This window comes from Eublepharis macularius, chromosome 10 (genome assembly GCF_028583425.1).
Source record: "Eublepharis macularius isolate TG4126 chromosome 10, MPM_Emac_v1.0, whole genome shotgun sequence".
In the NCBI taxonomy this organism is placed as follows: domain Eukaryota; kingdom Metazoa; phylum Chordata; class Lepidosauria; order Squamata; family Eublepharidae; genus Eublepharis; species Eublepharis macularius.
The window spans coordinates 76,059,886-76,128,022 of NC_072799.1; the positions used below are offsets into that span (position 1 = coordinate 76,059,886).

A 68,137-nucleotide genomic window follows, 5' to 3' on the forward strand; every position below is an offset into this window, starting at 1 on the left:
ACCTGAGAGCGCGGGCAGGGCTGGCCGGATGTTTTATAGGGTGCATTTGTGGGTGACTGTGTGCTGGGGGAAGGGCTCGTCCACGCCGGGAGCACATGCGGATTGGTCCCCATGATAGTTCCCATCCTATGCTCCTTTGCGCCACGGGGGCAGGGCTGGGTGCTTGGAGAAGGGGCCGAGTTTTCGCTGTTCAATGAGCGCCTATGGGCTACGCCTTGTTCTTTCGTGGCGTAGCTCTTTTGCACCGCTGTGGGCGTTCCCGCTTCTGGAAGGGCTTAGGGAGCAAACTACCTCTGGCCCTGCCCTCCTCCCCACCCCCTCCTGCGCCGAGGTGGGGCTCTACGCCGCTTCTCCGCCTCCGCCTGGCTGCCTCTCGCTTGTAGTGGCACCAGCCCGCCAGCGGTGCTGCGCCTTATGTCACCACCGACGGTAGGGCATTTACGCTCACCTAGGAGCCAGTTCTGCTATTGCAAGCCTTAGGTCGGTTCCTATTCACTTTCCCTGCACCCCTTAGGATTGCACTGTGAACCTACTTCTAATGATTCAATCTTACTGAAATCAATAGCAGTGCAGTCATTATGACCGCAATACAACACAGTGTTAGATATGCTCATGCTGTAAATGGGGCAAGATTACCTACCTATCAACCCAGAAATTCAGAATCTCTGTGAATTTATATTCTCTTCGACAGCAGTCCTGTTCAGATCAAAGACTTAACAAAATCTGCACTTTTGATTCTCATAGGGGTTGTGATGTAATTTAATTTCCATTTTTTCAGAGCATTTTTATACACTTAAAATTATTATTGTGCATGCAGTTGTCAACTCTGTTCTGCTGTCTCTTCTTCAATAGTTTTCTTGCTTGCTTTGAAGTCGATGTAAACTTGCACTCCTTGTTTTAACTTAGCTCCTTCTAGTCCACAGACCTCAGGAAGATCAGTCATCTTTGCTGAACGCATCTTTGCTCAGATGCCAGCATCCAAGCTCCCTCTCCACAGCCTGTCTCCTGTACCGCAGTGATCAAGAGGTTTCCCCCCAAATAAGAACAGACAATCCATACCAGTAGACAGACTTTTACAGTGCTTACTGCTCACATCTCAACATGCCCAGCTGAGACGCCTGTAGTCCAAGATGGAACAGCCAGCAAATGAAGGAAAAGAAGGTGTCTGCCTGACATGTACAAGAATATATGTTAGACAAAGTCCATTTCTCTAGAGACAGGAATGATAACTGAGGAAGGACTGTGTAAATATAGCTGCCGTCCCTTTTAAAGTAGGAAGGCAAAACAAGATTTCTAAAAGCTAGATATGTGGCAGCTTAGGGCCTTGCAAAATGAGGGGCCTATAAATGAGATAAAAGTTAATTTTTATTTTGTACCTTCATATGCAAAAACAGAGCTTTAATTTGCTTTCTGAGAGAATAAGAAAATGTTGTTTCTATGATATTAGGCCTTTTAGGATGACATACTTTATGGCTTCTTTATGTCATAATCCAGTCCCTAAACTAGAAAGTTTCGCAACTGAAATTTTTCTCCTTTTCCCTTTGTTACATGGCCAAGGCTACAAGAAGTAACTGGAGATATTTCAGTCAGGGGCAGGGGGAGAGCTGCTGAGTATTTTTTAAATAAACTTTATTTAAAAGAGGAAAAAGAGACATTTGAAAGTGCATAAAGAATCTTGAACAGAATACAGAATAACAGATTTAAGCCACAACAAAAATATAAGCAAGATATATAACGACACAGCTAAATTTCATATTACTTCTCTCCCTCTTCTTAATTACTTATACACGGAGTTTTATACTCAACATTCTATATTCAATCATATACATCACATTTTATAGGCAACATTTTAAAGATCTTAGTTCGATAACTGATCTATATCCATGTTAACAATTCTTGATTTTTCTTAGTTTCCAGCTACATATTCAAAGAAATTTCTCCATTTTCCCTGGAATTCGTGTGTTGGTCTGTTGTGCACATAAGAAGTTAATTTAGCCATAGAGGCATATTCATACAATTTATTTGTCCATTCAATCACATCTGGACAAAATCTGTCTTCCATTTTGCTGCATATGCAGCTCTTGCTGTTACTATATACTTAAAAAGTTTATCATGTACTTTGGTAATATTACTCGGTAATACATGGCCAAGCCTAGAAGAAGAAATTGGAGATATTACAATCGGGTGCAGGGGTGCTGAGGAAATTGTTGATGGGGTATAGTAAAGTTATACAATAGGAGAAAAATTAAGTTGCTGCATTGCATAGCTTTACTGCACAACAAGATTCTTCTAGATAGAGAATATGGCATGACCTCTAACTGCTTCTTATGCTGGATTCTACAAGTCCAGTTCTAAGCAAATTTATACCCTTCTAAGCCCATTGACTTGCATGGACTTCATGCATAGGGCTGTAAATGACTTTTGGAGTCATAGTTCTGTCTTCCTAGCCTCTGTTACGCAGGACTGGGTAATGATAAGAAATAGAGTAAGGTAAGAAGGATACACAACTTTCGGGTGGGGATTTGTCTTGGTAACATTCAGATCGGTAGAGGCTAAACAGAAAAATTTGTAAAGGTAGGCAGTGCTTGTTAATCAGAGATTGGAAACAGAAATCCCTAAATAGTGCTTCCTCGGGCAAATCAGGAGCACGAACATCTTCAGATTCACCCCAAATTGCTAAAATGACTATAAAATGACTATTATAGTACCTGAGTAGGAGATAGCCAGATCTTGAGAAACAGAAATAAACCCTAGAGTGGACTCTTTAGCACCTGGGATCTTTTGCTAACTGGAAAAACTTTCTCCTAAATGAAACTTGCAAGAGTGAACATGGAAGCACATGGGTGGCCTTTCACTTTTTATCTTCGCATTGAAAATAATTCAGAGAGGGAATGAGATAGATTGGAGCACTACCATTCAGTCTATATTTATTAATAAAATGTTAATAGAATGATTCTGATGTAATAATAATAATAATAATAATAATAATAAGGACCAAAGAAGAAGGGTTAAGTCTTTTGATTCAGCAAGGGGAGGAGAGTTTTTATTTATTCTAAGGACCTGGCTCCTATGAACTGTGAACAGAAGACATTTTGCAGCCTTGCCTTTTTCAGTGATGTACTCTGACTTCCCTCCCACACACACACACCTCAAACAATTCTCAAGGTCTCAGGGACCCTCAAGCATAGTACTGAGGAGGGGGCTGCAACTCTTGAGCAAATGAATGAAGCAAGAGCAAGGCTGACCAATTTCTCTCTTCCATTCCCTCCCCCTTCCGTGCCACATTTTCTGGCTTGTATTTGTTCGTGTCATTGTGCATTTGTTTGGTGAAAACTGTCATGCTGCAATTTCTGCACATTCCTATTATATACCAGACAGAAGAGTTTAGTAAACTAACATGACAGATTATCTCTTATGCTTCACTACAGTGCAACTTTTCTCTGTACTTTTCCTGAGTTTTAAAATATAATATGAAAAAGTTTAATAAAAGATGAAGAAGGAAAGGGAAACAAACAAACTGAGATAACTCCTGGAAACACTATTTTAACCTTACTTCTATAAAAGACACCTTGAATCATAACATTTATTTTAATGCAGCTAAGCTGTCTAACGGAACAGCTGTATCATGAGAAAACGGTGGAAGATCCACTTACAAATAAGCCTGCAAACACCTCCAAAGACTGATGGCTTGAAATGCCACTTTATCTTAAAAATGAAAATATTACCGGTTACCAATATCAGGACAAATTACAGGGAATTTGAAGCTCTGCATAAAATGCTAACACCGATATAGCTAAAAAATTTAGCTAGGCTCAGCCTAGCTGGGAGGCAGGTGGACTTCTTTGTGAGAGAAGGGAAGTGATAGGGTGTAGTGCTGTTTTGAACAATGTGGGGTTCACATTGAACAACTGGGCAGGGCCAGGGGCCATGGCTCAGTAGCAGAGCTCGGCATGCGGAAGTTCCCGGATTCAATCCTCGGCATCTCAGTTGAAAGGATCAGGTAGCAGATGACGTGAAAGACTTCCACCTGAGACCCAGGAAAGCTGCTGCTGTCTGAGTAGACAATAATATTGACCTTGTTGGACTGATGGTCTCATTCAATGCAAGGCAACTACATATGTATATATAAAGTGATGTTAAAATGATGGACTCGATCTAGGAGGGTGGCTCAAATTTCTGCTTGCCATCAAACTCACTCATTTGGACCATAGATCCAGAGGAGTTAGCCATGTTAGTCTGTAGTAGCAAAATAGTAAAGAGTCCAGTACCGCCTTTAAGACTAACCAACTTTATTGTAGCATCAGCTTTTGAGAACCACAGCTCTCTTTGTCAGATCTTTACTCATTTGGTCCGGTGATCATCCCTCTGCCTAAACGGCCTCACGGGATACAATGGATGAAGCTCCATTTAAACTTCTTGCAAGAAGGTGGGATCCAAAAAGTAATAAAGTGAAACAATTATTTTACATTTTTAACATTTGTAGTGTGGTTGCTTGATTGTATTGTTCTCCCTTCTGTTAAAATAGTGCTGCTTTTAGTTTTCATTTTTCCCTGAATATTTGAGTGTGTTGATTTTAACATTAGTCTTCATTTTGAGAATTCTTTTGATTTGAAAAACTGAGGGGCTTGGATCTGCTGAAAATTATCAGGGACAGGAGGATTTCTGTCAGGGGAGTACAACTTTCTCACCTTTCCCTTTCCACTACAGCCCCAATATCCCATAGAAAACTGCTCCTATGGGCAGGGGCAGCACCAGGGTTTCTGGTGTCCATGGCCGGGCATGTGCCACACTGCGTGATGTCACGTGTGACATTATCACACACTGAGCTGCAAGCCGGCCCCATTGCTGTGGCGGGTGGCTGGGATGGCACACGGGTGGCCTCCCAGCACTTCCGCTCAGTTGCCCTGCGTCACTCCAGACGCCTGCTGTGCTTGGCCCACAGCTGCTGCACCTGGCTGGGAGCGTGTGCTGGCGGTGGCGGCAGCCCAGGGCAAGAGGGCTGGGAGGCTGCAGCAGCTGCGGCTTCTCAGCCCTCCCACTCAGCCCCCAGCGCCTCCTCCGGTGCCCCCTCCACCTCCCCAGTGCCCGCTGCAACCGCCTACCTGGCCTCAATGGGCACGCCGGCCCTGCCTATGGGACAGAGAGTCCTGAGGAACAGGAAAGGGGAAATTAAAGGTCTCTAGCAGTTAGCAGAAAAGTTAGGCAACCCCCCCCCCCCCCACATCCTCTATATCTTCAGCTAAGTAACCGCATGTGTTGAGCTTCTAGGTTCTTACGATTTGCAACAATTATCTGTCGGAGTGAAAGATACTACCAGCTCAAAACTCAAGTTGTCTGAATAGTAAAGGAGCATAAATGTAACTTCAAGCAAAATTCCAAATGCATGGGATCGTTTTCATGTATAATAATGACATATTTATTAACAGACGTTATTTCTACAGAGTAAATGTGGAAGGGTGCATTGTTCTACATCAAAATTTAAAGACAGCTGGCTCCTACAACAGAATTCAAAGGCAAGCTGGATCCTTAAAAAAAATGCCATGAATAAATGAGTTCTTTGCGCTCTATAGCCCTGCTATGTCACAGGCAAGTATACTAGGAGTTATGGTCAAGTTGCTTGCCTTGCCCTAAGAAGTTCTTGTGAGTTGAGGCTTGGGCCTACCATGGTATCATATACTCCAGCATAATGGCTTTAAAAATCCTTATGGCACTAGTGGGACTACTTGCTTACTCAGACTGACCATAAGACCATATGTTGTGTGCGTGTTTTGTGTGCCATCAAGTTGCTTCCGACCTATGGAGACCCTATGAATGAAAGACCTCCAAAATGTCCTAACATTGACTTTATCAGATCCTGCAAACTGGAGGACGTGGCTTCCTTTATTGAGTCAAACCATCTCATTTTAGGTCTTCCTTCTTTTCCTACTGCCTTCCACTTTTCCTAGCATTAGAATATATCCCTGTTCTGTTACAATGTCAGTGTTTGACACAGCTTCCCATGCCCCTTACTCGGGATTTATAAGCCACCAAATATAGAAAACAGGCATTGTGCAAATCAAACACTGGGATTCTGGTGTTTAAATAGAAGATCTGCATGTGAAACAGCTATGAATGCATTTGGGTCTGCCCTTGTAACTGAACACAAGTGTGCCTTAGCGTCTCGCTACATGATACGTTTCTGCACAGGCATGCCCTGTTTTTAATGTGCTCCCTGCACACAGGTCAGCTGAAAGGAACTGTTGCTTTTTTTAAAAAAGAGAGCTCAAACAAGCTCAGAATGGCAGCCCAAGGGGAGGGAGCACTCCTGCCTTCCCCACAAGCCGTTTTCCTGCCTGAAAACAGCACATGGGAGGAGTTAGTTTACCGAACTGCTGCTCCACGTGGAGAATCTGTGCACAGATTCTCCACCCAGAGCTGCAAAATCAATGAAATAACTCCCTTGCATACAGTTTTCATGCGAGAAAGACTTTCATCCCCCTGCGGTGTCATTCTGAGCTTGTTTGAGTTCTCCTTTCAGTTCGCAAACTACGTGTAGCCTTCACCTCAATTCGCTTTCAGTCAATGCAAACAGCCATGCTCGAAGGTCGTTATTCCAAGATCCCAGTTGCTCAGCGCCTCTGCTTGTGCGGAGGCTCTGAGCCAGAAGACTTGTGTCACTATCTGCTACACTGCCCACTCTACACATCCCCTAGAAAGAAATTTCTAAGCCCAATCTTAGCCAGTTTGGGACCCAGACAAGATAATGAAAATATTGTTGCTGTATTAGCAGATGTGGACCCAGAGACCTCGTACAAGGTCGCTCTTTTTGCCCTTGCAGCAGGGAAAATTTGAGAGAAGGTCGTAACAGCTCAGGGCTGTCAATAGGCTGCAAGCACAATAGTGTGATTTGTTTTTGAAAATTTTTATTGCAATAGTGTGATTTTTATAGCGTTTTATTCAGCTTGTATTGTATATTTTATCTGTATTGTCGCTTATATTTTTGCTACTGTTTTGTTTGCAGTGGCCTTTGGCCCAATGCAATAAATCCTGAACTGAGTTCTCCTTTTTTCAAAAGAGGCTGTTCCCTTCAGCTGATGTGGGACTGCAGGAAACCCGTTAAAAGCAGCGCATGCCGGTGCAGAAACATCTTGTATAAGGAGACCCTTATACTGACTGAGCCTATTGGTCTGAGTCTGTATTGTCAACTCAGATTGGTAGCAGCTCTCCAGGATCTCAGGCAGAGGTCTTTCATATCGTCTACATCCTGATGCCAGGACTGAACTTGGGGATTTTTGCATACCAAGCACATGCTCTACCACTGAGCGACATGTACACACAAGAGCACTGCCAGCCACCAACAGGGTCTTTTGAGAAAATGATATTTTATGGCTCAGGCATTTTTGTTGCTCCCCACTATGGAGTAGCCTCCTGGAATGGATAATGCAGACACCTCTTCATGGGGCCTTCCAGAGAATCATAGATCCTGTGTTGGAAGAATGGCAGGATATATAAATACTCTAAATATATAAATAACTGCACCAATGTTTTAGGACTCTCATGGATAGAAGGAGCCCTTTACAGGGCAGCTGTACGGCAAACCTCAGCACGCTTAAGTATCCTTTTATTGCCAAGACAGATTTCTTACAGTCCATCCAAAGTTAAAGCTAATGTCCGGATATCAACCAGAAGTGACTGAGCATCACGAAAGGACAAAGCCATAAACTCTTATTGGATTTATAATAGAAATTCCTCTATCTTCTCCATACTTGCATTGTGACATTGGCCAGTTGCCAGTATGGTAAAAACAGTATAGATATAATAATCTCAAAATGGAATGGCTTAAATACAGCTACTCTCTTCTCCTTTTACAAGGAAAATGTATTGATCAAGTTTGAACTCTTCTTGTGGCGATCCCTGTTGGTTTCAGTAGCTTTCAAGCCACCCAATTCAAAACGTTCTTCATAAGTGAACTCCCCCCCCCCCATTTATACACTTGACTTAAAACACTGAGGGGAGTATCTCTCCTCATCAGTAACCCACCTTCAGGACTGTTTTTAGGCAGTGGTTTGTGGGAGTACCTCAGGGACTAAATGAACAGATCACTTGTGGGGGGGCTTATAGACATTTATAAAATTATGAATGGGGTAAAGAAGGATAGGGAAAAATTATTCTCTCTCTTGTAATGCTAGAACTTAAGGATACCCACTGAAGTCGATGTGCAACAGATTCTGGACAGACAAAAGGAAGTCCTTATTTACTCAATGAGTTATTAGATTGTATTGTCGAAGGCTTTCATGGCCGGAGAACGATGGTTGTTGTGGGTTTTCCGGGCTGTATTGCCGTGGTCTTGGCATTGTAGTTCCTGACGTTTCGCCAGCAGCTGTGGCTGGCATCTTCAGAGGTGAAGATGCCAGCCACAGCTGCTGGCGAAACGTCAGGAACTACAATGCCAAGACCACGGCAATACAGCCCGGAAAACCCACAACAACCATAGTTATTAGTTTGTGCAGTTCACTGCCAGTGGACATGGCGGTGGCCGTAAACATTGATGGTTTTAAAAGGTTTATGGGCAATGAGTTCATGGCTACTAGCCATTATGACCAAAGGGGATTTCCACATCCAGAGGCACTAAGCCTCTGAATGCAGTTCCTAAGAAACAACATCAGAACAACTGATTGACTGTATGAAGCAGGATGCTGGAACAGAAGGACTACTGGTGGAATAGTTTGAGCCTGCAAGAGCTCTTCTTCACTCGCTCCTTTCCCTTCCAGTCTTCTTGTCCATGGAATAATTCTCAACATATTTCTAAGTTTATTAAAGTTTGCCCTTCTAAAATCTAACCTACATGTTTAGCTACAAAGTCCCTTGGTACACCCCACAGCAAAAGGAATTCTAGTAGGACGTGATTCATTTCTTCCTAAAGTTCCCACCGTCTTTACCCCATCAACCAACTTTTTCTTTTTGGATAATATCAAGTCCAGTATGGCGAGCCAGATACCAGGCAGATACTACGTCAGTCTCGTTATGACAATCCACTACCACACATTTCATACCTGTTAGGAGAGCTGTTAAAATGCTATATTTTAAATGAATATTTGGATGAGACACAATTCCTCTAATGCCCAGTCAATGTACTTTGTTAGGCAGAACCTCTGCTCCTTTGTCATGTTGCTGTTCAGAGTCGTCTTTGTTAATAAGAAAGAGCATTTAATCATCAATCCTCTACCTACATTCAGCCACAGGTGTAGACTGAAATATTTGGAGGATTTTTTCCCAGTTCAGCACCTCATGGGCTCACTTTCCTATCTTAAATGTCAGAATTATTTAAACCATACAGCTTGCTTTATGAATCCACTTCTTTAATGTTTTGTACACTGGGAGTATGCTACATTGTCTTTTCAGGCTATAATTTGGATTATATAAATTAATGTCTCAAAGCCCCCACTTTATGGTTCCGATTTTGTCCCTGGGTTTTAGACACACCTTTTATCCCTATAATTTAGAAATAAACACTGCAAGCACTCTGATTTCAAAATGAAACTACATGTCCTCAAAATAAAAGGTTTTTGAAACATAATCACTAAACTTGTCAGTACTCTTCTCTCACAAGCACTATGTAACCATCTGGTTGCTCAAGTTGATGAAAGAGGTTATAGAAGAGTTCTATGGGCAAATTGCTGTAACGCGAGCCAATGAATTTTCTACTATGATCCCAAGATCTCTTTCTAGAAAACTGGCAGCTAAGGAAGCCTTCACTGGTGTGAATGCGATTAGAATTCAAATAAAACGTCGTGATGCAACGTCCCTCCCATGGGTAATGACTCAGTGCTTGCACAGGGGACTACCTTTACCTTTACCATTCTAATGGTCAGAGATCTTCTATCCTGGGATTTGACATTCATTTATGAAGATCATTTATGAGTAATTTTAACAGCACTGATTCCAATAAAGATTACTTCATTCCCACTGTTTCCTTCTTGACATTGTGAAAAATATACGCTTTGAGGTGCACCATATGGTGCGGAAAGTAACAGAGGAAAGGAGTTGGATCAGTAAATGGCAAGGAACGGAGGGAGGATTAAGAATCCTATTCTGTCATTGCTTCTGTGCTGTAAATAGTACTTCCTGCCATGCTAAAGAGACTATAGATGCTAAAGAGACTATAGATATTGTATGATTTTCTAATGAAGGAGGGAAGAAATTCACTCTTCAGTTTAAGAACCATGCTGAATTCCATAAAAACTCCCAAACCCTTACATATCGATTGAAAATTCTGTCACCAATCTACTTACACTATCTCTTAGGCTGACCTAAACCAGATAGGAGACGGCATAACCACCACCCATGCGGGAGCTCATAAGCGTGACGCAAGGCATGATGCAAGAGCCAAGCCCTGCATCTAAAATGCTGTATTTTAATATTTATATCCGCCAATTGATAAATTTTAATTGTATATGGAATAGTGTTTTAATGTTTTTTTGTTTTTATTGTTTTTAAACTTTATGTAAAAATTGGATGTTGTTACACCGCCCTGAGCCTGTCTGACGGGGAGGGCGGTCTAGAAATGTAATAAAATAAATAAAATAAATAAATAAATAGCTAACCGAGTGCATACTGAAGTTCCTGAGCCAACGATATCAAACAGAAATCACTGTTTCAAGACATTACCTTGATTTTCCAGAATGATAACACAAATTCAAGCTGCCTGGGAATTATGAGATCCTCTGCCCCAAATAATCGGTGTTTTCCCCCAAGCTCCAGCAATTTAGCATTAGCTGGTGCTTTTCTTTGATTCTACTGAGTTCCTGGGAAATGACTTCTCCATTTCAAGCTGGTTTTTGCTCCAAGCCAATCACCTTTACTGGTGGGTTGCAAAGAGCTGCTAACTCATTTGCTCCTGTCAAAAGCCTGGGGGCATCTTGTTCAGGAGCCTGCCAAATTGGAACCCTTGGGCCAATTCACTTGAAATGTGGGGATTATTTAGCAGACAGGCAGTCCGCACTGAATTTGGTGTCATTTAGTTAGACACTCCAGGTCCCCAAAAATTCCATCACAGGGAATAATGGAAGTGGCTGAGGGGCACTTTTTTCAGGGGGACTGGAGAATTGGAAACCTTGGTCTTATTCGCTTAAATCATGGGGGTTCTTTAGTGGACAGGATGCCCTTCCCCCCAAAAGTCCCCCATATCAAAAAACAGGAGACCAACAGGAGAGGGTTCTGCAAAGGAAGCCTCCCTCACTCTGTGAAAGAAAAAAACAACAGACCACAACAAGGAAGGATAGCAAAGGCAGACTTTTCAGCAGAGAGGTAATTTATTTTTATTTTCAGTCACTGTAAGAGTAGGGAAATGAAATGAATGCAACAGTTGGGTTTTTTATAACGCTGGTGGACAGCTAGAGCTCTCCTGCTAGGCTGCTGTTTGATGGCCATTTTAGGAATCAGTAGTAGAGAGAAATACAGCTGCACAAAGAGGCACCTTCTTTGGAGAGATCTGTAAAATTGACGCCCTTTGTTCTACCTGCTTGAAACTTAGGGGTTTTTTAGATTAGAGGGAAGGCTGTGTTCTACGCACATTTCGTGCCATTATCTTAATAAACAGCTGCCCCAGATCCTTGTATACATTCCCCATTGAACATAATTGTCTTGATCTCTAGAAACTGAAAAAAACACACGGATTTGAATCTGAACCTGTAACGTCCTATCCGGAAATTGGCAACCATGGTAAAAAATTTCCCCCTGAAACTCAGATTCAAAATTATAATGCATTTTTTTCTCAGCACATTCTAGTGTAAACATTGGACTGGGCTATAACATTGCTTCATGAAAAAAATTATTTCCTAACACTACACTGAGATTATCTTCTAGATTCATTCACTGGCACTGCCTTCCGTTCTCTCCCCCCCGCCCTCCTTTCAGTAGTATGGCCTCCCATGCTATAGGCTAGCCAGGAAGAAGGGCTGGGCTGGGCACAAGCGAGCATGGAGACCCAGGACAGTTCTCACTAGTAGAGTTTTCCTTCAAAATATAAAAACATACAAACCAGAAGATTTTTAGGGCAGATAATTTTCTCTTTGAAAGTAGTTTTAGAAGTTTTATCTCCATTAATGGCCTATCAACTCACCCACACATGAAAACATCTTTAAGACTAATTAAGCAAAATTTCAGATGCAAAATTCACGAAGTTGGAGAGCAGTGTCAATGGCCACAGAATAGAAAATGTCCTAGCACATTTACATGTAACTACCATAGCAGCAGCATAAAATTCCTTCAGCGGCTAAATAATTTTTGATCATTACTCTTTATGCTATGATATAACAAATGTATAAAATATGCTTTGCATGAGACTGCAGAAACAGCAGCATTCTAGATTACAACGTAATATTAAGAGTCCACTTCAGCAACACTGCATTTTAATAAGGCTTTAATAACTCTGGTAGGAAGCCAAATTATACGTCTTAACATGTCTGAGAAAAATTTCACAGAGAAAATAAAAGTCCACTGAAACATCACAATATTTAAAAAAAATACCTTTAGGATTAGTAATGTTCTGGAAACACACAATTAGGTACATATTTTTAGGTTTCTATTTTTTAAAACTTTTTATCAAATTGAACAAGAAGTTACAGAAAGTTATTGAAAAAATCAAAGGAGATCTAGCTTTAGTCTATGTTTCCAAAACAAATGGCACAGAGCTAGTTTTTAACAACTCAAAGCAAGCCAAAACCGTTATTATGACTTTTGGAATGTATAACCTCAGCAAGGACTGAATCTCCTTGTTTTCCTTTAGAGGAAAAAGTAGTGATTAAGTTACCTTGGAGGATGGTTTCAGTACTATAGTACAGTGAGTTGTCTAAAAGTAATTTAGACCAATAAAGCAGTTTCTTTTTAGTTATTAAAATCAGCTCCCAACATGGTCCCATAGGTGAAAACCTAATGATTTATTCACTTACCCTCTACTAAAGTGTAAGTATCTTGGGGAAAAGGAATTAAAGCTACTCTAAAACTACATCCAATACAAAACATTCTTCAAATGTAATTGAACACATGCTCATGTGCTACATTGCAACAGGAGAAGCAATTAAAGAGAAGAACATCTGGTAAAATACCAAGGTGTAATGTTCCAGTATAGATATCACATGAAAGACAGTATTCTGCCTATTATACAAATGTCTAGCTTATTGCTTGTATGTCAACATTTTCACTGTTAATAGTTGTGCTTTCTGTTGATCTTCTGGGCTAATACACATATCCTATACATATATGTTAATGAAGTTTTCCATCAGGGTTCTTAGACACAATTGGTCATAGGTTATTAGATTGATATTTCAGCTCCCTTAAGTCAGATCAGACACTGGATCTTATATCCAGACAATGGATATAAGAAATGGGGTATAAGAAATTTTCTTACTATCCATACAAAAGTGCAGGTCTTATTTACAGATTCCATTTAGGGAAGGCATACAAAAGTACAGAAAGTCAAAGTTTAAAGGTATGGAAAAGGGCGATAAAAATTTTCTAAGCCAGTTGATGCTTCTGATGTAAACAGTAGTAGCTATTAAAAAGTTATGCCTTGCTGCAAGATGAAAGGCTTTACCAGCTTCTCAGAAAAGGATAATCACAATCTTCTAGAAATGTAATTAGATGTCACTCACAGAGGCTTTTGACTTGATCTGCTGTTAATTGAATCAAAATCAATGACTATCTTACTGCACTTTGGTTTGAATTTCCTAAAAATAACGAAAAGAAAGAGAGATTAACTAGTGAAGTAGTTAAACATTTTGTTTGCTTTGGCTCCAGACTAAATTTTAAGGAGGAAAAAATATCCTTGGATTCACTCTGTTTTATCTCTGTAGGAGCCAATTATAGTGCACCATACCGAGAAAAACCCGGACAAGGAAGACTAAGACAAAAAGACACACAGGGTTGCTTAGACTGTATGTTCTTCAGCTATTGGAGTTCATAAATTAGCCAGGAGTCAAAGGATTTCTAACAACTTAGCTGCAGGAGGCGGCATCATGTAACCAGTTTTTCTGTAAAATTTGATATCTTTCTTTTTCCACACCAATTTTTTATACAGAAACTTGCCAAGTTTGTTTCAGTAGTTTTAGAGCAATGGGGAAATTGAGTTCATTATAAGAAGGGAGACAAAATATATAAACTAGTTAAGACAGATTAAGTCACAACTTTACAATTGTAAAATTAATACAACCAACAAAGCTCATCCTTTCCCATCATTAGAGCATCTGTTGCAGCAATTAGCCAGAGAGGTATTTGGGGACTGTGTATATATTTTACAATCTAGCAGTAAACAGAGGATTATGCAAATAGTGTGGATTTACTGACTCATTAAGCTCAACAATTCAGTTCTAGAGATTCATTAAGCATAGCTATATCCTCACAAATCAATACAAAAGACAAAAACAGTCAGCACAACAAAGGACAAGCCTGGGAAGGTGATTACAGACAAACTGCTAGCAGCTGGAAATGCTGGAGGCATTCTAACCATGGACATATTCCAAAAGGATTACCCTCAGGCACATCAGGGCCCCGACCCTCTTCAGCCTGCAGGTGCCCTTGGAATCCTGATGCAAGCAGTGGGCACAACCACCAAGTATCAGGGACTGAAGTTACGCCTAACTCTAATAGTAAATCTTCAACATTTCAGGCAGAAGTTCTGTTTAACAGGATGCCTTTTAAAATTAAAACATTCTTTCTTGCATATATACAGTCAGGGCTGGATCGACGGGGGGCAGGGGGGTAGTCTGCCCCCAGTGCTGCCAAAGAGGGGGCGCCGGGCGCAGTTGCCAGACCCGGAAGCACACCTGGGGAAAGGCGAACAGCACAGGCGGCCTCCCAGCCACCCACGCTGCCTTTTGCCTTTCCTGCAGGACAAGGGGCGGCCGGCTTGCGGGAAAGGCAAAAGGCAGCGCAGGTGGCTAGGAGGCCGCCCGCGCCGTTCGCCTTTCCCCAGGACAAGGGGCGCGCAGCAAGCTGGCTGCCCCTTGTCCTGCGAGGCAGGTGAATGGCGCAGGCACCTCTGAGCCACTCGCGCTGCCGCCAGCTCCACAGCGCGCTGGGACAGCCAGCTGGCTGCTGGGGGGCGCCCCAGCATGATGACGTCACAAGAGTGACGTCATCACGCAGCACCAGGAGCACGCGTGCGCATACGGTTGCCCTGGGCGCTGGCAACCGTAGATCCGGCCCTGTATACAGTTTACCTTCACTGTGAATAATCTTATGTTGTGGCGGCAGCTGCTGCCAAAGCATTTTTTTTTTTAAAAATCTGCCCAGCTAATCAGATCTCCAATAGCCAATTGGAGGCTCTGCTGGGCAAAAGCCCCACCTGGTCCTGCCTACTTTCTAAAAGCATTGAGGGGGGCAGTGCTTTTAGGCACCACAGCGCCCATGGACACAATGCTGGGTATCCCTGAGCTCTATAATATGCTAAAGAATTTTTGGAATAGAATTTCAAACATTGCATACTGGTTCATGATTACTACTTAAGCCCAGCAATTAGCTGTCAATCTAAAAGTTTCAATGCCAGACATAAGAAGAGGTCTGCTGGATCAGACCAGTGGTCCATCTAGTCTAGCATCCTGTTTCACACAGTGGCCAACAAACAGGGCATAGAGGCCAATGACTTCCTATTCAGAGGTAGCAAATTAGTTACTAAACACAATGTTTTGTCATGACCTTCCAAAAAAATCTACCCTTTCTTGCTTGAGGCTAGAGATTCCACCAAAGAAAGTTGCCTGGTTATCATCCATAGAGAAGATTTTTCTCCTAAATGGCTTATTTGATTTTACCCAGTGAAAATATTTCAGTGTACCACAGGGCTGGAGTCACCACACAGCAAGGTGGAGCAGCTGCCAGCAGGACCCATGGCTTCTGGTGAGTCCCACTGCTCCTGATTCCCTACTCATGCATCTCCTCTGATACCTGCACTCATACCCTTCTACTGCCTGTTTGGAGTGCTTTGTCACCTCTGCTCCCAGCTGCATATGCTACCTAGCGCTGCTGGAGAAGGGCATGGGGGAGATGCACAAAGCATCAGCATTCGTGATGGCCATGGCAGTGATACTCCTAGCTGCACCCACCACCATCAGGGAAAGGGCATGCAGGCAGTGTGGGCAGCTGTGACTATAGGTGGTGGGAGAACCTGAAAATGAGCGAAAGAAGGATGCATAGGCAGGTGGAGGCACAAGGATGAGAGAACAAGAAGGGAACACTAGTCGAAGGCACAGGAAGGCCCCTGAGCAATCTCTGCCCAGGGCCCCTGAAAACCTGCCAGGCCATAAGTCCATTTTTAAGAAACTCCGACAGAAAGCTATCTGGTATACAGAAATATCACACAATGAACTGGATTCACACAACCATGGGCAGAATGGATATTTCCCACTTCTACGTCAACTCTTTATGCCCTCTATCAAGCAACTGCTATGGTTTCTTATGGAAGCTCCCATCTACTTATGGAAAGAGGTGTTTGGATCCAACTCAACAGAGCATGATGCAAAAAGGTTTTATACAAAGGTCATAGTCCCCACAGGCATTATTAACATTTAAGAACAGTCTCTGTCATGAATTGCTTTTCCCTGCAGATAGGTTGGCAAATATGATTTTCAGGGAAGCCAAGCATATTTTTTGAGCAGCAATATATTTATTATAATAATAACAACAACAACATTCAATTTATATACCGCCCTTCAGGACAACAATGCCACACTCAGAGCACTTAAAAATAAAATAAAAAGGTTTACAAAGTGTGTTATTATCCTCACAACAATCATCCTGTGAGGTGAGTGGGGCTGAGAGAGTTCCAAGAAGCTGTGACTGACCCAAGGTCACCCAGCTGGCTTCAAGCGGAGGAATGGGGAATCAAACCTGGCTCTCCAGATTAGAGTCCTGCCGCTCTTAACCACTACACCAATCTTGCTCTTTGAATTCACTGTGACATCATACATACAAATAACAGAACTGACTACAGAAAATGTTGTCAAAAGCCAATAACTGTCCTGTCTTTGCCTCTACCACTTGGAGTGAAATCATTTTACCTATTTTTAGGCATAGCACCTAAAAAAAAAAAGAAGAGGCTAAAATTGAACACTGGTACATATATGACACCATAACACTAAATCATGAAGGAATATGGATAAAGGGCAAAAGTCCTGATGATCATCTCACCTGTATATAATTCCAGATAAATCAAACAAACGTCGTGCAGCTGTCATCTCAGGAGTGTCATGATATTTGTCTGACATAAAGATAACTTCTTTTATACCTAGAATAGTGAACAAACACCAAAATGACAAGCAGAGATGTTGCTCAAGATAAGATAAATTTAAATTTATAGAGCCCAAAAGGAGTTCCTGTTTAGAGATGTTGACAGAAGATACGCATGCACCAATTGCAAAACACTCCCCTCCCCCCAATCTCCACATATTCAGCACCTGCTACATATAGGCAGAAGACCACCACAACCTTACAGACTTCTGTCCGTCAAAGTCAGAAACAGCAGCCCTGTTGACCACGAACGTTGTATTTAACCTATCCATTGTTTTGTATGTGAAACTGCCAATGGGTTGGCTCAAGCCAGCTTTTCCGCTAATGATAAAGGGAGAACAACCAAAACGACTATGCTGAGAATCATGGGACCTGCATAGACAAAGGCCATGTGGGACAGGGGCTTCTGTGAGCAGGGGAACTGAGTGACACTGAACGAAATAGGTGACTTATTCAATATATGTCTAATTACATGGGTAGCACATACTGCCAACTTTCAGAAAAACTAACAGAAATACTGAACATGAGTAGTCATGTGCACACACTGAATTGAGGACTCTCATTCTCCATAAATGCTGCTGGCATTTGATAAGCCAGCGAGAGGACCGCTGCATGCAGTAGGCAAGGATACAGTTGAGAGAGCGTGTGCGTGGAGCAACGTCTTGGGATCTCTGGGACTCCTGCCCCGTGAGGCCAGAGTATCTCCCTTTCGCTGTTTGCAGTGGTGGGGATAGACTTTGGGAATCTGGCACCAGAGATGGGATGCCAGCCCCCAAGCAGTTTCTCTGGTCCCGCAGGCTGTCATTCTACTCTCGGGGCCGTCATCTCGGCTTCGCAGGGTCACCAGCATTCTGGTCCTCCTCACAGTATGTTTGATGCAGGGATATGTTTTTAAAGGAGCCGCCACTGGTCAATGGGCAATCGTTGCTCCCATCACATCCAATGGGCCTTCCAGCCTCTTTCGTGGTTTCCAATATGCATCCCGATAATTTGTCTCAGAACCTGCCCCTCCCCCACTTCTAAGGAGCTGCCCCGCTGGGAATTGCTTGGAGCCCCACAGAAGCTGTAGGCGTGAAGAATTTTTCCCACACTTAGAAGTCTGTTAATTTGTATCTCACTTCCACTGAATATACTTTCTATATACGGTACCTTGGGGTTTTTTTAAGCCAAACACTTTCTGTTACCAGGTACAGAATTATGGCATTCTGTTACCACACATTACAAACAAGCTAAAATAGGTCACCCAACTTGACAGCAACAACTAGAACTACTATGACAGATACAGAGCGATGGTATCTTAACATGCAGATACTGTGGTTATAAATAACAGCTGCTTAATTTGGAAAGGGATAGTGTTGGTAGAGGCCAAGAAATGCATCTGCACCTCAAGGTCACAGGCTTTTAAAAATGGAGAGTAAGTAGAAGAGTGTAGCAGCAGGAGTTCAGGTAGAACACATACAAGGGGATGCATACAAATAAATGTTTTTATTTTCATATATTATTGGCTATAAGATTGTTCACCGCTGGAATTTATTCTCGAATAGATGCGAGTGCCACACACTAAACAACAAACTTGTCATTATAAAACAGTTTTTATCCCAATCATCAGCTATTTTGCTAGCATTTGGTTGGTGTGGATTTTCCGGGCTGCATAGCCGTGGTCTTGGCATTGTAGTTCCCCGGAGAGCGACAAGCCGGGGCAATGTCCGGGGAACATTGCAGTTCCCTGGAGTTCTCCGGCCGTGAAAGCCTTCAACAATACATTGCTAGCATTTGTTTGCTACATTTGAAATTACTGCCAACCATTAGCATGTACAGTGCTTTATACTGAAAGAGGAATTTGTAGGCCCAGGTTCATTCTTTAAAAAAATCAGTGGAATAGTCCTATATAATTACTGTAGTTACAATAGATTCTGGGTAATTTCAAAGCTTACTTCTCTTATGCCATTTCAACCACCACTTCTGCCCTGCTATTTTCCCTATCTGATGCTTTCATTACCTGCATGTGTGCCAATCTCAAGCTCATTGCCAAAATGTTATGACCAGAAAGTGCATTGTTTCCAAACAATTTCCAAGACAAATCTGTCAGTGATTACTTGACAGTGAAGAACATTTCTTCAGCTGGAAGGACTTCTGTTTGAGGAACACAACTTCCTTGCATTGCCCATCCTGCTGCAGTCCAAATTGCCTGCCCCCCTCCATTTTGGTGCTGGGGAAATTGAGACTCCAAGGGACAGTATTTCGGAGTACAGTATGAGCTGCAACTGGATGGGGAGCGAGAGAGTCACACTCTGCAGGCAGAAATTCTTCCATTTGCAGAAACATTCTGATAGTTCCAAATTCAAATCTGTACAGTTTTTAGAAAGAATATGGCTTAAAATGACGAGTGCTTAATTACAACACTACTGTTTAAAAACACAAATATGCACAATAAGTGCAGCTAATCTTGTCAGCCTTGTCCCATTACATAGAGCACCAGATAATTAGGAATTAAGAAATAACTTCAATTGCAGAAGGGGATTTCAAAGGCACACTCTCTTTCTCCCATAAAATGTATATATGCTACAGAATTAGCAATAAGTAGCCTTTATTGCTAAAAAGGCAATTATTATTAGATTCAACTTACATTTATGTACCTTTCACTTAGTTTTTCTCATTTTACTGATTCTTATTTTACATTTATAGTATATTTTGAGGGTTTTATTTTATAACTGCCCTTTACCATGTGTTAAATAATTCTACCATAGCCATGAGCTACAGAATCTCATTTTGATGCCATTAATAGGTATTACTTGTTCTTTTATAGAAGACATGCTAAATGTATCCTTTTTTCTTCTTCTCTCAATTCATTTCCAATAATGGACTCAACTTTTAAAGGTATTAACTGCAGGAAGTCTTCTTTCCTTTCTTTTTCCAGCCAGCTAGAATACAGGATGAATTTGCCAATATGTTACATTTATGTCAAAACAACACCATTTATGTCTAGCTAAAACTTTTTCATATGCTGCAGAAGATATTCTGAAGGTCACAACAATTGTAAGGTAAACCCATGTAAAAAAAAAAAAGCTAATTCTCAGCATTGGGTTTTATTCTTCCAACATCCTGTCACACTTCAGTATGATCAATAAACAGAACCCAGAATGGGGCATAAGAAGGGCCCTGCTGAATCAGGGCCAAGCCAGACATGATGCCTGGCAAAGTCATGTCTGCTGATGCCATTCAACTGATTTGTAGTTTTTTAACATCAAGCCATGAAGAATCATCCACAATTGGCACACAGCAAGGCAACCTTCAGCATGCAGTTTTGGTGACTGGTCAGCTCACCCGGAGGTGTGGCTTCATCACCTTAACCTGGTGTGCCAGGTCGGGGCGGGGGGAGGAGAGGGATTGCCCCTCAGCCATCAATTTCCTCTTGTTCTCGCCTCCTTTTGCAGGAGACAGAGAGCAGCCCAGCCAGTGAGTCCACATGATCCCACCTTGCCAGCTTCTTCCTGCTCTTGCCTGGCTTTGCCAGCCGGGTTGCCATCTGTCTCCTGTGAAAGGAGGACATTGCTCCATCAAGCTCCTTTTCCACCCCTGGCTGTTGAACAGTCCAAGGTAAACCCGGAACATCAGAAGTTTGTCCCCAGTACAGGGCAAGGCAAGGCCGCCTGGGTGCTGCTACTGACAGGTCTCATGGATCACCAGGCACTGGTGATGCTGTCTTCACCCCATAGACTCCAGAGACTCTTCCCAGTTAGCAAGGGCCAAGCCAGAGAGTGGCTACCAGAGACTCTACACCCACACACACACACGGCCGCATGGCTAGCAGTGAGCATGAGTGGCATTTGCCAGGAACGCCAGCAACCACCCTGAAAGAACAGCAATCAATCATGCATCGAAGTACAAACCCGCTTAAAGGTGAGCAGAAAGGGGACAGGCGGAAGGAAGCGTGCATGCGGCAGGACTAGTGAGGAAGAGGATCACGTCCCCACCCATGAGGTTTCCCAGTCCTCTAAAAGAACAAAATGACAAGGGAACAGGAGTATCGTGACCCAACCCTGGACCGAGCTCTTGCTGGCTGCCAGTGAGTCCTCGGTGGAGGAGGACTGCGCTGGGCAGGCAAATCCCACCCCAGGCGGCAAGGTACCCAAGGAGCCAGCCATGCAGCAGCCAGTGGCACTGCCCGCGCCTCCTGGGGAAAACGCCGGGGCCAAGGAAACAAGCAACGCTCAAACAACCCCGGCCGCCACACAGGGGGAGCCGTCAGAGCCAGCCGCCCAGAGAAAGGGGTGGGCGTGAGAGGCGGTCTGGCAATGGCGCCACAGCACCCGACTCCAGGCGCAGCAGCAGGCGGAGCTGATTCAGGATGACGAGGCAGGGAAATTAATGGATGAGGAAACACCTGGCCCGTCCGCCTCTTAAACAAGGTGGAGTATAAGAACAGATGCCGTACCCCTATTTTTATTCGTCTTCCACTCTGTCTCCGGAGCCTTGAGCCTGGCAACCTTCTTGCCCCCTTGGAACCTTGTTTCCCCCCCACCCCTGGACTGCCTTCGCTGGACTTTGACCTCGGATTGCTTTAGACCACGAACCTGCCTACCCTTGACTTGGATTGCCTGTGCTGGATTTGACCTGGACTGTTGACTTTGGACTTTGCCTGAACGGACATTCTTTGGCTGGCACTAGCCTAGGTGAGCCACCTTGCCCGGCCCCTGCCCATGCCTTGGGCGCCGTGCAGGAGCATGACACGGAGCACGATAGAGGCTGGAGGTTTCTCGAGAGTGGACGGGAGTGTCGCTCTCCGTCACTACTACCTGTGCTAGCGGCAAGCAAAGTTCCAGAGGAAAAGGATATAAAGTGTGTTTCCCAAGAAGTACGCCTAGGTAAGCATGCAGCCCAAAAAGGGATTTCTCAGCTTCTCAGACTGGAATCGGGTCCCTTTCCCTTTAAATGACTATATTCAATAAGGTTTTTTTTTCTCTCCAACTTTTTTTCTTGCCTCCTTTTGCAGGAGAAAGACTGGAATTCTGTGCAGCCCCACCACTGCTGTCTTCTTGGTCTTACTTGGCTTTGCCAGCCTCCAGGCGAACTGGCCAGCCAGGGAGCCCATGTGCCTAGGGCTACCTCACTGTGTGCCTGGTCTGGATAGGGTCTTATGGCTTGGTATTAAAAAACTACAGATCAAATTTAAAATGGCATCAGCAGACCTGCCCTGTGCCCGCTTGTGGGGAGGGCAGGATATAAATATAATAAATAATAATATTATAATAATGGGCACAAACCTGTGCCGGGCATGACCTCTAGCTTGGTCCTCAGACTAGTGGTCCATGCAGTCCAGCATCTGTTTCACACAGCAGCCAACCAACAAATAGGGCACGGGGCCAATGCTTTTCTCTGATGTTGCCTCTAAGCACTGGTATTCAGAGATTTGCTGCCTAGGAATGTGGAAGTCATCATAGCTAGTGGCCTTTGATGGACCTATTCTTCATGAACCTTCCTAATTCCCTTTTTCAAGCTAAATCTCCTCTTAAAAGCCTGTGCAGGGAAGAGCAGGCTTAAATCTCTGCACTCAAATTCAGGAGCACATTCAGACCCATCAACTCATTCAGAGCCAGTTTGGTGTAGTGCTTAAGAGCGGCAGGACTCTAATCTGGAGAGCCGGGTTTGATTCCCCACTCCTCCGCTTGAAGCCAGCTGGCTGGGTGACTGTGGGTCAGTCACAGCTTCTCAGAGCTCTCTCAGCCCCACTCACCTCACATGGTGATTGTTGCGAAGATAATAACACTTTGTAGACCACTCTGAGTGGGCATTAAATTGTCCTGAAGAGTGGTATATAAATCTAATGTTACTGAATGTTATTAACAGTACATGTTTGCTTGCTCGCACAGAAGGTGAGAAAAAAATAAGGGTTGGCTCTTAGACAACTTCATCAGTCAAATTCACCCATTCCCCATCTTACTACAACCCCGTCTCACAGGGCTTTGATTCATGCGGGTCCCATGATTCCCAGAATAGCCTTTTTTGGTGGTCAAAAGGGACCCCCGTCCTCCTTGTTTCACCAACGAAAAAGCTGACTGGATCCAACTCAAAGTGCTGCACTGGGGGCAGGGCACTGTGGTGAGGACAAATCTTATCTACCACCCTGGATGGTGAACAGATGAGCCCACACCGACAGGGTTCCTGTGTGAAGGAATGTACCTCCCTGCCACACAATATACCAGCCATCTCGCCGCACATTCTCCAACTGTCATAATCAAAGGTATGCTAGAATCTAATCTGCTGAAAAAATGCCCAATAGTCAGACCAGCATATTTGCTGCAGTAGAGAAGATTTATAACTATTGTAATGAAAGACATAATTATAAGAGAGATCATAGAAGTCTTATGACATTTATGACCAGAGATATAAAATCTTCAAGGGCCAACCATGTCTGATGTTCAAATTAATACGTTACATATATACTCCCAGTAGATCTTTTGTCACACCAAGTTTATTCTCTTTTCTCACTGCACCCCCTCCACCTCCAAACTCTCTCTTCACAAATGTGTCAGAGCACTGTAAATTGACAGTAATTATATGCAATGCCTGCACAGTTCCTTGGCAGCTCTTGGACTAGGAAGTTGCAAACTTAAATTAAAAACAAGCTAAGAATCACAGAGGATGCAATTAGCACTGGAAAACCTGGCACTGCTCAAGTAGAGAAAACACAAGGAGTGTCTTAAAAGTTGATAGTGCAATTAATTTAGATCTAAACAGCCACAATTTAAAAACTCAAATACATCTGTGATGAGATGCCCCACAACCAGGAAGCGTGGCAACAGTGACAAATCAAGCTGGCAAACCTTTCCTTACCTGCCTGGATGATGAGCTTGGCACATTCATTACAAGGAAACAAGGCAACATACATGCTGCAGCCTTTCACGTCTGCAGAGTTCTTGTTCATTATGGCGTTCAGTTCAGCATGACACACTGATTAAAGATAAAAAGGAACCCAACAAATATTCATATGAGCATTCATTAAAGTGAGTCATCAATCTAAAACTTAACAAAGTGTTAAGCTGCAAATGCCTGCGCCCTTCAGAGGCAAACAGCCAGTGCAATTTGTCACACAAGAGAGAAATTTAGGAGTGGGGGGAGAAACGGGGACATAATCCAGAAATACCAAGATCAATGAAGGTCAAGCAGTCTGGCCAGTCTTGCAATGAGTAATGAAATCATTAAGCACATTAACATGGCCATTTGTGAACACCTACAGGAGGAAACAAAGCCATAGGCTGAAGGCCAAGCAGTTCCAGCCATCCTGAATGTGGCAATATCTCACAGCATCACTGCTCCCAGAGAGCATCTAATTGCTAATATAAAGGAGCTCATTTATGTGTTTACATGCACAGATAGGAAGGTGCTTTTGATTATGCAAGTGCACTTTTGTGTTCTTAAGGGTAGAGGGACTTGTAAATTAGAACCAAGACATCGCTCGTTCCAGGTACAAGAAGTGTTCAGCTCTGAATCATTCTCTTACCTTCTGAACAGAGACTGCATTCAGACATTGCATGAAGCCAACAGTAATATGCATGAACCTTGCCTGTCTTGCGTGTGCACTTCGCTCCTCTGCTCTCTCTTTTTGCAGAGTGTGAAGAAAAAATCCCAACTGAGAACTAACCCCAGCTACCCATAATATATGAATGCAGGTGAGCACCTTAACCATTCCATTCCCAACCGTGCCGCAAATGGAATTCTCCATTGGGATTAAATTCTGATTTGTGAGGAGGAGGGGTGAAATAAATTGGGTTAAACCGCACACTTGTAGTCATCCATCATGGGTAACCAGAGTTAGTTTTAAAGCAGGATTCCTTCATTGTGATTTGTACAAGAAAGGAGGGGGAGAGGCCCTCCCAGCAACAAGCCAGGCTTGAGCATATACAGGCTTCAATTCACCTTGACTCAGAATTCAGGTTGTGTTTAGCAGAATGATATGAAGTTGAACATGGCTTATACCAGGAGGAAAGAATAGTTTGGCTCCATTTTACAATTCCCTCTGTCTTTAAGAACACAAAACACATTTGCATAACCAAAGGCAAGCACACAGTGACCCTGCAGCAGATTGCTGTAGATGCAATTGGGAAACATGATCAATGAGTCCAAATTTGTGTATTCCTCTACTTTGCTGGGTAGTTCCAACCACCATCATTTTCTTTACACAAAGCAATAACTATACAGCTTGCCCAATGTGAGGAAACGGCTCAACAAATTTCATTTCTACACATCAAGTCTTGAGGTTTCCAACACTGTCTACTAAAATACAATAAATAATAATTCAAAGAATAAGTCATCTTTTGATATAAACAATTGATTATAACATGTTCTTGTTATATGGCCGTTCTGCTAACCAAGATTCTACTTGGGGAAGTATAATGAAACAGAAAGAAGGCCCTTTTGCTTTCAGCAAGCAAACACATTATAAACACAGCCAGTATGAAAAAGACAAAGCTGCAGTTTATCACCAAGCACTGGAAGGGATCAACTGAATAGGCCATCTTGGCCACGAAATATGGAGGGTGGGGGAAATTACTATAGCCAAAATTTCAGTTTAGACCGGTGATATTCACTCAGTGGCTTGGAAGCCAGATGTAGCTCTTTGACATGCCACCTGTGGCTCTTCCGAGCACCATTCCCTAATGTGGCACCTGGTACAGCCACCAAAGGAGGGGTTTGCGTGTGTGCATATATAAGGGTAATTCCCACATCTCCCTCCTCGGTCCACTGCCCTTCAGTTTCCAGCACCACCAAACTAATGCCAGCTTTCCCTTCGCTAGTGATTTCAACACTGATTTTATTTTATTTTTAATTTAGACTTTTTATATGCCAATAAAGGTGAACTTGAACTTGAATTTAGACTTTTATTCCGCCCATGGAGTAGCAATACAACAAATTAAAAACATATAATTTATACACCGTAAAACAGTAAAAACATTTTAAAACATCAAACAGCACAGCATACAACAGTATAATAACTAGATGGCAGCTGTCAATATATGCTAATTTAAAAAGTCAGGACGGCAGATAGCTCTAATAGACAGGGTTTAAATCTTTCACTTCTCTTTTCGGCCAGTGGAGGTCTAGCCCAGCCTCAACCATATGCCTGGCGGAATATCTCTGTCTTGCAGGCGCAGTAAAACAATAGCAAGTCCTGCCAGGCCCTGGTCTCAACAGACAGAGAGTTCCTCCGGGCGCATATGGGGAGAGGAGGTCTCGCAGATATGCTGGTCCTAGTCCACATAGGGCTTTACAGGTTAATACCAAAACCTTGAATCTGATTTGGTACTCCACTGGCAGCCAATGCAGCTGGCGCAGTATAGGTGTTATATGGCACTCCTGTAATAACACGCGCCGCTGCATTTTGAACCAGTTGTAATCTCTGGATCAGACTCGGGGGAAGCCCCACATAGAGTGAGTTACAGTAATCTAGCTTAGAGGTGACCGTTGCCCGGATCACTGCAGTGATGTGCTGAATGCATATGGAGTAGCATATCAAGCAATGCCCTCAGTTTCCCCCTCCTTCTCCCTCCTGTTCTTAACCAAGCCATGAATATGTGTGAGCGTTAACAAACACTTAGGCACAAGGGAGAACTTTGACAGTCTGCTTTCTTGAAAGAGAAAAATAGGGAATGATGTACCACAACACAAAAGGCTATCTATGCAGAACTAAGAAAAGAATGTAAGTCGTACTAGCTATGCTAATGGAGCATAGCAGATTTTCAGGAGAAAATCAGTCTGTGTTTTATAGATTATAGCAAAGCTTTCAATTGTATGGATCATGAAAAATTATGGACAATGTTAAAAGAAACAGGTGTGCCACAACATCTGATTGTGTTGATAAGTAGCCTGTACTCTGGACAAGGGGCTACTGTTAGGACAGAATAAAGGGAAACAAAATGGTCTCCAATTGGCAAAGGTGTCAGACAAGGATGTCTGTTATCTCCCTATCTGTTCAACTTATATGCAGAACAAACCGTAAGGAAGGATTAGATTTAGGTATAGGTGGGATGAAAATAGGACAAAGGAACATTAACAATTTGAGAAATGCAGATGATCCCACATTACTGACAGAAAGTAGTGAAAAACTGAAATAACTAATGATGAAGGTTAAAGAAGAAAATTCCAAATCAGGATTACAACTGTATATCAAGAAGATAAAAGTAATGACTGAGAAATTACATAATTTTAAGGCTGACAATGAAGAAATGATGGTGGCAAGAGTAGTATATACAACAAAATGGAAGGCAAAATTTTGTTCAAATATGACTGAATGGATTAACAAATTGTATAAATATGTATCAATGGCTAAATTATCTTCTTATATGCACAATAGACCAATCCAAGAATTTCAGAAAAAATGGACAAACTAACGAGGAAATTGAAAGAGCAAGAAGTATTGGAATATACATTAAGCTGGGAAAAATTCAAGAAATGTGTGGAGAAAAAGTGGGACATGAAGGGGAAATTGGTCTTTGGATAGTTGTTAAGGGGGAGATAGAAACTTACTTAAGGTTAAAAGGGGGTATATTTTATTATATTTTATTGGATTAGTATAGAGTTATAGTATTATAAAGTTAAGAGTAAGACAGTGTATTCATATGGGAAGTAATAAGGTTGAACAATAAGGTTGTATAGGTAATAGGGAGTATATATAATATTTTAGTGATGTAACAGAAGCAATAGATTTATAATATAGATAATAGGCATTTAAGGATTAGTATATTATATATATATGTGTGTGTGTGTGTGTGTGTGTGTGTGTTTAGTTAGTATATGTACCTATTATATACCTATATATTTTTTATACTTTTAATTTAGATAAGTATTATATTAATATAGTTAATACAACTAAATAGACTAGATTAGTATGTATTATATAGATATATATTATATATATTATTATAGATGTTAAGAATTTATAGTATATATTCTTTAGGTTAAGTTGGGTATGGAAAACTGTTGGGAGTCATTAGATAAGGGAGGGGGGAAAGGATGGGGAAAATGCAATGGGGTGGAAAATGATAATGATTCTCATGTTTATGTTTGTTAACCCATCCAATAATTTTTAAAAAAAAAAAAAAAAAATTTCAGAAAAAATGGAAAGCTTTTTTAAATTATGTAGCAGGAAACTAAGAAAAATTGAGAATAATCCTACTATATAAAAGGTTAAGTGTATTCAAAACAACTCACTTCCTACCCTGGTGCACCTCCAGAGGGCGCTGCTGTGGAGGGAAGCCCAGGTGAGGCAGCCAGACCTCTAGAGAGTGTGCCACCCAGCCGGAATCAGATGCAGAACAGATGGCGCCTTCACCCAGCTAGGATCAGGAGTGAGACAAAAAAAGAAGCTCTCCCAGACAAACAGATCTAAACCAAGAATGGTATCCCACAACCAGGAGCTATAGTAACAGAATGTAATAATTTAGTGAAAAAGTGCAAAGTGCTACCAAATGGAAATATATAAAATTCTAAGAAGTAGTATAACAAATATCTAAGATTTATACAAAATGACAATATTCTCAAAGTGGATAAGATGTCCAAAAATAGTAATACATTCAATTCATTCACCTGGAAATTCAACAGGTTAGAACAAGAAATGCATAAACAATCTTCAAAGTGGTGAGTATCTAAAAGTATAACAAAAGGCAATAAAGACCAAGCTGATATGTCTGTATTTTCTCTATAGGTGGAGACAGAACAGCAGAAGAAAGTTCCAAAGAGTCTCCAGCAAGTAAGTATCTCTAAAAGTATCAATGATCATACATGTCTTAATTTTTTTTCATTGCAGGTGGAGCTGGGATATCGGAAAGGAGGTGTCACATTCCAACAAGAAGCTGGCTAGACAATCTCGTTTCATCTATTTAACTTCATCAGGGAATACAAATAATCCACCATGCATCCACTGACACACATGAACCCTCTCCTGTGGCAGTGTATGGTGCAACTTGTTGTTTTCTTCTTTAAATAGAATATATAGAAACTAAAAAAAAGAATTCACAGAAGTGACTTTATGGCACGTAACACACATGCACAGCTACGCTATCTTAAGAGTTCCAGATGTTACCTTGGCATCCCAATTCAGTGAGGAGGGTGTGAACTCCTGGGAACATAGGAAATTGAGGCAAATGTCCCTCTGTCCCTCCCTGCTCCTCGTCCAGGTCGAATGCCTGCAAATGGGTGGACTTTCCTCTCTCCCAATTCTGGGGTCTGGAACCGATGCCCTCCTATGTCCATGGCATGCCTCCCTCCAATCATGTTGAATAGCACGGGCTGCACATACCGCTGGCTTTATTGCCTAGCACCGATTACACAAACAGCCATCCATCTTACCCACTCTGGCAGTCAGGCAAATGGTTATGTCATGGAAGAAAACCCATCTCCTCTTAGCAGGCAATTAGAGCAGTTTAATGACTCCTCTCCTTGGGAAAGGTTGTTCTCTCATAGACCGGATTTCCTGAGTGCAATTCATAGCCTCTTACACTCCTCATTCATCACAGCACCCACCCTATGTTTCAGGAAAGGCCCTTGTGGGGATTGTGGTTGGCAGTTTGCTCCCACCTTGACACAGCTGCTACCAATGGAACAGGAAAGCTGTGAGCCTCCCCAAGGTGCAGGCCTCGTGCTAAGGACAGAAGTAAATGCGGCTCTTCTGGTTAATGGTAATTGCAAATGTGGCTCTCCACCATGCATCACCCAGGGTGAGCACCACCAGTTTAGGCAATGTTTTACTGCTACTACCATCATCACTAATGTACATCTGAGTCTACTGGTATTTCCTAAGATCAGACTGAAATGGTCCCAAGCAAAGGGGTTGGTTCACCTGTCAGCCCCAAGGACAACATTCTAGGTTCGTGTCAAATAACAGAATAAACATAGGGGTACCTTAACGACTCACTAAATTTATTTCAATGTAAGTTTTCAAGAGTCAGACCCCACTCTATCAGATACACTGGGAGTATAAATCCATTGGGCAGAAAGCTTATGCCAGAATTAATTTTATTAGTCTTTAGGGCTCCTGATTTATTCTACTGCTATAGACTAACATGGCTATCCATCTATAATACTTATTGTGAAATAATAGTAACTTATTAAGAAGGGACAAAACCTCTTAGTAGCACATAAATTCTATATTAATCAAATCAGCATTGTCTGCTTGCAAATGAACTGTATGTCCAAAATGTATTTCCAATTTCTGGGCTGAATCCAGTCAAGTTTTCCACTGTTGAGAAGAGGACGGGGTCCATTTTGGCCAACAAAAAAGGCTATGGTGTAATAAGGAGAACTGGGCAAGACTGAGCAAAAATGTTGATTGGATCCTGCTCTCTGTCTGGGATCCAAAGACAAGGGGCTCCCCCTCACCAAGGAGAAACATTCAAATGCCATATTGCATCAACTTTTTGAAATCCTTTTAGTTTAGTATGCCATGTGACTGTTTGAGAAAGAGAATCCCATGTTCTCCTTGGATACATAGAACTAATTGCACAACTCTCTGGATTCTGGTCTCTACGTTCAGATTTTTTTAAAGCTTTCCTCAAGCTAAGCAAGGATTTAAATTCCTATGAATTTGTGGGGTTTTTTTTACAACGATTTTATAAAATTCTAGGACAGATAACCCACGTTGAAGTTCCAAGACCTATGTCATGCCATATATATTGTTTTAGACAAGTAAATATATTTAAAGTATGACCAGATCACACCTTTAATAACCACTATTTCTCATTTCTGAAGAACATTTACACATGGTATATATGCCAACATAAAATATTGGCTCTTAATCTAATTTTATTTTGCTTAGCCTAGCCTGTGGAATGACTTCTAATGCAAATGTTTGTTTCCTAAAAGACATATTTAATCACCTCTGAATCTGTCTTATAATATTGGAAAGTAGATCTGTTCAACGTCAGCATTTATACATAGAATAAATGTTCTTATATTTGCCAGTCTTTGGAGATAAACAAATCCTTATTCTTGTTAGACTAGTTGTCAGGAAAGCACTCCTCTGGCTGTGTACAAATAAGATAACAGGAGAATGAAAGAAAAAGCTTAAGTTGTACATTATGCCAAATTGCTGTGAAAACAATAAGTCATCAAGCCACAAACATTTGCATAACAGAACTAAAACTTGCTCTGTTAAACTCAGATTGAAAGCAAAAGTATGCTACAACAATTTAACTGTTCAGGCCTTCAAAACTGACCTTTTCAGATATCCAAAGCAAAGAGACGCAAACTGGATGGAATTCTGGTAAAATCCAGAAGATCTGATTATTGTCTCAAAGACATCTGAAACGTTCAGGTTGTTTGTTTGTATAAATAAACAGCTATTTGACTTGGTGGAGGTAGAACTGGGCCAAAATGGAGTTGAATAACTGTGGCTTGTTTTGCTATGGAGATTCTAACGTAAAGGCCTGAAAAATGCAAAGCCCTGTCTACAATATACTTCATGGAGAACAAGACAGAAGCCTAATATGACAGCCAGTTGTCGGACTACGATTTAGGAGACCCAGGTTCAAATCCCTGCTCTGCCATGAAAGCTCACTGGGTGACCTTGGGCCAGTCACACTGTCTCAGCCTAACCTACCTCACAGGATGTTGCGAGGATAAAATGGAGGAGAGGAAAATGATGTGGGCCACTTTGGGTCCCCACTGGGGAGAATGGCAAAGTATAAATGAATAATTATTATGCAAGCTACAATAGACAGCTTACGATTAGTTGCATGATGCATTCGATAACTTGCCATATATTCACACAAAGAATAGTTGCTTTTGCATGAAAAGTTGGTTTGTCATTAGTAGAACAGGAAACAAAATTGGAAAGGAAATATAATCCCTGAAATATTTACTCTTAGTCAACTTTCAGAGCAACCAATAGGGCTTTTCTGCCATGGAATTGTATTTTATTTGAATCACTTCTAATCCACCTTATCTCTTCTGACTCAATTACATAGCTAGGATCTATGCCACACTAGCAGTAGTTCTACATTCTTTCTGCATGCTTAGAGAAGGCTTGTCCTCAAAACTAGAGAAGAAATATTTCCAAATTTGTCTGTGCTTGGCAAAATAGGCTATAATTGCCTCTGTTAACTGATGAGTATACAGCGGTGCATCTAAAGGTACCTCTAGGAACATCTCTAGTAGCACTACCTATGTTAACCAAGAAGAATGAACAAATACACAATTTGGCAACTGAGTGAGTTCAGGAGGAATACAGTGGAGAAAGCAGAAGTGAGCACCAACAAAACTAGGTAAATCTGATTTTTTTTAAACTGAATCTGAAGAAAAATTTGGAATTCTTTGACTCCTGAATTGATTCTCTAGTTTAGTTCAGCTATTTCTGAAAATTTTGGTAATATTTAGCCATTATTTCCTATGGGGAATTCACTCTGGGGGCTATCCAGTGAGCTGTGAGGGTGGTCATTTTCCAACCAAATTTCACAAAATTTGGAAGGAATCTACTCCTGATTGTCCTCTAAAGACCTCTCAAGTTTCATGAAGATTGGACCCCGGAGTGCAATTTTATGGGCCCACAAAGGAGACCCCACCCACTCTCCATTATTCCCTATGGGGAAAAGTTTCAGGAGGGTATCTGGGGGGCATTCTTCAAACAAACTTCTCAAAATTTGTAGGGGACCTACTCCTGTATGTCCTATAAAAACACCCAAAGTTTCAGGAGGATTGAACCCCAGGGGCCAATTCTATGAGCTCCTGCACAAGGCATTCCCAGCCACTCCATTATTTCCTATGGGGGAAAAGTTAAAGCTGACTCCCACTGCAGAAATACACTGCGGCAAGGTTGCTATGGCCAAGGCACACTCCCAAATGCAAGCTGAGCTCATCCCAAAGAAAACCCAACAGAACCAAACTGAATTAAGGGAATGGAATCCCCCCAGAACCAAAGTGAAGTAAGGGGACCGACATCACACCAGAGAATCACATCCATTCCATCCAAACCAAAGTGAAGCAAGGGACACTGTTGCAATTTAACCCAATGTAAGCAAACTGAAACTAGGGAATGCCTTATGCTTGTGGCTGGGTATTGTTTGATTCTGTTCTGTGGTGTTCCCCCACAGCCTGGCTGCTGTGAATGACACTGGTTCCATTAGGCTAAGTTGCAACAACATTGCTTGCTTCAGTTTGCTTTGGGTAGAATGGATGTTATTCTCTGGTGTGTTGTTGGTCCCCTTGCTTCACTTTGGCTCTTGGGGGAATTCTATTCCCTTGCTTCAGTTTGGTTCACCATTATTTTCCTCCTTTCTAAAACAAGAATCTCACATCAGTGAACAAGTCCATATTTTTATATTTAGCATTTATAAATATATAGCATTCTTGAGTGACAAGCTATGTTTCATAGTCATTTCACACATTATGCATAAGCAAACTCAAATTTGTCTTCAAGCCTCTAAGAACCTTCTCTCCCAGCTCATCCCATTCCACTTCCTCTCTCATGGTTCCACGACCCACCTGTAGGGCAGCTATGACTCACTGTGGGGTACCAACCCACAGCTGAAGAACCACTGTAGAATGGTGTTTATTGTAGAACTAAAATAAACAAAATCAAAGGCTAGAATCTTAAAGTTTATGAGAAAATGTTTTATAAATAAATCAAGGATATTGTTTAATTATAACAAACAGCAAATCTGATTTAGTGACACAAAGAGATCTCCTTAGAGATCAACATATTTACTGTGACAATCTTTCATAAACTAGAATTAGTTTAATCTAATTTATATATTTATTTTACTTCATTTATATGCTACCTTTCTCCCCAATGGGGACTTAAAGCAGCTTACATCATTCTCCTCTCCTTCATTTTTTGCATCAAGTCCGGCGGATAAAATAAACACACCAGCCTAGCGGAAGAAAATGTGAACATTGGTGCAAAAGGCAAAATTAAAGTTCAGCCACAGTTCTAGGTTTTTCCTTAAAATAATATTCTTGATTGGCTTATAAAACTTTCCCCATAATATTTAAGATCCCTAGCCTTCAATTTTATTTTTGAATCAATGAATCTATCTGATGATGTAATACAGTAAAACAGCTTGTGATTGTACGTAAATATGTGATTTAGTGAGTTATGTTCATGACATATTCTTTACCATAGGGATATTTCGTGTCAAGTTTATTATCTGCTGTTCTCGACCAAGGTAACAAGTCATCACTGCATCCATTGGGCATGCCATTGTATCCAATCCCAACTATCTTGTTTTCTGAATTCACAATGCAAGCGCCAACCTACAATAAAACAGAGTTGCCTTTGAGTCTTGAAAGTTAGCTTACAATTGTAAGAGCTAGGTCACAACATGAGCCATATAAAACTAAAGTTATATATATAAGTTTGGTAGCGGAGAATGCCCTCAAGGCATAGCAGACTTATGGTGACCCCTGGTGGGGTTTTCATGGCTAGAGACTAACATAGGTGGTTTGCCATTGCCTGCCTCTGCAACCCTGGTCTTCACCGGAGGTCTGCCGTCCAATTACTAACCAAGGCCAACCCTGCTTAGCTCCTGATATCTGATGAGATCAGGCTCATTTGGGCTATTCAGGTCAGGACATATATCAGCTTAAGTTCAGTTAAATGATGAATCTTCATTCAGTGTTCATAAAAATGTTTAAAAAATTCCAATCACAAGCCTTTTGTGGGAAAATATAAGATTAAAATCCTTCTTTTAATGCTGTCTTACTCGGTGAATGTCTGAGAAACCATTTGTCTATATTACACATTAGTTGCGTACAAAGGAGGAACCAGCTCCAGTTTGTGACTGAACTCTTCAACATCTACAATGAAAATATCTAAGCTTTGATGTAAGTTTCTCTAGAAACGATGATTGCCAAGTCCAACAAGTATTATTCTGAAGAGGGCAAAAGTTGCCAGCGTATTATTTGATATACAGGAATAAAAGCAAAAAATAATGAGGTAAGCTTTGCAGTAAACAAACAAACAAAGCATGGCTGGCTCATACTGGAATTACAAATATCCTGGCTTCTTTGCCAGTTATTCCCATCAGCTGTATTAAACTATATATTGAGACCAATTAGACTTATAGGGAAAGAATCACAGAGCTTCCTTGTAGTGCCAGATAATAATAATAACAGTGTGCTTACATATTGTTCTTCTGGACAGATTAGTGCCACACTCAGAACAGTGTTATTATCCCCACAATACAGCTGGGGAGCTGGGGCTGAGAGGAGTGGCTTGCCCAAGGCCACCCGCAGAGTTCATGGCAGTAGTGGGAGTCAAGCTAGCTGAGTGCTGATTTGGAGTCCAGCCACTTAACCACTATGCTACAGCAGCATAGTAAAGATCAGAATAAGCTCCCCAAGGAGCTTCAAGTTCCTTGGGGACAACTTCAAGGCAACTTCAAGTTGCCACCGCATAAAACACTTAAAGCCACATTTCCGAGCTGTATTTTGGGACAGCCCAATGAGTACATTTCATTTAACGAGGAATGACTTATTGCTGTATTATTTTTTGATAGACAGTACAACATAACATGCCTGGATGCCCAATTCTTACCTGTGAACTTGGATCTTTGCTTCTTTGTGCTGACAAGAAAGCTACAGCCATAAAATATTCAGGCCACTCCAAATAGTCATCACGTTTTTTACAGGGCTTTTCACAGCTGTACCTATGTGGTTTAAAAAAAGAAGAAGACAGTAATGGTTTCATGAACTTCTTTTTGTATTTTTTAAAATATATATTAGGTGTACTTTGACCCTTGTGTTTGAATCTCTGAAAATGTCAATTACTGTTATGTAAAATTCCAGAGTAGCATCAGAGTTTAATTAGAACTAAGAGAGCAGCGTCTGACCCTGAAGGTTAGAGATTCAAATCAAGAATGTAACAGTGGAGAATATCAGTGTTTTGTATGTGCCCTGAGCTTTGTGAGCAACACTTCTTGTCAAACCAAAAAGGCCAAAAGGAGACTGAATTATCTCATTTAAAGATGCAATTTGCAGCCTCTAAGCAGCACAATACCAACTATTATCCACCCCTCAACATTGCCTTCTTAGGAAAAATGTGCAAAAGGTTACATTCCCTGGTCCAACATTGCTGACATTAAGTTACTGGAGCAAAGATACCTCTTAGGCCAGCTGCAAGCATCTGGCACAGTTTCATTTGTTATAACTAAAAGATCATCAGAATATAAAACATCCTTTGTGGAACACTTCTTGAGGTGTCACTAACTCTTTCCAGATGACCTCCTCTTGCTTAACTGACAGTCTGAAAATAGCATACTTGTATACTACGCTCCCTACACACCCTGAAGCTCTATCAAATATATTTTTGAAACATGAACATATGCAGAACTTGCTTATAATCATCCTACCTTTGTGTCTGATACACAATTAATCTCCTTCATACAATTTCACTCTCCAATGTAGTATCTATTAAGCAGGCTTTCCATACAGCAAGATATCTGTAATGATTTCAAGTAAATGTGTGCATGTGTCTTTAAATGCTTGGTGTGAGATAGGTGGAGAGTGGGAGTGAAAGAGAGGGATGAGTGAGCGATATGATTGGTTGATGACTGAGAGTGTGGGTGGAGTGAATGCAGTTTTAGACTGAGAGTGGAGAGCAAGAGTTTCAGTCAGAAGAAAGCAGGCTAGCTGTGTGCAGCCTGAGTGTGGTGAAAAATTTATGAAATATAACCTGTATAGAAACCTAAACTGAGCATGTTTGTGAAAGAACGCTCAGTCAGGGAAAGAGCCCAGCTGTGTGCTGCCTGAGCAGGTTTAATATTTCTGTGAATAAGAGTCAGAAGAAAGCAGAATAGCTGTGTGCTGCCTGAGTAACTTTAAGCACGTCTGTGAGGGAAATATTGAGTCAGAGTAAGCAGGCAAGCTGTGTGCAGCCTGAGGAGTTTTAAGCATTTCTGCGAGAGAAATATAGAGTCTAGAGAAGAGAGGCGAGCTGTGTGCTGCCTGAGTAACTTTAAGCACATCTGTGAGAAATATTGAGTCAGAGAAAGAGGCTGTGTGTGAAGCCTTAGAAGAGATCTGTGTGAATGAGTTTAAATGAAGTAACTTTAAGAACCAAGAACTACTTTTATGAAACCGATACGCTTCTTGAAAAATAAAAGTTTATTTTGTTTTGTTATATCCCAGAGTAGCTGTCATTGCTATATCCCATTCTTAACCTCAGGGCCACATAGAACCATGAAGGAGCCTGACGCTTAGGCACGTTACAAAAGGGAAAACTTAAATAAAATATCTTGGAATATAATATTCCTAGTGGCAGCAAACTACCCAGAGGGTGTAAGGGAAAGATAAAAGGCAAAATCTACCCTAGAGAAAGTAAGGGTCATAACAATATCGTTTCCTGTTCTTCAGACAGGGATCTCCCACATTATGAATTTTAAGAGACAAAGTGTATCTTCCAATTCAGAGTCTCTTTAAAGGTTACCCCTGGATATTTAAAGGAGCTGCATTGTTGGATTGGGTTACCAAGGATGCTCCAGCGGGAGATTTTTGGCTTTCTCCTGAAAACCATTACTTTTGTCTTTGTGTAGTTGACATTGACAGCTTCTTCGTTACAATAATGGCCTAACTGATCTAAGAGTCTCCTCAAGCCGATCTTGGTCAGGTAGGTTAGGACCATGTCATCTGCATAAAGGAGAAATGAAATCTTCTGTTGTCCCATAGAAGGTGGCATAAATTGGGGACCTGACAGAGTCTCATTGATATCATTAATATACAGGTTAAATAGTAGAGGGGCCAGCACACAACCCTGTTTCACACCTCTACTAATAGGGATTCTGTTAGTTAATGATCCAGAGGTTCCCACCCTAATTTGAGCAAAGGTATCTTTGTGAAGCTCACGGAGCAGAAACAGCAGTCACTTATCGATGTTTAGTTTGGCTAGCTTGGACCATAAGCGGGACCTATTAATTGAATCGAATGCGGTAGCCAAATCAACAAACGCTATATAAAGTGCCTTTGTTGGCCCATTTATTCCAGAGTAAGCCAGTTGGTAAAGCGTTTGACAGTGGTCTATAGTTCCAAGACCCTTCCAAAATCCTGCTTGTGTGGGATGAATTATTTTTTCGGTGGTCACCCAATCTTCCAATTTTGTCAGCAGATATTTGCTATACAATTTTGCGAGACAAAGTGAAATTACGCTTTTTGAAATGACCTGCAAGGTTCATGTACAGAAATGGGGCTTGTACTCTTATTTTTCTTCTTCAGATGTACAAACTAACCTTGAAGCATTTTTCTCAAGACTATTAAAGAGAGGCTCGCTAGGATTAAACCTTCTGGGTTTTCATTCTTTCAGCCACGGTACAACCTGAAGGACAGAGAATTTCTAAGTAGATGCACCAATATTGTGGCTGTGGCATGCTGAGAAGAAGAAAAAATCTTAGGCTCTAAGAAGCTGTTTCATATTTGGAAGTGCTGGACATGACTAAAATATTCCCTTTCTCTGTAACTACACCAGTACTGTTCTTCTTCGTGATGTTACTTTCTCACTGACTGACATTCCGTCAGCCATGAAAACTTCCAAGAGAAAACATACAAGATGACTTGTGAAGAATAAGAAAACCACTTTTCTTTCCAGCTCTTCTTTTCCTAAGGGAGCCCACCTGAAGGACAATCATTACTTTAGCCCAAACTAAGATATAAGAGGTGTATTGTGTATAAATTGCATTTAGCTAAGACACCAGTCAAGACAAGGCAATTTGTTCATTACATCATGACAGAGGGTCAGTTTAAAGGCTCAAGTGAGCCTAGGCTTGAAATTAAACCATTTCAGCTCTTGCTGAAATACAAGGAACAACAGCATTTTTTCTAAAGACCTCTGATGACTTATTTCCTCAAAGTATGACTTTCAGCAGTTGCCGAGTTCCAGGACTCTGCATGAGTCCCAGGATCCTCACAACAATTTTCCACAGAATTAAGCCTGCCATACAGTTGAGCCAGAAGTCACAAGGATTTTTGGCACAGCAAATTTTCTAGTTGTCCTTCCCAAATTAAGAATATTGCAGAAATGAAATTTTAGGTGGCCAAGATTACTAAATCTACCACTATAGTGCCTTTTCCAGAAAAAAATATCAAAGAGAATACTATCTGCAAACATGGTGGAACTGGAAATATTTGAGAATGTGGCGGCAAGATCTCCTTGACATCTCCAAATTTAACGTCACATTATGCAGGGTCACAGCTACATGGAGAGAGGCTATGCAAGTTGTATGTACACAGACTCTTTTCAGATGTTAGAAGGGGCAAAAGGCACTATCTCACTCTCCCTCCATGCATACATTTCTAACACATTAAAAGATCTAAAGAAACAAATCTCTTGCATATGTTTGTCTATGGATCAAATACACAGCCAGATAAGAAGGCATGCCTTCCACCTCAATTCAATGGGTTTAGATTAGAGTAACTCTGCTTATGATTTCACTCTTAGTCATCTAGTAAAATATAAAATCAATCATGCATATAGTTTTATTACATTTTTAAAAGAACTTTGCTGAAGAATGTGGAAAAGTCAGTATCTCTAAAACAGAGTACTACAAAATTATCCCTTCAAGACCAGCATAAAACCAAGTTTTTGAAGTTGTACATTTACAAAAAGAAATAGTAAAAGTCTACCAGAATGAGCTGCGTAACATGATGCTAATAAGACCAACATTAGGAGAGAGTTAGAACAGTGTAGTGGTTGGACTAGACTCAGGGAGACGTGAGATCTTTCCACATCTGCCATGAAATTTCTGGCTGATCTTGGGTGAAATGAAGAAAGAACAGCAAAGGAAAGAATTCTTTAATTATAAAGTAACCCCTACACGTTTTGCATCTGCTTTGTCAGGGGGAACTTCAAAATTCCTTTTAGTATCTAACCTGGATATGATTAGTAGACCCACTGCACTGTCTACACCTTATAGCTCGTTACAGCCTTTTTTGGATCTTGTAGTTGACACCTTTTAATTGCTAGTTGTTTTGTAATAACAACAACATTCGATTTATATACTGCCCTTCAGGACAGCTTAACAACCACTCAGAGTGGTTTTATTAATCTATTTTTGTTTAATGTGTTTTAAAAGGTTTTAACTTTGTATTGTCTAGTATTATTGAGACCCACCTTGAGCCTGCTTGTGGGGAGGGCAAGATATAAATGGAATAAAATATATAAATTAAATAAATAAATATCCCGTATGAGCACTTATTACAGAGTGATCTGGGGCCATCCATTCACACTCGGTCTAACCTATCTCAGTCTGGTTCTGACAATAAAATGGAGGCAAGGATAACCATGCACATCCCCCTGAGTTTATTAAAGGAGAAGTCAGATAAAATGCACTAAAACAAAGAGATAATGGCCATCTTTTCATGGAGGAGTTTTATGGCTTACTTTTAAGAGGGAAGCTATAACTCAGTGGCAGCAAAATACTTTCCCCATCAACATCCAATCCTATGTCCAGTGCTTAGTAATTCAAACCAAAATATCTCCACTGGACCTAGGAAAGACTTCTGCCCACCATCTGAAAAGCCACTATATCTTAGGTTTGGCAAAAGTTCACTTTATGGAACATTGGCTTTACTCATTACCAGGCTTCTCTGATCAGATCATATAAATGTTGCCTTGTTAATAAGACTTTCACAAAATCTCACGTCCAGTCAGAATGCGTTGCAAACTATACCTGAATTTGTCATTTTAGACTCATAACCAGGCTAAATATTAATAGCTGTCTCTCACTAGTAGTTTGTCATATTATTCAGCTCAGAGATTCAGATATATTAAGGCTTTGGCAATATTCCACCTACCAAAGATCCACATTCATCACCTTGGCTAGATCTCTTTGGACATTAACCTTCCTTCATCACTACTGAAGTCTCTCACTATTCAAGGGCATCAGCTGCTTCCTTTTCTTTAAATAGATTGGTCTCCTTTTTCCTTTTATAATCAAGATGAAATACTTGCATAAAAAAGCCTTTTTATCTAAATCGGATTTTTTATTTAAAAAAATGAATGCTATCCCCTGGATAGAATATTGATTGTAATCAAAACCTTTATAGAAGATAATATTGTTTAGTTGTATGAATTTGCAGTCTTTCCCCAGTTTTCAGTCTCTCATGAATACCCTCAGAGTAATTTTTCTGTAAAACACAAATAAAGCAAGCTTATGTAGAGTTATTCCAATCTAAGCCTCTATCTCTGTATGGAAAACACCACAGCGAAGTTATACTTAAAGGTATTCTTGGAAACAGCTGCGTGATATATTTTTAAACGACCCAACATTGGCAGGTCCCTAATTTTGCAGATGCATTATACAGTCTACAGTCTTGTAACAATGCCCTATAGACTTGTGTTATAATCATGCAGCATGGAATTCAGACAGGCATCAAGGAGCACAGTATTGTCATGAGTAATAATTTCATGCGATGCACCAAGACCACCTGATGGGTTTCTGTGCCTTACACCTTATTCTGCAACAAACACCAATTTTCAAAGCATCATCAGGGTAACAGAGATGGGGGAGGGTTACATCAAGAAAATGGATCCCACTAATTTTAAAAGAAAACAAGAGATGTGAGATCCAATAAATCTAGTCTTAATATTCAAAATATCCCATTCTGATTCTTGAGACAGGGAATCCCTCAGGTTTCTTTTACTTTCTCCTTTCCTCCGTCATGCATCTTCAGTGGTATTATTTATTGCCCATCACTTTGCTCATGCATCTAACATGAACTGCCCATCCCCCTCAGCTCCTGTTCACCTTTACTCCCAATCTTTTCCCCCTTCTAAATCTCTCTGCTGCCAGCTACAGCATTTGCCTCATCCCTTCATAGAATCCCTCTGAATCCTTTATTTATAATATTTAGATGCAACCGGTCCTACAATGATGCCAGATGCTGATGCATTATCCTTCTCGCTTAGAGAAAAAAAGGAAACACTTTCTCTGCCAAAACTGATTAAAGGGGTTAAAAAAGGTAAAGGTAGTCTCCTGTGCAGGCACCGAGTCATTACTGACCCATGGGGGGATTTTTCTGAACCAATCCCTGCATGGAATTTTACTCTGTATAATCCATTATTTGCCTAGACTTCTTTGCTATACTTTTTCTGAGCAATCCTAAGAAGATCTATTCAGAAGTAAATTCCATGATATTCAGTGAAGATTACTCCTGGGAAAGTGTCCTGAGGATTACAACCTTTGTAATGCAAACTATGTCCCAGAGTCATGCAGAACCACACCACTAAAAAGAATGGGCAGAAAATAATGAGAGCAGTATCTATCTAGCTGCATACCCTTTTATTCTAGATTAACTGGTTCAGAATATCTTCCTGAGGATCTAGGAAACGTACAGTGCCATCCCAAACCGGTCTACTCAGAAGCCTACTCAAGTGTAATCAGTGGCACTTGCTCCCAGGAAAGAGTTCTTAGGATTACACTGCCAGATTCAAAGGCCCACTCTGCCATAGAAGCTCACTGGGTGACCCTGGCCCAGTCACACACCTGAAGTCTAACCTACACCTCAGGGCTGTTGTTGCGAGAATAAAATGCAGCAAAGATTGTTGATGTGAGGAGAAAAGCAATGTATAACTCCCTGAATGGCTTAGCGATTCGAAGTATAAAATTCAGGTAAGGATTCTATGAAACAGACATTTTTATTAGAAAAATTTAAGAACAATTGATAAAAAGAGAATATATATATATATATATATATATATATATATATATATATATATATATATATATATATATATATATATATATATATATATATATATATAGCTAGAAAGCAAAAGAAATTAGGAATAAGTACCACTTTTCTCTATGAAAAGATATATAAGTGTTACTTATCATACCCCAGCTCCAAAGTTACCCTTACATCAATATTGTATCTTGACTCTAGATTTACCTTATTTTTTTTCCTTTCTATCTAAACATTTTCTTTTCCACCTTCTCATCTTCAAAGCACAATTCATCAATTCATTTCTGTTTCTCACAAAAAGTCTATAAGGGGGTTTCCAGGTAACAATATATCTAATGGCCTTTCCCGAAACAAGGACGCAAATTTGGCCATTTCTGCATATTCCATCACCTTCTCCAGCCATTCTTCTGTGGTAGGTAATAGTGTTTTCCATTTCGAAAAATGGAAATTCAGGTAGTGATTCTAGAATCACCAATCCTCCTAAGGGAAACAAGTATTTGAAGATGGCGGGGGGCCTACTCTTGACAGAAAGAAGGACTTAAGTCTTATATGTATGAAGAACAGAGGTGGGTTAAAAAAAAAGAATGTTTATCCTTTGCATTTTGTGGAAACAATTTTTGGAAAGACTTTTGGGCTTTAGTGCTGCATAAAGTTAGGCCATTGAAATCCCACTGAAAACAACAGAATTTAAGCAGCCTTTTGTAGACAGGGTTACCAATTCCTGCCTGGAAAATTCCTGGAGATTTGAGAGTGGTGCTTGGGGAGGGCAGCATTTGGGGAAATGGCAGGAGCTCATTTGAGATGTGATGCTGTAGAGTCCACCCTCCAAATTTCCCTCCAGGAAACCCTTTTTTTAAAAAAAATATATTGCTTTCTTAGTTAAGCTCCTTTAAAACTCTTTATAAATCACTCAGCTTCGGTTACTTTTGGAGTAATTTAGAAGGGGAGGGGATTTAAAATACATCTCCAGAGCTGGGCGAGGGAGTTCCAAGCCCCCACTCTAGATAAGGTAATACTGCAGTCCTAAGCAGAGTTACTCCAGTCTAAGCCCATTGAAATCAATGGGCTCTGACTGGCGTAACTCTGCTTGGGTTTGCGCTGCGGGCGGTTTCCACGCCGCCTCAGGAAGGGGGAAACGAGCACATGTACAAAGCCGCGTCCAGGCAGGCCGGGGAGAGGAGGAACCCGGCGGGGCTCTTGCCCGCCCCAGCGCTGCGCCCCTACCCGTTGAGATGGCCGTTCTGCGAGGGGTTCCCGCCGTTCATCTTGCTGCAGTCCTGCCCAAACCGAAGCCCGCTTCTCGGCCGGGAGATTCCCGTTGCAATTTGGCGGCAAACCTGGAGGAGGAGGAGAAAAAGGCGGAGCCGCGAGGAATCTGCCTCAGGAAGCCCGGCGAGGCGACGGCTTTTGCAGGTCGCCTCCAACACTGCAGTCCTTCGCAGAGGGCTGTACCACAAATTCCTCTCTGTCAGTTGAAGCCAGTGGGGAGCTCTGCTTAGGACTACGCTGAAACTCTCTTCGCCCCGCTCAGGTTCCCAGAACTTAAAAACTGAAAGCAGGATTTTTTAAAAGGCATTTTTGGACTACATCTCCCGGGATGCTTTGCGCTGCCATTGCAGAACAAGGAAAAGGCGCAGAAGTTTGGGAGTTTTTAAAATATTAAAGGAGTTTTAACAGTGGCCTCCTAAATAACGCCCTTCTAAACCCAAAGGTGCTAACTCCGTTTACGATCCGGAGGAGTTAGCCGTGTTGATTTGTAGTTGCAAAATAGTAAAGAGTTCAGTAGCTCCCTTAAGAAAAATCAACTTTGTTGTAGCATAAACTTTTGATTACCACAGCTCTCTTCGGCTGATGCATCTGACAGCCGGGAAGGGTAGTTTAAAAAGAGAGCTGGTGGCAGGGCAAAGGCTTTACTATACACTGGAGCTATGTGAAGGGGCTGTGAAATGCCAGAAGGCAAACTTCAGCCCATTATAACCGCTCCAGGTCCAAGCCTCGCTCTGGAAAGCAGCTCCAGCCCACTTCCATTCCTTGCTGCCCTCCGATTGCTATCCCACACCTGTTTAGATTGGAGATGTGAAACTGACAGAGCCTTGCGGGAGGCAAAGAGATTAACAAACCCGCAGAGGAGCGATCTCTGCCAGGTGATGTTAGCCAGGAAGCTTAAACTATGCTTCCTGGCTAACATCACCTCTTCCTACACTAGATGAACAAGCACTGAAGCATCTCATACAGAGAGACTCGTACATCGCTTAGGTGGATAGCCATGTTGGTCTACAGTACAGTAGCAGGATTGGAGTCCAATGGCACCTTAGAGACCAACAATATTTTCAGGTGTCTGAAGAAGGGAGCTCTGACTCTCAAAAGCTTACACTCTGAAAATCTTGTTGATCTCTAAATTGACACTGGACTTGAATCCTACTGTTCTACATGATCTAATTTCAAAGGCTGCCGCAGGGCTGCTGCTCTTGCAGTCATGCGCCAGGCCTCTTGGCCACATTTTTGCCCTGGATGATGAAAAGCCTGCTTGGTATACTCATTCGCCCCCTACCTCATGCAGCAAGTCACCATTACCACTAGACCACCTATCATGTATGCCAGCATCCATGCCATTGTTGTATTATATTCCATCCCTGTGTTCTGACTTTTATACTGAGAATGAGACATTTCTACCATTGTTGTAGGCTGCATCTTACACTGCATTTTATACTTGTAATGCCAAAATTAAATACTGTATCTTGTGCATTTTATATAAGCCTCTTGAGGGCATCTAAACTGCTAATATTAACTTCCCAAAGAGCCAGCAGGCTCTTATGCGCTTTCACTTCTGAGTGACCTTGGCTGAAGCTGCAGCTGAAATGTATCTGTTTCACAGGAGAGAAGATTCCTCTGTGTACTCTAGACTAAACTGCTTGGTTCCCATGCAACTCTTAGGTTTTTGCGCCTGAATGCAAAGGGTGGGAGAATGTCCCCTACATCAGTAGTTCCTCTGTTTGAATAATCACTTCTGTCAACTTCTACCTTTAAGTGAACACCTGAGCTGTATGGATCTCTAAATAAAGTTTCTTCAATGAATGCACTTGCCTGCTTGCTGTGAGGGACTTGGGGATCTAACTGCCAGGGATTGACACCCTAGGACTGACATCACCAGACCAGCCCTACTGGGGCTGGGAGGGGGAGGCAGATAATAAGGGAAAGGTATGTGTATGAAAGCCTTAAGTATTTATTTATATTCCATTTTGCTTCCCAATGGGGAACCAAAGCACCTTGCAGAATTTGTCCCATCTCCATTTTATCCTCACACTAATTGTGAAGCATGTTAGTCTGAGAGAGGTCACCTGTTAAACTTCCATGGCAAACTGGGGGTTTGGACTTGGATCTCCCTGTGTTCTAGCCATTCTGTTGTGTGTGTTGGAAGGAAAGCGTACAATTAATAAACATTTTCTAAATGATTAATTCCTTGTGACTTGGCATGTGTGACTGCTAAGGCTGCTGGCCTCCAGACAGGGCCTAGAGCTCTCCAGCCTACAGAGATCAGTTCCCCTGGAATAAATGGCTGCTTTGTGGATGGACTGTATGGCAAACCCCACCCTCCCCAGACTCCATCCCCACATCTCCAGGAATCTCCCAACCTGGAATTGGCAACTCTATCTAAAAGGTCCAGAGAGGCCCAGGCCTCTGATGACACACAATGTTCACAAAACCAAGGTGTAAAATGTATCAAACACCAAAAAATTAACAAGTGCCTAAATCTGAGTCGCCCTTTAAGTTTGAGGCCAAGGACAAATAGCCCTCTGCTCCCCTCCAACTGGTCCTGTTAGGGTTTAACCTTTTAAAAGCAAATTCACTACCACCCTCGAGCTACTATCTATCCTGAGAAAAACTATACAGGTATCTATGTGTGGGCTTAGTTTGTTTTGAGGGTGAGGGGGTGTCATGCCTCAGGTAGGGCGAGCCACCATATGCTGCCACCACTCTGGGATTTAGGTTCCCTTGGGAAGGCCCAGAGTACCCTCCCAACCCTTCTGACCTCCGTAGCTTGGCCAATAAACAGGCGTGAGGACCCAGCAGTGTAACAACAAAAGAGTTTATTTACAAGGCAGTCAGTTAATCAAACAACAAACGAACAAGGTGCCTTAGCAACAACAGATGGGTGAAAGTAAAATAAGCAAAAGGCCCTAGCGCGACTGAACTCACTGTCCCTCTGTCTGCCAGGCCTGTTTTCTCACTGTACCTGGATGAGGGCCTCTCCCCCTAGCAGAAACCTCCTCTGACCTGCTCCCTGGGAGAAAGAACTCAGGCTTTTCCCCCTCCCAGCCTTATATAGCACTAGCCCCTTGTGTTCTGATTGGCCAAAAAGGGTGCCAAAACAGCCCAGGGGCTCCTGAGAATTGTAGGCAGGCCTACTCCCACTGCTAACAGGCTTCTGAGGCCTTGCTAGGCCTTCCTGGCTCAGCCAGATCATGACAGGGTGTGAGGTGATTATTGAGATCTGGAAAGTACATGGAGGAGAAAAGGTTTAAACTCTCCTAATTCAGCTCCGCAGTCCCAATATGAATCCTCCTGAAAGAGAAAGAGAGCCATCTAAGAAACTGAGAAATCCTGATCATAAATCTTTTGGGTCATGTCTAGTTTGGTCTTAAGGAAGGGCATTATTTGAATGAGATGAGATCAAGAACTTGGATATTGTTTTGTAAGTCCTTTATTACCCTGTGCTCAAACTGAGAGAAGCAATGGCTTTATACACTGCGGATGTATAACAAATCTGTCTTCCTAATGTTAGCATCATCTCAAGTCCTTTAGTGACTTCTCTGTCTTTAAAAGTCAGATAATCTCTGGGTACCACTAACTGTGTATTTCTTCCATCAAACACAGTTCACCCTCTCTAGAAGTAGAATTTTGTCCTTAGCCTTTACTTGGGAAGGGAGACAAGGAGAATGTGTATCTCTTCCTGGGAATGTAACAGTATCGCTGGAGTTTGACTCATTAAAGTCACTTTTAAAATAGGTGTTAGTTCTGAAGAACAGGGTAAGGCAAAATATAACTCTCAGGTAAGTTCTTCACCTTTCCTTTAATTCACTCTTTTAGCTGATATTTCAGCACTTTCATCATTTATTTTTCCCCTTTGTTCTAGAAAAATACAGAATAACCGAAGAAGAATGAAATATTTCAAGTCACTGTTATATAAAAAATAGAAAGTCAGAGGATTTTGTTTAGTCTTTTTGCACTGAGAATTCTACTTAACCGGGCTTGGTTTACCACAACTGTGCCTGCCTATGTTGATCTCAATAAAGTAGCTGCTCTGTCTACCTCCTTGAGCAGTATGAAATTTTGAGGGGGCAGAAAATCAGAGTTTCTTTGTGAGGAGTCACTATTCATTGGATATTGCACTATAGCAGCCATTCACAACTAAATTGGCTTGTCTACAAAGGATAATCCTGTAGTGAATTATCGCTAAAGAGTAGAGATAGACCAGCATCTACTGATGTGTGGATGCAGTCTAATGGTGATTTTTATTATAATAACTGTTTATTTACAGACAGTGGTGAGGTTGACAGGCATGAATGCCTAAAAGTGGTACTTACGCTAAATCTGCATCATTCTCTATGTGACAGGCCTTTTCTTCCAACTGAGGAAACCCACACCACCACCTATAATTTTAGGGAACTAGGTTTGTTTTGAAGTGTAAACCTTCCCCTCAGGTGCTAGATGTTCTTATTGATTTTATTTGTAAAGGCTTTGGATTCGCTACCATGAGGTAAATCTTCTGGCGAATAAGAAGAATTCAGAGATCACTGAAGCAGGAGGTTTATAAAAATTAAAAAGCAGATTTATTTTTGTATAGATTGTTTTTAAAGAGCAGATCAGCAGCCTAGGTATACCTACATTCAAAGGAAATGCCTGGCCGAGGCACTAAAACTTCAGCTAGTTATGGCTTCAAGTTTTGATTTAAATTCCCTTTAATGCTTGCGGTTACAAACAGACTATCGCTGCCTAACCGCCAGGTAGGACTCTTTCACCCACAGGACAAGATTCCACCCACACCAGCCTGTCCTTCCCCATGAATTGGACTAAATGGTACCAGGTCTGCTCATCACCAGAGACCAGCCTCACAACTGGGTACTCTCTCCCAACAGTAGAGCTAAACCACACTACCAGGCAGAGGTACCCTTGAGACTGTCTTCTCTTTTGCTGAGGCAGACACCACCAAATTTCTCCTGTTTCAAAAACCCCTCCTCAGAAAGGTGACTGGATGCCAGCTCAGGAATGAAACAGCTGAGTGGCTTTTCTACCATCCAGGGGCAGGACAGCCTCTGTCCATCACACTCTAAATTAAAGAACAGGCCTCCCTAGCCAGCCAGCTGCAGAAGCAAGCAGATGAGTTGCTGGGAGATCTGTGGAGTGGAGCTTGGCAGGGCAAGGTTTGGGGAAAGAAGGGACCTCAGCGGGGTATAATGCCTTCCATAGCAGCCATTTTATCCTGGTGAACTGATCTCTGTAGTCTGGAGATCAGTTATAATTCTGGGAGATTGCCAAGTCTCACTTGGAGGTGGGCAACCTTGTTACTGGAACTGGTCTCCTTGCAATAAAATGAGTTATGGGGGAATTAGCTAGCAAGGAGAATGGCTGTGCAAGTGGCCGGTAACTGCAGGGATCTATCACCAATTTCTACCAGGTCCCTTCCCAAAATAGCAAACAAGGCTGGTTCTTAAAGTCCAACAATAACTTTTATTAAGAACAAAATGGCATGCACATATACACGCAATTATGGGGTAAAAATAATCACACACAAGAGCAAGAGGCTGGGGCAAACCTCAAGGGAACAGCGCTAGTGGATCCAGAAGCGTGAACAAAGAGAGGCTTAGGGAAGTGACCCTAAGGGAGCAGCCAGGAAGCATGCATGATTTGAATGAGGACAGGGCCTTACCTTTATAGGCAAAATGTGCCCTGAGGTGGAAGAGCCCACCTAGCTGTTAGAACAAAGGTTCCAAAGGTCAGTTCCTGGGTTTAACAAAAGGTTTGATCGCCCTGCTCGGTAGCTGCCGAGGTGTGTGAAAGCAAATGCAAAACATGTTCTAGCGCTGCACAAAAGGGATAGTTTGTTAGTGAATTCCACCGGAACTAAGTTGATGGATGTAGGTGGGGACTGTACTTTCCCAGGAACAATTGTATGAACTTATGAATGTCATTTGATTAGCGCCTCAATCATGGACAGGAGATCTCATCACGGAAGAAGGGAAAGGAATGTGTTAAGTGGGGATGACTTTGTTGCACTGGACTCTTGTGGGGCTGGCGGGTCTGCAAATCCAATCACCTCTTAATCATTCTGCATTCCTGTGCGGCATTCCATGCATGCCATGTTCTCCTGGGCGGGACTCAGCAACTGTTGGAGGCTCTCTGGTGGCAACATAGCAGCCATTTTAAATCCAGAGGCCTGGTGATATTTTTAATATCACAAGCAACCATATTAAAATGGCTATTAAAATGGCGGAGGCCGGGCCGACCGCTTACAACCTTATCTACAGCCCAGGGAGAGAGAGTGATTAACCTTTCCATTCTGACACAGTTTCACCAGTTAAATCCTGTTCCCCATGCTATGTTAGTAGCCTTGGAAATGGAGGGAGGGGCACACAGACAGATGCCTGTCTTTTGTCCTTTCTAGTGTTAATAATCATCACCTTCTAGAAGCTTCATCCTTGCATAGTATTGTCTGCATTATACTAATAATACTATCCTATATTACAAAATTATTTTAAGGATTAATAGATAATGGATACTGTAACACTGTGTTTCTATTGTCTCATGGTGTCTTTAATATAGTGCAAATGAATACAGCAACTCCGTTGCAAGCAGTAGTTGTACTGAATTTCTCTTCTTTACTGTGTTTGCTCTTTCAGGCAAAGAGGAAAAATTGGACTATTTACTTGCTTCTTCTTACACCAAGCAGAAAGACAGGTCAGGAAATTTATTTATTGAAAACATTCTATGCCACCTTTCCACCCAATTCACGGTCCTCAAGGCAGCAAACATTAAACCCTTCAAAACATTTCAAACATAAATATATGTGAAATATTTTAAACAATTCATATAAAATGTATAAACACATAAAAACACAGAGAGACGAGGGCTAAGAAGAGTTAGTGAGGGAATACCAAAGAAAACAAAAAATTCTTCACCCGCTGGCAGAAGACAACAATAGAGGGAGACAGATGCATCTCCACGGGGAAGGAGTTCCAGAGTTTCAGCGCCATAACCAAGAAGGCCCCTTGTCACCCATCTAGCCTCAGAGGCAAGCTACAAGAGATAAATTACACAAGGAGGAGCACATGAAGGGAGTCGCAATGTCAGCCAGGAAGCTGAGTTTTAAAAGAGATTGGAAGGCTTTGTCAATTTCCCCTCTCTACAGAGCCAGCGTGACAGCTGCTCAGAGGGTTTGTTAATTTCCTCTTTGCCTCCTAGAAGGGGAGATGAAGCTGACAGAGCCTTCCTAAGGCAAAGAGGCTCTACAGAGCCAGCATGACAGCTGCTCAGAGGGTTTGTTAATTTCCTCTTTGCCTCCTAGAAGGGGAGATGAAGCTGACAGAGCCTTCCTAAGGCAAAGAGGAAATTAACAAACCCTCTGAGCAGCTGTCACGCTGGCTCTGTAGAGAGGGGAAATTGACAAAGCCTTCCAATCTCTTTTAAAACTCAGCTTCCTGCCTAACATTGTGACTCCCTTCACATGCTCCTCCTCATGTAATTCGTCTCTTGTTGCTTAACTTTTAGATGGCAGAGCCTCCCAAGTTGGTCCTCACCCATTCTGAACAAACTGATTACTCTTTTTATTGGATCTTGTTTTAACGTGGCCTCTCTTTGTAACATTCCCCCTCCCCACCTGAGTTTTTCTTGTGAATATAAAAACAATGGATGTACACTTCACAGATCTGATGAAATGAGCTTTGACTATACTCTGGTTTCTCTTAATACTCTGGTTCCTCTTCAGATCGCATAAACGAGCTTTGACTCACAAAAGCTTTATGCTGGGTTAAATTTTGTTAGGAAGAAAATTGATTCATTTGAAATGTAGCCTTCAAGGAGAGTTTTACAGATACCAAAGACTACCAAAAGGGCAAATAAGTGGGTTCTAGGTCAAATAAAGCCTGGATACTCCCTAGAAGCTAAAATGACGAAACTAAGGCTAGACACTGAGAAGACAAAACTCGCTGGAAAAGACAATAATGCAAGGAAAAGAGGAAGACGCGACATGAGATGGATTGTCTCAGTAAAGGAAGCCCTGGCTTTCAGTTTGCAAGACCTGAGCAAGACTGTTAATTATAGTACATTTTAGAGGTCATTAATTCATAGGATTGTCATAAGTCAGAAGAGATTTGATGGCACATTACACATAAGGTTGCATGGGACTCCTGTTTTATTTTGCTGCTACATACTAATATGCTTTTCCATCTGCAATAAATAATCTTAAAGGTAAGAGCTTATGTTCCAGGTAGCTTTTATACCACATAATACAGATGTGAATGTTCTCTTTAGCCACACAGATAGTGAACATATCGGGTCAGCTGCTAATAAAGAAGGAAATACCTTGTCAGATGACACAAAGAAGACTAAATTGATGATTGTGTCCATATGTTGTTTCTCTCTTTACAAAGATAAACCGAGATAAGGTAACTAGAAACATTGACAGGAACAAGGAGTAGGAGAGGCAGAGGAACCTACATGTCAAGATGACTAATGGTTAACATGAATTTGTTAAAAAGGAAGCCTGTTGATAAAGTAACTAATATAGTAAATGAGGGAAGTACAATTGGATGTTCTATTCTTTTTTCCATTTCAGCATAGTTTTGATCTAATTTCACATGAGTCCTCCAAAGAAAGCTTGAGAAATGTGAACTGGAAAGAATTATTGTCAGGTGGATACATGTTTGTAAGAGAAGCTGATTAATGAAAAAAAGATACCAAGTGAGAGTTTGCAGGGGTCATTCTTTCTTTAGGTTTTTGTTCAAGGCCCGGAGGATCCTCATGTGAGAATGTTCTTCTGTGTTTTTGTAAGATATGGCTCTGTTCAGCCGTCTTTCATCATGGAACATGAATCCGGTGAAAAGGGAAGCCGAATCCCTTATGGTAACATGATAAAGAATTTAACTTGTGGATGTACTTCTTTTGGCTGAAACTTTCCTTCTAGCAGAAAGTCTCAACAAGAGCACCAAGACTATTCACCTAACTCTCCATAGCTTTTATTTATTTACTTATTTCCTTTACATTTTTGAGTGTTTTATTTATCACATGAAGCTGCTTATACTGAATTAGACTCTTGGTCCATCAAGGTCAGTATGTCTAATCAGACTGGCTGAAACTCTCCATGGTCTCAGGTAGAGATCTTTCACATCAGCTACTGCCTGGTCCTTTTAACTGGAGATGCTGGGAATTGAACCTGGGACCTTCTGCATGCAAAGCAGAGGCCAAAGCCACTCCCTTTGTCATATGTATGCCACATTTCTCGAAGGACACAGATTGCAACTTCCTCTATCCAGACAGCAAGCCTATCAAATTGAGCTGCTTGATTAGCTACCGTTGAGTGGGAATTTGAACTCGGATATCCCTTCTTCAAATACAACACTCTACATTATCCACACCAGCTATTAATGATCTTAAAACTTCTAATTGCCGTGACTTGCAAGGTCATGAGTAGCCATATGGATGAACAGGAAAGGCAAACAAACAGAAGGTCTGATGAACTCTGGCCATCTCATCCACTCTCAGTATGGCAGCCAGGGGCACACCCCTTTGTACCTGTTAGTAAGAGACTAATTGACCATTGAGTTTTGCCTCTGGCTGTGGTAATTGGGCAACAGAATGTCCAAGCCCAATTAGTGTGGCATAGGACACAGTCGTTTGGATCAGATGGTCTTCCAGAGCATGGGTTGGGAGACTGGAAGCTCATACGCTCTCCCTCTGTCCCATCCTGTTTTGTGTATGACTGTATTGTCTTCGGTCAAGCACAAACCATAATCTCCTGTGGTGTCCGCAAACTATGATTTATGCTTTCCTTCCAGCCAGAACGAGGGGGAAAAAAACATTTTAAACAGTAAGAAAGCACCAATCATACACTGTCAATTTTGATATTGCAGGGAAACATGGTCTGTTCTAGATACAAATTGCGAGTCAAGCTGCATGAGATAGCAGAGGAGGAATGTTGGGGGGAAGCCCGCTATCTCCAAGCTCATTTGCAATCTTCTAAACCATGATTTGAAATTATCCCTAGTGTTGGATTGAGGTCCCTGGTTTTCAAATCCCCATTCCACCATGAAGATCATTAGTGGTGCCATCCTAAGTAGTTACTTACACCATTCTAAGTCAATGAGTTTAGACAGGTATAACTCTTTTTAGGATTGCACCATAGGTGACCTTGAGCAAACCATGCTGTCTCTCAGCCTAATCTTCCTCAGCGGTAGAAAAGAGCAAGAGTCCAGTAGCACCTATAAGACTAACAACATTTGTGGTAGGGTATGAGCTTTCATGAGCCAGAGCTCACTTCTTCAAACAAAATTTGTAGTAGGGTATGAGCTTTCGTGAGCTGTGAGAAATTTTGAAGAGCAAGAGTCCAGTAGCACTAACAAAATTTGTGGTAAGGTGTGAGCTTTCATGAGTCACAGCTCACTGTGTATCTGAAGAAGTGAGCTGTGACTCATGAAAGCTCATACCCAGGGCTTTTTTTCAGGGGGAATGGGGGGGGAACGGAGTTCCGGAACCTCTTGAAAATGGTCACATGGCTGGTGGCCCCGCACCCTGATCTCCAGACAGAGGGGAGTTTAGATTGCCTTCCGCGCCGCTGAGCAGGGGGCGGAGCCACCAGCCATGTCACCATTTTCTCCGAGGGCAACCCACTGAGTTCCACCACCTCTTTTCCCAGAAAAATGCCCTGCTCATACCCTACCACAAATTTTGTTAGTCTTATAGGTGCTACTGGACTCTTGTTCTTTTCTACTGCTACTAACATGGCTACCCATCTTGCTCTTGCTCAGTGGGTTATTGAGGATTTCCATGCCACAGTTCTTAGAGACATAATGTTACAATTACATAAATGCAATCCCTATATAAGTAATGGATCTTAGTATTGTTCTGAGATGGAATTGCTAGGATTTATATGTCGAGTTAGTACTGCAACCCCAGGATGAAACAGATAAAGTGCTATAGATTTGGCTTGGCTGAATGGCCCTCATAATTAAAGGATAAAACAAAGAATTAACCAGCAGTGTTGGTCACATCAACTCCTTCCAGCACAAATGCATTTCTTCTTTCCAGGGTTTTTTTTCTGGGAAAAGAGGTGGTGGAACTCTCAAGAGGAAAATGAAGGAGAAACACATGGGGTTCTTTGAAATATTATTTTCACGTGTTATTGCCGAGTATTCTCAAGAAGTGCTGGAACTCCGTTTCACCACGTTCCTGCTGAAAAAGCCCTGCTTCTTCCAGAAATAAAACCCACTGAGAACTGCTCATTTGGCACTATAAAAACTGCAAAGAAAAAAATAATGTTTAATTAATGGTGAGGCGTGAAATACTTTAATTTATTAAGGGCAAGAATAAACGTTGCAGGAGAAGGTTGCTCTGGGAGAAGCAGAGATTGGTTTGGGGAGAAATTGTGAAGAATGTGGCTTTTCTATGTATATGCCTCACAATTTCTGCAAGTGCAAAGTACAGGAACTGTACAAAAGGAGACAGATTAGAACGGCAATTTATAGAATGAGTCCTTGTGCAAAACATAATGCAGGGGTGGCTTACCAATGTCAATTACTGCCTGAAAGGGTTATCTGACTCCATCAAACAGGTAGTTGACTCTGTAGCTTGTGGAGAGATATACAAGGCATGACCTGAACATTCTTGGCTCTTATCTTTCAAAATACTAGAGAAGAATAACAACAATCGGAAGAATTCCAGGTTATCAGTAGATATTGCCCTTGTTTCTGGAGAGGTTTTTTAGTTGTGCAAGAAAAGAAAACAATCAAAGAAACAATATAAAATATTAACTTATTTTTGAAAAGATGGAACAGAGGCCAGCTGAAATGTTGTATTACTTATTTATTGGGAATCTAGCCAGCACATTCCCTATTGCCATAATAAAAACTGTATTGTCCTTCTGTATATTCCTACTTGAGAAGTAATTGTCTCTGGAGAGGTACACTTTTTTTCCTCTCTAGAAGCTAAACAATTATAAATAGGCCAGAAAGCACCACTACTTTAAAGGGCTATTCTTCCTTCTTGATCTCTAATCACTATTTATTTATTTACTATCTTTTTATAATAAAGATTAATAATGCAGTTCTTACATCACACCGGAGAGTAGGTAAATCAGAATAGCAAAAGTCATGTAACCTGTACTTTGGTTATTATAAAACAGAACATCTGCTTAGGATTGTCCTCTAAGTTTAACATAACTTATAAGTTTAAACGTATGGGCAATATTTTAGATTCTACCGTTTTTATGTCCAGAAGCATGTGGTACCTTTTATGTGAGGTTGTTTTGCGAGTGTCAACAGGCAGGGAGAAAAAGAAATCCAAATCTGGCTGATCTGTTATAATGTTAGCTCAGTCAGATTTTGTACCTAGATACGATGTTTATTGTTGGCCTCGGTTTTTGCTAATAATAGGGTAGACCCATGAAGCAGGAAGGGGAGCTGTGAGAAGACGGCTGCCAGCTCATAAGATCACGGTAGTCACTCTCCTGTTGCAAGGAAGGGCTGGGAGTGGACAGGGCATGAGCCTTTTGGTGCAAGGTAAAAGGATTCTTGGCCTTCAGCTTTTAGCCTAAGAGTTGTAGCCTAGAGCCAACAGGAAGATCTCTTGGCAGAGGGAGAGAGGAAGATCTACTGTACATTAAGCAGATTGCCCTCTTCCCTTGTTAGATTAACCTCCCCTCACTCTCCACTTACTAAATATAGTGGGATATTTTCCTATATAACCCTTTTCTGAGATCTGTTGCCTTATATCCTTGACCCCATTTCACAGGATGGCTTTCTAGGATGTTGTCCAACAGCAACATTGAGGGAGGAGGCACCTTCAAGCTGATTTAAAATGTACTGATCTTGCTACGGTGGTTCCCTGAAACATGGCACAAATGTGATAACAAGGGATTATTCCTTGGTCAGTAGGATTATAAATGGATTTTAAGAGTCTTTTCAGTAGATTTTTTTAGCATTGCCTTTTTAGGTCTAAAGCTTGAAGGCTTTGTAAAGCATCTTCAATATCTTAAACAGAGCTTCAGCTGAACAACAGTGTGAGAACCTGAAATTATCTAGGGCCTCAGAATCAATAGCGAGCAATATTTCTCTTTGAACGAAATTTACTCTGACAGAAAGGAAGAAGAGCAATGTAAGGGAACTGAGACCCAAGCTAAAGAGCGGGATATAGAAATTCTCTCTAAAGCAGTACAAATTAGTTGATGTCACCAGAGCAAGAAAACCATAGTGACAGAGTAAAATGTTATTGAGTCTCTGGAATACTTTATTATCGCCACCGTAGGTCACTAAGCTTCACAGGCTATATCCATCAACTTTGATAGCAATTTATAAGCTAACAATGGGCGCTGGAAAGTGAGGTGTTTTAATGTACTAACCATTTCCAGAAACACCTGGGTTCAAACATGGCTTGAGTCAGAAATGAGACAAGATTGCTGATCTCAGCCTGCTCTCTAGTGGACAGAGATACATAAAACCAGCACAGAACTGGATAAATACTAGAGGAAGAATGTTGCTAGCATCTGGAGGAGTACACCTGCCGTTTTAAAAAAATCCTAAGCACAGTATGAGATTTGCTTGTTTTGTTCCATATCCATCTACTTCAGTGTACTTCAAATAATACTGCATTTAGTCCGGCTCTTAGAACCTTGAAAAGGCTGTAGCAGAAGTGAGACGCACTGAAAGAAAGACAATTCAACGTAGATGGGGTTTCCACAAAAGAAGAATTTGAAAGGCGTTTTTGTTTATAGAGAAATAGTAAAAATGAATAGATAACAAAATGATGAAATAATGGATGGTGCGGGATTCTGTTCTGCCAAGAAGAGATGCCACTGAACTGCAAAAGCAACAAATAAAATGCAGGACAAATGGAATATCTCACAAAGCCTCATTCCAGATTTGGACCTAATGCCTAGAACATGAGCTTATGCCACATATGGTGCTCTAAAGGCACTGAGATGTTTCACAAACATTTGGTAAGGTTGTGAATAAGAGCTCACTGAATCCTTCTGAAACAAAGGGTAACCAATCAACATAACATCTTTGGCAACGTGGAAACCCAGTAGGAGCATATCTACATCAGCAGGCGGTACCAAGGCATCTCTCTGGGCGATATCTTATGATATCTGGGCAGAAAGCGCTCCTGAATAAATCAGTTTTGCATCATTTGTGGGAAGCCAGGAGAGTGGGGGCTTTCCTGACCTTCTCAGGGAGGCCATTCTATAAGGCGGGAGCTACCACAGAAAAAGCTGTGGACTTTGCCCAGCTGCAGGGTGATGACTGCAAAAGGCCCTGAAGCTGCCGTGGTGGGACATAGGGAGCACAGGCAGTTGCACAGATGTGAGGGGCCAAGGCCCTGCAGGGCTTTGAATGTGATAGTCATCGTGACCTTGAATTAAGCCCAGTCACCGGGAAGCCAACAGCATGACTACAGAATGAGACTGATATACATGCTGTATCTAACACCTAAGAGTAAACAAGCTGCAGCATCAGTGTTCCCAGAGCCCCCCAAGATGTTACACCATTACAAAAAATTGGGATAGTGTGCTTGTGACAACGCAGCCACAATCTACTATGCTTTTATTCAAATCTAATGTGGGCAGATAGCGGGCAGAATGAGGAAGTCTCTACTGTCTCCTGGGAAATGGGAACAGAAATCCTTCCCACTAGTACTTGTACAGCATGAAGCATGGACTTTAAATGAAAGGCACGAGTGTCCATTGCCGGCGTGTCCGGCAAAACCCCTGCAACCTCTTCTTCCATGGATGCTGTGCCACAGATTGCAATATTCCTATATGACGGCAGTCCTGCCCCCCACCCCCACCCCCATACAGCTCTCAAAGAATTTTAATCATGAATTTAAATTCCCACCTGTGATATTGGCCAAGGCGATTCACCAGGAAAGTATCAGCTTTTGCAGCTTGTCAGTTTCTGACCTGACGATGAAAGATTATATATCTGGAAATGAGATACAGATCATATGAGAACAAGTGTGGCTCGTCTGAGCTTATGCTTTTAGCCTTGAAGCAGAAGCTGAAAAGAATATTAATAAAGCCATATGTCTTTTTGCTAATTGTCCAATAAAACAGATCTGCTAATGTAAGACAATTTTTGATGGATGTCATGTTCTATCGCCAGCTGGCACCAACCGTAATCCTTTAAAAATATTTTCTCCCTCTTTTCGTTTGAAAATTCCCCAGCAATAATGATCTACAAAAAGAAAGGAAGAAGATGGATGTGCTGCTACCAACTGGAATGAATGGTTGAGGAGGAAAGTACTTGACTAGAGCTGTGTGTTTTTCTAAAATGAGTTTCACATCAGAGCCCTCTTTTTTTAAAAGGAGGCGTATAAAGCAAAAGAAATGTCAGTGTAATAGGGAAAATGAAATACAGTTTAATATGTGAATATAAAACACACGTGAAACTTCAGATATGAAAAAAAAACACCCTTACATCAAAACTTCTTAATAATAACGGGAAATAACAAGCCCTTTTTGGACTTTTTTCTATATACTTGCAGTGTTGGCAGGTTTTGTTCCTCCGCAATAAGCATGAAAGCATTTATGGTGAAATCCTAAGCAGAGTTTCACCAGTCCTGAGTCCTCTGAAGTTAATGGCCTTTGTAGGGTATAACTCTGCTTAGGATGGCACTGTTAAAGTCATATGGCTGGCTGTTCATGTCAGGATTTGCTTTTTTAAAAAATGAAGATGATATAGCTAAAAGATTTCCCTGGTTTCTACAATGAAAATGTTTTGATTGGGGAGATCAGAAAGAGATGTAAAGTAGTTACAGGCTGAGTGGAGATTTCAACTAGAGCCATTCTGCCAGTGTTCGAATTCAGAGTAATTGCTAATAAGATCTGTGATCAGCGGTGAAATGGGAAAGAAATGGCTACATACGGAATGCCAAAGTTCAAACAAACATTCATTTTATTTGCAGAGGTTACAGCTCAAGTAAAGCATTATGGGCGTCCCACAAAGACATGCAAGCCCACTTTCATTGCCAGAAATGAGTTGATAGGCTGCCTCTATTGCCAGGGAGTTCCAAGCTAGGTACTGTGATGTTCTATGAAGCTGAGATATCTGGTCACCATAAAGACAAATTAGGGAAAATAAAGGCCTGAACATCTGTCAAGAAATTGACTTTGCCAAGTCTGTTTCCGCTGGAATAAGACACTGTGGCCTAATTTGAATTGAAGGAATAAAGAGTGCTTGCAGGTGGAGAAGGGGCTTGATACATCGTATCGTGTCTGTTTATCTGTTGCTGTGGAACTGGCCCTTCCCTGCTGTGAGTGAACGTTCCTTCTGTGTCAGTAAAGATGTCTGTGGCTGTAACTGCCTCTCTCTCTCTCCTGAGTATAAGCCATGAATATGTTTCTCTCACAGTTTGGTATTTATTTTACCGTAAACAGTTATTCAATGAAGTTAAACATTATCTTCTTAGATGATTTTACTTCTCACTGGATTCTTCTGTTGACTCTGCTATACGGTGGTATATCCTGCACCTGGTGAGTGAAGGGATATTGCCCCATCATGAGGACTGTCTGGAATATTTCAACAGTTTCACAGTTTCTTGGCCTTTTTCAAACTTTGGTTCAGGCTTTTTCAGCCTAGTTAAAGCCAAAACCACGCTTCTTTGGAAAATTACTGTCACAATGACTGCAAGTTTGGTGTAGTGGTTAAAAGCGGCAGGTTTGATTCCCCAGTCCTCCAGTTGAAGCAAACTGGGTGACTTTGGGTCAGTCACAGCTCTCTCAGAGCTCTCTCAGCCCCACCCACCTCACAAGGTGATTGTTGTGAGGATAATAATAACATACTTTATAAACTGCTCTGAGTGGACGTTAAGTTATCCTGAAGGCTGGTATATAAATTGAACATCAAATATGAAGTTACCAGAGAGATTGGGATGGGATGGAACCAGGCACAGGTGCGGATCAGAGAGCTTCAAGGACAGAACCTAAGAGGGAGTTTTGCACTTTCATTCTATCTGGTTAGCACAACGGACCCTGGATATAGGGTGAGTTGCTCTAATTTGTGAATATGTGCCCACTGCACAGGAATGTTATCACATGAACTAGCACCACACTGATTGGTTCAGCATCAGGCCATACTATGGGCAGTGTGGCCATAAAGCAAGGCTCTTCAGTTTTAGGCTTCTTTTGAGATGGTTGCTGGTGGATATCTGCTACCATACACCGTCCTTGTGCTCTGGGCCTGACTACCAAGATAGGTGTCAGCTCAGGATTCTTGCTAGGTGGATTCTGGACTTTGAAGTTCTGCCTTGGACTTTTTTGCTCTGGCCTGACAAGGTAACATCTGGCCAAAAGACTAAAAGCCTATATAGGTTGTTAGGATAGTTGTTTAGGGTTTTCCCCCCAGATTTTTTTTATTTTATTAATAGAATTAAAAGCCCAATAGAAAGGGCAAAGAAATTTTAAAAAGAGATAGTAAAAGAAGCGTACCAAAAAAGAAAAAAGAAACAGAAATTAAACATGAAAGAAAACAATAATACATATTTCGTTTCCATTTTTCTCTACAACACATCTTGTTTTAGCGAACATCATACTTTAAATTTTAATCTCCCCAAAATTTCCTTTTCCACTACTTTAGTTTTGTTATTTTCTTTCCTGTATGTACATTTCTATAATTGTAATCTTTTTCGCCTTTTAATAAACATTATTAATTATACTTCTGTGATGTTATTTGGAATTTGGGACTTCAATCTGAGTCCAGTACTTTGGCCATTTGGCTACAACTTCCCAAGTAATTGTGTTGTGGAACTCATCCTGTAAGCATGCAACTTTGCAGGGCTGACTTCTTCTTTAATACCTGGTAGGGCTGGGAATTTGTCTCTTGGAGCCAAGCTACAAGTGATGCCTGACACAGGTTGGACAGCTTCCCTCAAGTTTTGATGGGAAATGTAGGTGTCCGGGTCTTGCAGCTTAGCTCTCCATTTAATTGAAGCTTACAGAGTGGCAGTCTATGGGAGGGAGAACATGCAGTCAGGAGGGGATTGCAGGCGTTGGGCTCTCGCCGGGCACCCCCCTTCCCCTCCGCTGGGTGTGTGTGTGTGGGGGTTCTATAAACTTCAATTAAATGGAGAGCCAAGCTGTAAGACCAGGATGCCTGTATTTCCCATCAAAACTTGAGGGAAGCTGAAAATTGTCCAACCTGTGTCAGGCGTCACTTGTAGCTTGGCTCTCGGTCTCACAGCTGAAGGTTAGTCAGAAAGACTGGTGGTGGCTTCATTACATTGGGAAGTGAGGGTTCACTCCCGAGGTTTTAGAGTTTTTCTCTTTGACCTTTACTCAAAGACATAGGACAAGGCGGCAAGAAGACGAGTTACTCTTTTGATGCACATTTACAAATTTTGTAATTGTATTTATTTTAGACATCTTTATATGCTTTCTTTCTGTTGTAATGTATAGTCAGTGCTCTTCACACTATAAGTATGCACACACACAATATTAAACAGTGATAAAAAGCAGTGATGTGAAAACAGCAGTTGTTCAACTACAGCCAATAAAACTACAGCCTGAGGATGGGGCGGGGGGGAAGTCGTTCATGATTAGATAGGCTACCCTGAGCCTGCTTGTGGGGTGGGCAGGCTAAAAGTTGAATAAACTAAACTAGACACCAAAAGTTCATGTAAATGGGACACACCGCCTGTCATCTATTCATTTTTTATCGTACTCTTCTCCCAAAATGTTCAGAGCAATGTACATGCACACCCATTTTGTCTTCCCAGGTCCTAATCCAGCACTCTAACTACTACACCGTGTTACTTCTATTGACTGCATCAGGCAAACATCTTTCAGGAGGCAGTTACATAATCAGGGTGCAGCTGCAGAAAAGGCTCTGCCTCCAGTAGTCACACACCAGATTTTAGAAGGCAGAACACAGGAAGGGCCTCCAGTGTTGGGCTTCAAATGGTGAACATGGGTTGCATCAAGAATTAATTCTGCAACTGTACTTCAGTTCTGTCATACGGCACCATAAAGCATTATGGTTCTAGACAATTAAAATGAAAATATTCAGACTAGAATCTCACAATCACATTGAAGGGCAATTATAAAGCATTTTTGCAGCATAATTACGATACTTAATTTTTGTCCACTTGCATCTAGTGGTGGTTTTGTCCACTTGGACTTAGTGAAGCTGGGTTCAAACCCAGCACACAAGATGACCATTCAAGCCACACACTTAAGCAGCCTTATTTATTTACTTACTTAAAGACTTATATCTTGTCTTTTCTGTATGTTGATGGTTCCTAAGGCAGTTCAGAGGAGCTAGAAAACACAATCTGTTAGATTAAAAATAATCACTGGAAAAGGCAATAACTAAAATAGCATTATGAATAAACCCAGCAAAAATTAAATGCCGCCAAAAGCCTGAGCAAAGTAAACGACTTAGCTGGTACGTAAAAACTAGTAATGCTGGGACCTGATGAAAGTGCTTAGAAGAATGTTCCATTATTTGAATGTAACCACACAAAAGCATTGGTTAGAAACATACAGTGAAGTCCTAAGCAGAGTTACTCGAGTCTAAGCCCATTGATTTCAATGGGCTTAGACTGGAATAAATCTATTTAGGATTTCATTGATAATTATATTATGACATTGTTTTGCATACTGTGTCATTCAACAGAGAACCAACAAGCTGAAGTCACTTGGCCATTAACCATGTGGATATAGAGCTAAGCTTGGATGTGAGCCTGGGTTTTTGTGATCTAAGTATACCAACAAAATTTATTCCAGCATAAGCTTTCATGACTCAGAACTTACTTCCTTAGATGCACTGGATAGAAATCGATCCGGCCAATTCAGATATATATAACATACAGGTGTGGGGGATGACGTGAAGAGAGGCCAGCTCAAAACAAGATCCAATCCAAAGAGAAATCAGTTCAACCAGAATGGGTGTATAAGCACTCCCAGCTGTTGCTAGACTGGTAAAATGTAAAATGTAAATGCTAACGCAGGATGAAATAAAAGCAAATACAATCAGAAGTTACTGAAGAATAGCTGATGTAATTAACATCTGTAAGGAGTGGTATATGTAAGATATTACACCTATAGTGAGTTAGAAATCTGAAGTTCCAGTTAAGCCCAGGAGGGCATATTTTAAGTGCAATTCGATGCAGAGTTACTCCCGTTAATGGGTTTAGACTGGAGTAACTCAGCACAGGATTGCACTTTATTGTGTTCGTTAATGAATGTTAACAAATCTTAGTCCTGAGGCACCACTGGACTCACGTTTTATTCTGCTACTACAGGCTAACAAGACTATCCATTCAGATTTATTATCCTGGAAAGCATATGGTTATACTAGCATGTGTTCCCATGATGACACACTTTAAGCCAGAATAATGAGCATTTCTGGTCAATGGAATAACTGCGAAGTCACATTCTTTCCCCTTCTACCTGGCTGAAAAATTGCATAGTCCATGCATGAAATGGCCAATGAGGATATCAGAAAATCACACACATCTACTGGTCTGTCGTTAAAGATAAGTTGACGCTTGCTGAGATCTGAGAATGGTTTTGAATGTTTGCTAATTTTACAAATAGTCTGCTTCATGCCCTAAAACTATAATTGTAAAAAAAAAATTAAAACTTTTCAGCTGTGATGTCTGTAATAAAAATGAATACTGTTTGAGGCAACATCTGACAATATTTTATTTTTTTCTGAATGGGAAAAAAATCAATAATCTTGAGAGGCAATCAACCATTAAAAAACAAATTGCTTATAAAGAGACATGCTGTTTCAGTTGGCTATAATGGCACATTGTAATAAGAAAGATCAGATTTGGTTGTAGCCGCCTCTGGCATCCACTGTAGAGACCTAAGGCAAAATTGCAAATAAAATTGTGCTATAATGGTGTCAGAGTGAAAATGTTTAACGTGCCGCGTCTTCCTGCTGTTCCTATTTGACATCAAACTTTAAGACAGTGGCTGCTGGTTCAAACTTTCTAAAGTTACAGTGATATATACTCTCTCAGTCTAGCGGTTTTCAGTGTTGTCCTTGTACTAGTGCTATTCCGCAGATTGCATCCTACGCATTTCTTCTACTGAGAGGGAAGCAATATCCTTTCCTACCTCCTTCCAGCATTCAACAGAGCTGAATCAGCTCCTCACCGTTGGATGGAAGGAAATCTGCAAGCAAGGAATCCCACGAGGTGAGCAGAGTTTGGCTTTTGACAGATAACGTCCTCTACGCACACAAAGCATCGCCTGTCCATATGGCCCAGTGAATGATACACCAAGAGAACAGAGCCTTTGCAATTGAGGCATTCCAAACCTTTGCTCTGGGCAGATGGTACTCAGTGTGTGTGCCTATTACTGCTACTGAGTGCACAACAAGGATGAGATATCAGATCTGCCATGCAATGCAGCACCAGCTTTCCTGACTGGTTTCTAAAGGGTAAAAACAGAAAACTTTTTCTATGTATGATCTTCAGGTGGGTAGCCATGTTGGTAGAAGAGCAGGATTCGAGTCCAGTCACACCTTAGAGACCCTGGAAATCTAACTGGTTTCTAAGGTGTCTCTGAACTTGAATCTATATATTATCTGAAATTCTTTATGATGCCGGTGTTTGCAAGAGTGAATAAATAACATTGGGCTTGAATCTATAGCCTCTTTCTGTGGTGCGTTATCCAAACTGTTGCTGCGTTTTCTACTTCAACCCAAGTATATGAAGTCACTGAACCCTCAAATCAAATGTTGGCCATTTCCACATGTCCTTATAGGGGTGGCCCATTCATGGAAGGCTGGCGGCTTCCCCCCAGGATTTCGGACACCTCCGTCTGCAAAACTGTTGCAGGCTGTTTGGTTTCTGTTTTTTCGGCACCTTTTCTGGGACTGCCTGGAATCCTGTCTGGAATCCTGGGGGATAGCTGCCAGCCTTCCATGAATGGGCAGTCCCTATACGGACGTGTGGAAACAGCCGTTGTTACTGCATACGGTCCTAACTGATATGTTTAATCACTTTCTTCAAGACTGAGACCATACATTGTTTTTCTTTGCCAGAATCTGCCATGAATTGTGGGGAAACTGGGGGAAATGTCCCGTTAATTTACCTGGGAAGGATAATGTGGAAAAATAAAAGGAAGCCAATAAGATTATGGGGAAGGAGACCAGGAAATAAAGGCAGGGATATTTACAAGGCAGGAAGGAACATAGTTCTTCACCCACAGTATGTGGTTTCTTCTCTCCTGTTCACCATTCCACTTTAGAAATCCTCTCACATCCTCCTCATTCCCAGAATGGTTTCCATTTATATAAAGTTAGTAAGTTTCCTGTTTTAACATTTTCAGCCAAACCTACAACACCTTCCAATATCCACTTCTGCAAGCTGACAGGGAGTTTCCCCTTTCCTGCACCCCAGGGATGAATATTTTGCTTGAGCGTCACTGAACAAAATAGTGTCATGGTGAATCTCAAGGCTTGTGCCGGGTCTTGCCAGGCAAATCCCCAAGCACTTCACTGCATCACCTCAGGTTGTGAGTTAAAGACACTTTTATTGATGAGATATACCAGGATCAAGATATTCAGACAGGAGCATTGGCAGAAGTGATGGAAGGTGGGCAAGCAATGTTAACGTTCCTGCCCCTGGGAAAGAGAAACCATTAGAGTTTTGTCGCGGAGTGTCCAGGATCTGAGAGAGAAGGGAAAAGGTGGGGGGGGGATGAGCTCATCCCAGTTCTCAGGGAGGATGATACTGCTCCGGCTGGCACTCCAAGACCACATTCTCAAGCCAGCCACGAAATGGAAAGCAAAACACCTGCAAGATAAGCAGCTAACAGCCAAGCAGCAATTATATTCCCTTTGCACGTTTTCACAGGTTCAGAACATTGTGCAGAAAGACAATCATGGCAGATATGGCTTTAAAACGGGAGGAGGAAGCTGTATGAGCACAAAGGAAGCTGCCTTATCCTGAGTCTATCAAGGTTAGTATTGACCAAGGGCAGTAGCTCTCTAGGGTCTTTGGAGAGGACGTTCACATCATCTTCTTCCTGATCTTCTGCTTGCAAGGCAACAAGATTTGAGTCCAGTGGCACCTTAAAGACCAACAAGATTTCCAGTGTATGAGCTTTAGAGAGTCAAAGCTCCCTTCCATCTTGCTGTTCTACTGCAGCCTAACACGGCTACCCACATGAAACTATCTGCATGCAAAGCTGATGTTCCATCACTGAGCCATGACCTGGGACCTTCTGCTTGCAAAGTAGATTCTCTACCACTGAGCCGTGGCTCTCTTCCAGCAGTGGTTTCTCCTTCCCTAGCCAGCCATCATGCGAATTAACTGCAGCGGAAAGCCTTGGTGTAGAAGTGATTTTAAAAATACCAAACAGAAGAACAATCCCTACCTCCTGCTACCAGAGCCTGTACTGTGCCAGTGAGAACACAAGGCCATAGAAATCAGGATTTCTGAGAGCCGCTGACTGATCAGGAACAAACATGAAAACAACCACACTTATCTGTTTTAGCAAGAAATATTCCTGGGCAGGCTGATCCTATGCATGCTCACGGCACCACACACCAAAACACCCATGCCAGGCAGCTACTGTGAGTTAAGCTACAAGAGACAAATTTACACAAGGACATGCATGTGAAGGAAGTCACAATGTTAGCTGGGAAGCTGAGTTTTAAAAGAAATTGGAAGGCTTTGTCAATTTCCCCGCTCTACAGAGCCAGGGAGAGGGCTGCTCAGAGGGTTTGTTAATTTCCTCTTTGCCTCCTAGAAGAGGGGGTGAAACTGACAGAGCCTTCAGGAGGCAAAGAGGAAATTAATAAACCCTCTGAGTAGGGATCTCCCTGGCTTTGTAGAGAGGGGAAATTGACAAAGCCTTCCGATCTCTTTTAAAACTCAGCTCCCCGGCTAACACTGCCAGTCCCTTCACGTGCTTGTCCACGTGTAATTCATCTCTTGTAGCTTAGTTCTATGTCAAGGCTGCTGTGGCAGAGGTTTGATGCTATGTACTTCCACA

General features: G+C 41.7%; 1 protein-coding gene across 1 annotated transcript; it reads right to left on the reverse strand.

Moving 5' to 3' along the window:
- Positions 1–11,285: 11,285 nt before the first annotated feature.
- On the reverse strand, positions 11,286–44,244 carry DCTD (dCMP deaminase). Its single transcript, XM_054990129.1, has 6 exons — positions 44,146–44,244; positions 35,786–35,897; positions 34,368–34,503; positions 24,094–24,210; positions 17,161–17,257; positions 11,286–13,706 (listed from the first exon to the last, which is right to left on the reverse strand). The coding sequence occupies exons 1-6, from the start codon at positions 44,184–44,186 to the stop codon at positions 13,628–13,630; spliced, it is 582 nt and encodes a 193-aa protein (XP_054846104.1). The 5' UTR covers positions 44,187–44,244; the 3' UTR covers positions 11,286–13,627.
- Positions 44,245–68,137: the final 23,893 nt, after the last annotated feature.

What these genes read in the sequence shown, in the direction of transcription:
- DCTD (XM_054990129.1), bottom strand. Translation starts at nt 44,186, where the DNA reads ATGAACGGCGGGAACCCCTCGCAGAACGGCCATCTCAACGG. An exon ending in GCAAAGATCCAAGTTCACAG is followed by an intron (nt 34,504 to 35,785) that starts GTAAGAATTGGG and finishes GTTTTATTGTAG; the next exon opens with GTTGGCGCTTGCATTGTGAA. An exon ending in TTATCTGGAATTATATACAG is followed by an intron (nt 13,707 to 17,160) that starts GTGAGATGATCA and finishes CGTTATTTTTAG; the next exon opens with GAAATTCAAACCAAAGTGCA.